This window comes from Corylus avellana, chromosome ca1, assembly GCF_901000735.1.
Source record: "Corylus avellana chromosome ca1, CavTom2PMs-1.0".
In the NCBI taxonomy this organism is placed as follows: domain Eukaryota; kingdom Viridiplantae; phylum Streptophyta; class Magnoliopsida; order Fagales; family Betulaceae; genus Corylus; species Corylus avellana.
In genome coordinates, this window is record NC_081541.1 from 14,770,136 (window position 1) to 14,842,224 (window position 72,089).

Here is a 72,089-nt window from a genome sequence, read left to right on the forward strand (position 1 = left end):
TAGAAACCTCAATTCTCTTCTGCAACAAAGCCTCACAAGCTCCTTCTAGAAGAGTTGAATCCGAAAATCATGACATCTACTGGATTAAAACCCTCAACTGCAGCACCAATTTCCACTCTACCCACAACACATTCAGAGCCACAAGCAAAACGATTTTTTACACAAAGAAGAAGAAGGGGAATTGGGACGGTGGAAGAATGGGAATGAGGCAAAAAAGATAAAAGCAATTTTGCTGGAAAATAGATTTTGAATTTCATCTTCATTCACCCCTTTCTTCTTACATCATACAACTTACAACCACCTCCAGATTTCAACTAGTGCAGAGTATAACTGCGGCCTCAGACTTGTCGGTAACCCTTTGAGCCCTGGTGGATAAAAAAAAAAAAAAAATTAACGGGAGTTGACCGTTAATTATTATTATTTTTTTTACCTTACACTTTAAGGGTTAAAAAACCCTTAAAAAATAAATCCCAGCGGCAGAGCAAATTACCGCAGACATGCGGTAGTTTTGTCTACCGCATCATGTAAGCCTGTCCCAATTTATATTAAACAGGCCGTCCAAGCTATTCAAAAAAAAAAAAAAAAAAAAAACAATTTTAATTTCGTTTTTCGTTCGGCTGGTCTGCTCCGTGGCCACCCCATTCTCACGCTTCTTCAGTTCTTCTCTCCCTTTCTCTTCTCCCTCTCTCTCTCCCACAGTCTCTCTCGAATGCTCTTTCTCTCTCTCAGACGCTCCAACTCCAAGGCATAAATAGCATTTGTAACTTGTAAGAGTAAAGGTCCGGAGATCTGATATCAGGTGGGTTTTGCATCCTTTGTTTCCCTTAAAATTGATTTGGGGTTAATTTTATGCATTTATCCTTGATTTTTTTTCCCCTTGATGAAATAAGAGCACCCAAAAATTGTTTATAATTTGAATGGGTGTAATGTCTTTTCAGGGCAGAAAATAGGTGGTCAGGAACTGATTGTGGCCTGGATTTTTACCAGCGACACTGAGGTATCCCAAGATTTCTGATCCCCTTCTTTATTGGCATATTCTTTTTCTTCTCTAGTTTTTAGTGTTAGACATGTAATTATTTCTCAATTCGGCGAACCTAGTTACCCATATCAAACAATCAAAAAAGAAAAGAAAAAACCCAATCTGGACTAAAGGTTTGTTAAAATAAAAATGGGTTTTCGGTGACTGAATAATTGGACCTTTTTTTTTTTTTTTTTTTTTTTCATTTAATGGGTGGTCATGAACTGCGAAGTATGGATTTTTGTGTTTTAGAGTGTAAGAATCTGCTTACTTTTTTTATTCGGGAAGTGTTATATTGCTGCTGTTGTGCTATGATATTGTTTAGCCTCTTTAGGCTTTTGATCAAATTAAGGGAATAATACATGTTAGTGGTACCCATTATAAATAGTTGAATTTGTTCTGTTATCGGTAACATATATTGGTAATTCGATCATCTATCTTATAAACTTTGATTGTCTCTTACGGGGTTGTGATTTTACTTGAAAGGACCTACGTGTTATCTTATTAATATATCAATATTGATACATATTTATGAATTTTCACTGATATAATTTTTGTTAGACACATTGTGTAATAAAACATTTCATTTCTATTTTAAATTCCGTTTATCATATATAATATATAAAGAAAAAAAAAAAGAAAACACCGGCCCCTCCAAAGATCAACTCCTGGCTCTGCGACTGGGCGGGTGATATATGGAGGCTATTTCCATGTATCATTTGTTCTCTTCATTTATTTCCCTCTTTATTGTTATGTACTATCAGTTTTTGACATTTTCATATGATGCCACTGAGTTTTTTGTGTTGGGTATGATGCATCAAGCTGCAAAGTAACATCAAAGCCATTTAAAATTGAATGAATGATTGTTGCTTGTGGACATAAATATTTCTCATGTTACAATAGTAACTGATGCTTGTGGAAGGTTAATATCTTTCATGTTCGATAAATACAAGTAGTCTTTCATCAAGGCATATGAATTCAAATTCTATTTTTCACAGTTTCTTATAAAGTTGCTTGTTATATGGCCAATCTGTTTGCATTAAATATGTATTTTAAGATACATTATATGTTAGACAAATTACTTAGAAAAGTTTAGCTGTTTGCAATGTTAGATCAAGGAGAGATAGAGAATCAGTATTTAAGTTAGTTTGATTATACCATATTTGGGGTATGAAGCTCTTAATATGTGTCTGTAGTAGGTTTGTGCAACATGTTTGTGGAAATTTATCAAAGCATGTTTGTTGGCGCTGTACGATACTCTATTGGATGCTTGAGTTGTAATTAGTTGAGGGAATATAATTGGGATCACTATAAAGGAAGACATAACAAAGGGAAGAGAAAAAAGTCGATTTTCAACACAAACTAAATTGTTGAAGCTCTTCAAGAAGTTTCTCAAAGTAAATGTGGCAAACATAGTTAAGTTATAGTAGAACTCCCATTATTTTTGTTAGTTACTATAAAATGTTTGTCAGCTTTTAAACTTATAGTAGGGTTGTTATTGCAATATAAGATTCAATAAATTTCATATCCAATTGGATTTTCCCAATGAATTCCACATCGATCTAAACAATCGAGCTATAATTCTTTGAAGTTCTAAATCCATGAAATTTAGCGGCATGCAATCTGAAGCTGACAATCCTAAAGCAATACCAATTCCACGACTATCTAGGAAGCCCCGTTTCCTGACTTGACCCATAAGAGGATGCCTACACCGTGTTCGGATCATTTTCCTTCTCCTTGATACAGAGGTCTTCATGGAGATGGAAGGTATTTTTAGTTTGAGAACATGTGGATACAATTAAAGGGTTTTGTAGATAGGGCGAAACAACGGTGGGCTTCTTATCACTTTCATTGTTCTTCGAGTTACATTTTGGCTCGCAAACTAAAGGCTTTGAAAGCTGATTTGAGAGTCGGCAACGAGGAGGTGTTTGACAATGTAGAAAGAAAGAAAAAGGCTCTTTTGGAGGATTTACAAGTTTTTGAGGGTTTGGAAAAAGGGAGTCTTAGCTGAGGATGAGAAATTGAGGAAGGCTACAATGATTAATGATTTGGAGAGAACAACACTTCTAGAGGAGGTGAGCTGGAGGCATAAATGATTTACCTATATAAAAGAAAAAAGAGTTGGCAAAAATTCCATGTTGTGGTTAATAGAGGGTGGCAAGTGCACAAAGTTCTTCCATGAGTGGCCAATTCGAATAGGAGGAATAATTTCATTAAATAGTTGGTGGTTAATGGTACAGTTTCTTCAGATTAGTCTAAGATTAGAGAACACATTGTACAGTTCTACGATAGCTTGTTTATTGAACAACACTATTGGCGGCCTAGGTTGGATGGCCTTGCTTTTGATTCCATTGAGGAGGATGAGACTTTTGGTTTGAAAGAGCTTTTGGAAGACGGGGTCTTTGAGATGGTGAAAGCCCTGGAAAGTGATAAGGCCCATGTCCTTGACGGTTTTACTATGGCATTCTTCCAAGCTTGTTGGGATGTTCTTGAAGTAGATATCAGGAATGTTTTCCATGATTTTTGTGCTAGAGGTATGTTTGCAAAAAGTTGCAATGTCACCTTCATCACTCTCTAAAAGACATAGGGCATTTGATATGAAAGACATTCAACCTATTAGCTTAGTGGGTGGAGTTTACAAAATTGTTGCCAACATACTAACCAAAATTTTGAAAATGGTATTGGAGAAGATCATTTCCATGCCTCAGAATGCCTTCATCAAGGGGAGGTAGATTCTAGACTTTGTTCTCATTGCCAATGAGTACCTTGATAGTGGGATTAGATCTAGGGATCAGGTTTGCCATGCAAGTTGGATATTGAAAGGCTTATGTTCATGTCAATTGGGACTTTTTTTATTTTTTATTTTTTATTTTTTATTTTTTATTTTATTTTTTATGTTGAGGAGATGTGGTTTTGGGGAGAAATGGTGTTATTGGATAGCCTATTGTATTTCTTTAGTGCACTTTTATGTTTTGGTGACGACACTCTGACAAGCTTTTTTAGTAGTTTTCGTGGCTTTAGAAAGGGAGACACTTTGTCTCCCTTGCTGATTGTTATTGTAATGGAGGTGTTAAATAGAATGATTTTTGCTTGAGTGAACCAGAATTTCTTATTAGGCTTTTCGGTGGTGTCAATGATGTTGGTGCCTTCAACATTTTCCACCTTTTATTTGCAAATAATACTTTTATTTTTTGCGGGGCAAATCCAAATCATCTTCGTAAGTTGTGTTTGTTCTTATTTTAGGTTTGAGGATTAATCCCATGTATGTAGTGTTTATAATGTTGAAGGTATGTCTAGCATTTTGGGCTGTAGGGTCTCCTCTCTACCTATGAAATATCTAGATCTTCTGGTGGGAGCTTTGTTTAAGGCCAATTCCATTTGGATGGCATCATTGAGAAGATAGAGCGCCCTTTGGCTAGATGGAAGATGATGTATTTGTCAAAGGTTGGGATGGTTACCTTGATTAAAAGTTCTCTTATCTAATCTACCTACTTCATGTCTCTTTTTCTCCTCTTGATTGATGATGCCAATTGCATAGAGAAGTTGCAGTGGGACCTTTTGTAGGGTGTTATTGGTGATGAGTTCAAATTGCACTTGTTTAGTTGATCTAAGGTTTGTTCTCTGGTCTTTGAAGGTGAGTTGAGGTCCGTTTGTCAACCGAGCTCTTTTGGAGAAGTGGCTTTAGCGTTATGTTCATGAGAGGTTCATGGGTGGGCTATGGAAGAATATTAGGAGAGGTTGTGGGGATTTTTTTAGTCTTACTAGATTTGAGGTCCGTGATGGCTCCACAATTACATGATGGCATGATATGTGGTGTGGTGTGGGGATCAAGCCCTCAAGGCAATTTTTACAAGTTGTTCAATTTGGCCCATTGTTTTTATTTTGACAAGTAATGTTGTATATATCAAAAGGTGTAGAGGGGTGCAACCTTTAATATGAGAGAACGCCCAAGTAGAAGAAGAAAAGAAAACAAGGGAATCAGAAAACTAATCGCTAAGGGAGCTAAACAAGCAGCTATCCAAGTAAAAAGAGAGAAAGAAAAAGGACTTGAGCTCCTCCAAAGACCTCTCTTGATCTTCGAACATTCTCTCATTTCTTTCCCTCCATAGACACCACATAAGGCAAAGGGGGACCATTTTCCACACAACAGCACTCCAAAAACGACCACCCGTCCACCAACATGCAAACAAATCCGCCACACTATTAGGCATAACCCAAGAGAGCTCAAAGCGACTGAAAATAGCATACCATAAAGCATTGGCAATCTCACAGTGGAGGAAAAGATGATCGACGGACGACTCTTTTGATTTGCGTAAGCAACATCTATTAACGACAATGAGACGTCTTTTCTGATTGTAAGATGCTTTTGTAGTATCATTTAGACTTTTCTAGTGATCAATAGAATGTTAACTTTCTTAGAGTGGCTTACGACTAGGAGGTGTATTTCTTTATCTTGTTCTTCAATTTATTATACTCATTTGGATTGAGACTGGGTGACGTAGACAAACTTTGTTGGGTACTTTCCAACAGAGGGTTGTTGGATGTTAGATCATACAATAGTACTTATTCCCCATAATGACACTCTTTTTCCTTGGTGGAGTATTTGGCGGAATAACGCTTCCTTGAGAGTGGTGTTTTTTTCTTGGTCGGCTGCCTTAGGGAAGATTCTAACCATGGATAACTTAAGGAAGCATCATGTCATTGTGTTGATTGTTGTTGTATGTGTGAGAAGAGTAGGGAGTCAGTAGACCACCTTTTACTCCATTGTGGGATGGCTAGTGCTTTATGGAATACCATCTTCAGCCTTGTAGGGTTGGCTTGGGTTGTGTCTAGTCGAGTGGTAGATCTTTTTGCTTGTTGGAAAGGGCAATTTGGTAGGCTTTGGATTGTGTTAATGCAGAAGATGATTTAATCTTGCCTTATGCGATGTCTTTGGAGGGAAAGAAATTATCAAAGTTTTGAAGTTTGCGAACGGACGATGGTGGAATTAAAGAATTTTTTTCTTCAAAACTCTTTACCACTGGACAATTTTGCCTTTAGCAAAATTGTCTTGACATTTTGTCTTGACATTCCCTAAGTTTTCTTTTCTGATGTTCAACTCTTGTTTAGATGATGTTATGTTTCAACCCCATTGAAATTTCAGAAACATAAATTTCTTTTCTGATGTTCAACTCTGTTACCCTTTACAGATTATCAATGGCAACCACAGCTTGTTTTATCATTGTGAGCAGGAATGACATCCCTATATATGAAGCTGAAGTTGGATCAACGGCTAAAGTATGGCATTCTCTATTTCATCTTTTTATTACTCCTTTCTTTCTCAAACAGTAAATTATTTGTGCCTTTTGAATGTCTCTTTTTCATGTGCTAAAAACTATTTTGACTATGAACTGAATGAAAACGTTGGGAAGGCATACAGATCATGATGTTGACCATGATAATGCTTTTAAGCATTATATTCTTTTTCCTTGTTATTAGAGATGGAATGCAATAGAAATCTAGATTCCACATCCAGGTGAATATTAAACAAAATTCAATTTCAATCAGAAAAAAAGGTTTTTTAACCAGGGTTAGTTTTGAAAAATATGGATTAGTTTGGCATTGCTTACATGACTGTAAAATAGAAAACACTAAAAGTCACAAAAAACTATGGGCCTATTTAGAAATTCTGAGAAAAACTATTTGTTTCCATTCAAGAAAATCAAAACCATTGAAAACATCATACATGTAAGGTTTCTTTTTGCCAAAAATAATTTTTCAAAAATCTACTGCACTCCATCTCGGATACCAAGGAAAAAAATATAAATGCTTAAAAGCATTATCATGGTCAATATCATGATATGGCTTTCATTTGGATTCATTGTATTGTTTCATGGAGTTTTGTTACCTTCCTTGATGCATTTTACCATCATGATTATTTTGTTTCTCTCTTGATTTTTTTGAGCTTATTATATGTTTTGTAGATTACTGCCCTTTTACAAGCTACTTGTTCAAATTGTATTTCCTCATAACAGAGAGAAGATGCTGCTCAACTGCATCAGTTCATATTACATGCAGCTTTGGATATTGTTCAGGATCTTGCATGGACTACTAGTGCCATGTGAGTTCTGTTCCTCAAGATAATCTATATGTCAATGTTTTCCAGAGTAACACCTGCGCTTTGCTCATTATTCTCATGTTGCACTTATTTTTATCATCATCGTACCTCCTAACAATCTTCTTCCTTACATTCTTGATACAGGTTCTTGAAAGCAATAGACAGGTTTAATGATTTGGTGGTGTCAGTATATGTTACAGCTGGTCATATCCTCTCTACTTGTGGACTAATTTATAGATGGCATAAAATATGAGTTATTTCTTTCTATTTTTGTCGTAAAAGAAACATAACTTTAATTTTTTGTTTACATCTAATACTCTGACATCATGCATTGGCAAGACTTTGATTCCTGTTTTAGTCGTGCTAACTTTGATGTCTAAAATCACTTTAAACAAATCCCCCTGTTATATGAATCCTCCAAACTGATGAGGCCATCTTTTTGGATCTTCTCTGGTCAATGGAATAATTTCAGTGGTCTCTTGTGTTGAAGTTGGACTATTTTAGCCTCACATTTATATAAAATCCTTTTCCCTAGTTTAAGCAAGGTGCTTATTTAGAATCTGAGGATGATATGGACTTAGTGCTATTGTCTTACCACACATGAAGAAAAACACATTGGATGGAATATGTCTTGTTTGTCGTCATTACTACCCATTGTGGTATTGTTTCAGCATGCTACAAAGCTGTGAGAGTGAAATGTCTCTAATTTAGTAGTTTTCTGTGGTATACCAGTGAAAATATGATATTTTCTTTGACCAAGCTTACATACGCGATTTATGCTGCTTCATGACTCTCGTAATGATGATGGAATTAAGAGCTTTTTCCAAGAGGTTCATGAGCTCTATATAAAGGTAAATTATCACTTTCAACTTTTGTATTCAATTCTTTTTTTACCCTCTCATACTAGTTCTTTTAGTATGTAACATAGCATGTTCTTTTTGGTGGAATGAAACAGAACAAAAAACAGAAAAGAGTGGTAGAAAAAAAAAAGGAAATGAATTGAGAAGAGAAATGAAACAGAATGTAGAATTTATTTGCTATACACGATTATTGCAGTGTTCTGATACCATGAAATGAAATGAGACTGATGAAATTGAAATAAAATGGGGCTACTGATTTGCATAGCTCATTCCGCTTCATCCATTAAATAGAAAAAGCCAAAATACATGAACATTCTGTACTGTGACAGCCATAAGAGACAGCTCACTAGGATACCTGCTCTTCTTCTAGAGGGTTTACATTATCACTCCCTAGACTCTTCGAAAATTAAATATTATTCAACAGTTCACTGTAACATTCCTCAACTCCCTTCTTTGAAATTGGTATGTAGATGTCACCAATTTATGCCTTATGCATGCTCATGACAAGTCTAAACTGATATATGGCAATCAGAGCTTTTCTAGGTTTGTTGATTTCAGTTCTTCCTATTGTATGGCATTGTCGATTCTGACATTTCAGCATTCTCTTACAATATTTATGGCTAGTAATGTTGAAATAATGGCTATTAGAATTAGATCTGTCAATAGGCATCCCCAACACACATTCAAGATGATTAGTTTGTAATAGGTAGCCATCATTAGCTGCGAAAGGGCCCCCTTTTTTTTTTTTTTTTTTTTTTTTTTTTCTGGAGAAAGGCATCTATGATGATTACATCTTATTCAGCAGACTTATTCTGACATTGCTTTCCATTTTGAACGAAATCATTTATTGGCTTATATGGTTTTTGGGAATTTTCAGATTCTTCTTAATCCCCTCTACTTGCCTGGATCTCGCATTACATCATCACACTTTGATACAAAAGTTCGTGGCCTTGCACGGAAATATCTGTAGAGTTCTTCATGCTCATTTGATTTTGGGAATGAGTTGCAAGTTTCAATATAGCTGGAGTTAAATCTCCCTTGTTTCTGATACTTTGATGTTTTGGATAATTCTAAGTTTCAAAGGCTTTTATTTTAGGGGTTTGTTATTTGAACAGTGCATGAGATATTTGTACCTATGTTACTAAAAAAAGTAAATACTAAAATTTGTTCTCATGGAATATTCCACTGCCATTAGCTACTTTCATCCAGTTGAAACCTTTGCCTCTTTCTTTTGTATCTACTGCTTGATTTGACGACTGTTTTTGGAGCGGTATTAGCCATTGTCTTCCTCATGTCACCCGCTCCAGTGATGAATATAGACACTCAACAGTTTCCTATTTTGGTTGTCCATCTGGCTCTGGCAAGCTACCAAATTCCATTTGATCTGGGTACATTATATGCTGGCTAATTGGCTAATATAATTTGATATGGGATATATAACTTATGACTTTGTCCAGGACAATTGCCTCACATAATCTGATTTATGGTACATTTCCATAAGTTGGCCAATTTTCCAATATATTATGTTGAGGTATATTATCATATCCTAGCCAATTGCCCAATATGATCTCATTTGGGATACACAACCTAATGTTGGCCAATTGCTCAATATAATATAGTTGGGGGTATATGACCTTACTCTGAACAATGTCCAAGAAAGTACGACTTGAGGTACATGATCGTGCTCTAGTCAATTGTTAACAATTTGTAACAATCCCCTAAACTCTTGTTAGCATAGTTCATCTAGATTGTTATTGCCCTAGTGGAAACCCATTTTGTTGAATCATTAGGATGAGCTTGGGATGTTTCTCGAATTAGGCTTTCATTTAGTTTGGCATTTAATATGGGCCGACCCTTCTTAGTAGGGGTGTGCATGCGATTGTGGTTAGCAATTACTGCCTCTAGCCGCTAACTACAATCGCCTTAGGCAATTATCAGATTTTCGTAACCATAACCGCATTGCATTAGGGGTTAATGATTTTGAACGGTTAGCGGCCTTTTAGATATGAGCCTTTCTTGGGCTTATTTTAGATGATTCTAGGACTGTTTTGGGCATGTGTTTAGTGTATATTTTTTTTCTTCTTTCTTTTAAGCTTTAGTGTTTTAGATGAAAAAAGAGTCAATTAATTAATTTGTATACTAGAAGAAATTAACATAGAAAGAACAGTGAAGAATAAGTAAAAGAGGAAACCCTACGGCGTTTTGGTGTATAATGTATATATATATATATATATATATATTAAGGGTAGGTGAGCAGCTATTATTGGCTTTGTCTACTCTAAAACTACAAATCACACCGTCCTTAATGATTAGTGATTTTTGCATATCCACCGACCAAATCGATTATGTGGTTAGCGGTTAATAACCGCCCACTTGTGCATCTTTATTTCTTAAGTCCAAAAATGTGAGCCTTCGACAAATCATCTTCATATAATGAATAGATGAATCTACCATTGAATTTGTATAGAGTTCACATGAGTCTACAAATTTCATAGTAGATCTATTGAATTTGTAAAAAAAAAGGTTGAAAGATGGTTGTGTAACTCCTCTATTCATAATTTTTTTTTTTTGACTTACAAGTTACAACTCATACATATTAAAAAGAGGAGAAATGATTGATATCAATAATTTGCCTATACTTTTTCAATATTTTTTTACAAATTTAATAGATCAATCATTAAATTTTTGGGTTCCACCATTAACTAATGTGAGATCTACAAATATAATAATTAATTTGTAAAATAAAATGAAAAAAAAATAGAGAAAACCTTTTATCAGGACCATCCTTGATAACACCCCTTTTACAGCTCCCAATCAATAATTGACACATAAGCAAAAACATAAAAAAGTGTACAAAAATAAGTTGGACCAAAATACACTAAATTTTAAGGTTATAAAATCCCTAAAGGGTTAACCTTCCACCTCTAGGCTTTAGTTTTGAATCCAAAAAAGAGTTTTGAGGCATTAGAAACGGGTTTTGAGACATTAGAAATGGGTTTTGGGGCACACGAAACGGGTTTTGGGGCATTAGAAATGAATTTTGAAGCATTAGAAACGTGTTTTGAGGCGGGTGGCATGGGTCCGTGGGTCTGACCTGGGCCTTATTTTTTTTTTTATTTTTTTTTCTGATTTGGTGTGATTGTTCTCACTCTTATTTTTTGTATTTTTCTTAAATTAATGATGTGTCACATAGTAATTAAAGGCCATAAAAAAGTATTATCATGATGGATGTGATAATAGGGGCTCTCAAAAAAATATTCACTCCAATCATTTTTCTAAAAAGAAACATAGGGTCTCGCAACGCTGACTAGCCCAGCCCAACGAAACAAAACCTATTTGCTGTGGGCATAAGATTTTTGGGCTTGCTACGGTGGTAGGAACGTCGGCGTCCCAATACTCATCATATTCTCTCTATGAATTCTATAGTTTACTCCGATTGTAAAAATTAACAGAGAAACCATGGATTTTAGTCTCCTCACAGACGCCTTGGCGTCCAACTCGTACGAAAAGATCGCTGATATCTGCGACAACCTCTTGCTTCAGGCAATTCTTCTTCTTCTACTTGTCCTTGCTTTGGGTCTTCTTCTTCTTCTTCTTATTGGATAAACCCTGAGCCCTTATTTAGTTGTATTCTGAACAGGCAGCGGCAGAGGGCGTTGCTTATCAGGATCAATGGCCCTACGCCATTCATCTTTTGGGCCACATTTACGCTGATGATATGTAAGTTCTTTTCTTTTTTCCTCTTCAGTATTTGGAACTTTAGATTGCTGAATCCGTGAGCTCCAAAACCCTACTATATGGTCTTTGAGTGTACGGTTTGCGGTTCTGCATTTTTGGGCTTTTGCGTTAATGTCCTTGGCAATACAGGGTTTGAAGGGTTTTATTTATTTATTTACTTTTTGAGGGGTTTCGAGCCAACCCTATTTGCTATTAAATTTTACGGTTCTGGTATGATGTCCTTTTCCTGATTGAGGTTTTGGAATAAACCCTGTTTTGCAACAATGGGTTTTGTTTTTTTTGTTCTTCAGTGAGTGGGGGTCTTAGTTGTATTCAGGATTCTTTTCTGTGGGGGTGGTATATTGCAGAAACAGTGCGCGGTTTCTCTGGAAATCAATACCTTCTACAAGTAAGGAGAGCCAACCTGAATTGGTTGCGGCCTGGAAAATTGGTCAGAAGCTATGGACACGGGACTACGGGGCTGTGCATGAGGCTATTCATGGGTTTGATTGGAGTCAAGAAATTCAAGGTCTTGTTGCTGCATTCTCAGGCAAGTTTTTTAAATTACATTTTACACAATAGCGTTATTCGTATCTACAGATATGTAGGCTAGTATTTTAAATTTCATCTTGCACAATGGCACCGATTAGTATCTAGACACTTATTTTTCTGTTTTAATTGTTTTTTGGTGGGGAAGTATTGATGTTCAAGAGTTAAGAATCAATCATTTGGATGGTGGATGAATGATAGCGAGACTATATATGTTTTTCATTTATCTCTGGTGGCAGGCAAGAATCTTGATACTTTGTTATTATTGATATTGAATCTAACTTATCAGATAGGGTTTGAGTATGAGAGACTTATTGACCACAAGTATGAGGGGCAGTCTCTTTTTTTTTTTTTTCCTTCCGGCGCCCTTTCTTCCATTTTCTTCTTCTTTTTCCTTTTGATTTCTCTTCTCTTCTCGATTCCGTAGTTTAGAAGCATTTTTCTTTCTATAAGAACTAAATTCATATGAAAATGAACAAGCAAATGGGGTACAAGAGATTTAGGAAGCATGTAACCCTACATTGTTTCAGTTTGCATGGATGAAGCAAATGAAAGTGCAAGTGGACAGGCATTCCGAAGTTAAAGGGTTAATGAAAGGATAAATTGATTGTATAATGAAAATTTGTTCTTGGGAGCTTTAAAGGGTTGCATCAGGAGGGGATGTTGTCATGTGGTTTAAGAAACCTACTTGCTTCTTTCTCCCCTAGTTATTTGGCCCGCAACTGTGATGGGGTATTCAAGGTATTTTTTTTTTTTTTTTTGTGTGTGTGTGTGGAAGCCAAAATGTTTATGCTTTTGGCAGAGGAAAGGTATTTAGTGTTAAGAATTGTTGAAAGGAGTAGGGATGTCTCTCGTGCATTCATTTGGGAAAGGTTAGTGTGGCATGATTGTTGGAGACGGTGGGGCTATAATTTGAGGAGGAGGATTGAAGGAGTTTGTGAAATCCTGGAAGGTTGGCAACACTCCTTTTATTGCACAAAGATGCCCAAATCGTCATGGTTGATATATGGTTTTGGCGGAATATGGCAGTGTTGGCCTTTGTGTTGATAAGGTAACGCCTAATTCTTCTAATTGAGTACTGATGGTAAAAAGGGGATTGTTGGGATTGAATCTCCCTCCGTTTTCATCACTCTCAGTGCAGCCTAGGGTCATTTGTATCATGGTATGGAGAGTGGGTTGGTTCCCAGGGAGGGAGATGCTATTTTTTTGGGTGTTAAAGATTCTGCTACTTGGCTTGATGTGTGTTGTGTAGAAATTAATGTCATGTTCGAAATTGGTGTTATACTCTTTGGAGGAACGCATTCTTTGTGACCCTCTGAATTGTTGTTCCTCTGGTGTGTTTGTCAAAATTGAGCGTTCAAAACCAAGGGCTTCGAGTTGGGTCCTACAGTTGGTGAAGGACATCCACCATTATGTTGGATTATCATGTGAGGGGTTGGAAGGAGAACTCATGGCGTTGCTAACAATCATTGAAGCGAGTCATAATTGAGACGAGTGGGTTTCTAACTCCAATTCAGCCATCAGAAGTAAAAGAGAATTAAAAAGATTGTCATGCTCTATCATTTATGATTTTATAGATATTGACCGCAAGGGTCAATTGGTTGGGGACCACACCTTATGAAGCAAAAGTCACTAGTTTGAATGTCTCATTCCCCCTCCCCTGTTCAAAAAATTTATTTAATTTTGTTATTAATCGAAATAATATTATAAGTGTTAAGTACCCCTAGGCATGCAAGAAATATACAAGAGAAAATACATAACTAGAAGAAGAAAAAGAAAAGGAAATCATGATAATTAAACATCAAAGGAGAAACAACATTGTCTTAAATACAGAGTATTGAAAAAATAAGAGTTAAGCTTCTCCATTGTTTTCTCACGGTTTTCAAAACTTTTGTCATTTCTTTCCTTCCATAGATACTATAAAAGGCATGAACACACCATCTTTCATACAACAACATTAGTTCATCAACAAGCGTACATGTCCACTACTTGTCTAGGCATAACCCAAGGTAGCCAAAAGCGCTTGAAAAAAATTCCATAAAGCACAAGCAACCTCACAATGGAGAAGAAGATGGTCTACGGATTTCCCTCTCCTTTTACACATACAACACTTATCAACCACAATGATATGACTTCCTAAGATTGTCCATTGTAAGGTTCTTTCCTAGGTCTGCCGACCAAGCAAAAAAAGTTGCCTTCAAAGGAACTTAGTTTGCCAAACACTTTTCCAAGGGAAAAGAAAGCCATCGTTACAAACTAGGACATTTTCAAGGATCTAACATCGAACAACCCTCTTTTGGAGGGGAGCTTTATTCTCTAGTTTCATCTGTTCCTCATCTGACACTTTTTCAATTCCCTTGTCACTCTCCGTGTCATCCTTCATTTATGTTAGTTGATTTTATTGTTGCTTAGTGGGACCCTTCTTCAGTTCCTCTATTGAGGGCCTTGCTGAGTCCAATAAAGATGCTATTCTTAAAGATGAAGACTTTCCTGACAACTATGAGGGGAATAGCTGATATAGAGGACTAATTGCTAAGGTTGAACTTTAAGTGAGTAAATTTAGACGCTCTTCTTAAAGATGAAGACTTTCCTGACAACTATGAAGGGGAATAGCCGATCTAGAGGACTAATTGCTGAGGTTGGACTTTAAGCGAGTAAATTTTAGTGAGGCTTGAGGAGTGTTCTTTGTTAAAACGAGAAACCCCCGCCATGTTGAAAGTCTTATAGCTTACAGAATATTTGAGTCACTCTTTGCTAAAATAAGAAATTATGTGAAGAAGAGGTCCTATATTGGTTAGAAGCAAAAGAAGATTACAGTGAATGCAAGTTGGAACATTCAGATTGATTTAAGCTTGAACTAAGATGGTCAGTGAACTCTTGAAACTAAAAGTCGGTGCTCCTTAATTGTCATGTTTATTGTTCTGAGTATGTTGTGTATTGATGTTTTCTAGTAACATGTTGGATCATGATGTTACAAGAAGCCATGCTTTGTTCCAGATTACATGGATGGTGATAGTGAGGATTAAGTGCTAGCTGGTGTATGGAGATGGTATGGGATAGTACGGAGATCAACACCATAGTACTTCAGAATGCATCAAAGAATTAGCAGACAGCTGTGGTGCCAATAGTGATGCAAATGACAAGTTTGAAGTAATAGAAAATGAAATATCAGCCTAATAGTATGGTTGGACTCAATAATGAAAGAAATCATTTGAGGTAGCTATTGAAGAAAAAGTTGGGAAATGCTGGATATTCAGGAAGAGGGTTTCAAGTGTCAACGACCTCAACATGATTTTTAAAGTCATGTCAAATTTGAGGTGGGAGATGGCACCAAGATTAGATTCTAGCATGACCTATGGTGTGGGAATCAAGCCCTAAAGGAAGCTTTTTCGGATTTATATAGTACTATTGTTAAGGATGCTTCCGTAGCAGATCATTTGGTTGTTTTATTAGAGCGGCTCATGATTGGGAGGTGGATGTCATTGCTTCATTTTTTAATTATTGTACTCCCTTGGATTGAGATGGGGAGGTGAAGACAAGTTCTGTTGGGCCCCCTCCAAGAGAGGGTTGTTTGACGTTAGATATGTTTACGTTGTCCTTGAAAGAGTTTTTGGTGCAGTAAGGCCTACTTGAGAGCAACCTTCTTTGCTTGGCTGGCTACCTCGGAGAAGATTTTCACCATGGATAACCTAAAGAAGCAGCACCATGTCATTGTGGTCTATTGGTGTTGTATGTATAAGAGCAGTTGGGAGTCTGTGGATCATCTTTTTCTTCATTGTGAGTTTGCTTGTACCTTATGGAGTTCTATTTTCAGTCGAGTTGGGCTGACTTGGGTTATGCTAGACAAGTAGTGGACTTGTTTGCTTGTTGGAGAGGGGTATTTGGCAGACCTTAGAGTGTAGTAGTGTGGAAGTTGGTGCCATCTTGCATTTTGTGGTGTATTTGGCGTGAAAGAAATGATAGATGTTTTGAGGACCATGAGAGGACGATGGTGGAATTTAAGTCTTTCTTTTTCAATACTCTTTACCTTTGGACAAATGCTTTAGACTTTCTTAATGTGCTTGGTCTTTATGACTTTCTTGATCTTTTTTCTCGTTTTAGTTAGTTGTTTTTTCTTGTATACTTTCTGTACTTGAAGTGCTTTTTTTTTTCTTAAATTATTGCAGCCATCGAGTAGAGGAACAGAAATGTTCTGCAACTTGTAATATCTCCTGATCCTGCACTAGTTAAAATTGTATTCTCTTGCTTATGTATGTATCTGGTATGATGCCTCGCTGACCTAACCACAATGATGTAAAGGGAACGAGGTGTGTTTTCTCAGTATAAGTTCCTGTAATGATGACAAATAGGAAATTACAAAATCCACTACGTCTTAGTTATAAAGTTCTTGGATAATTTTGAATTCAATATTTATCAATAAAATGGTAGACAAAACACTCAAATAACGGTTTTTGGCAACTTTAGTGTATTGTTTTCTATCATATTGCATGACTGACCTTTGTAGCTTTGTGGTTAGGTGGGCAAATGGTGATCTCTTGATCAATAGTTTGTGGTTTGCCATCTAACGATTTTCTGTTATTGGGAGAACTAAACCAAATTTCCACAATCTATCTCCATTTTCAAAGCACTGCCTGATAATCTGGAATTACAAATCTTCCTTTACTGTTACCATGTTAAAGTTGATTGGCACCATGACTGATGACACTTAGGATTAACAACTCAGTATTAATCTTCTTCTGAACCTTTTGCAGAGCTTTACACAAAGAGGATGTTCCAGCTGCTGCTTTCTGCATATTCTACAATAAGCATCCAAGACACTGCTCTCTTTCTGGGAATGAATGAGGATGATGCCACTAATTGTAAGTTTCTTGATTATCTTTGTTCAACTCAAAACAGATATGGCTGCGTTCTTAACTCGGTGTAGAAATCTCTTTCCTTTGTTCCAATCCTTTCTGATTTAAGTCGGTAATCTTATTGGTTGTGCTTCACAATTAGAAAATACAAAGATAAGTAACTATGGAAAAGACACATGAAAGAAAGAGAACCTCAAATATATGGAAGCTTCATACACTTGGTGATGGATGGGTTATCAAAAAAAAAAAAAAATTTACTTGGTATTTCCCCCCCCTAAATTTCTTTTCATTTGCATAATTCATATTGTCAATTGAAAAAATGTTGTACTGCCTAAATAGCCAATTGAAAATCCTGAGAACCTATGCCGGACCTTATGGGAAAAGGTAGCCCTGGGAGAAAAACGAAGCTTAATGACGGTCCAATTATGCTAAGTTGATTTGTAAATGCAATAATTTGCCATTTCCTATAATATTGTGATGGTTCTACTGAAGAAATATTTGAGTTAGGAACCTAATTGTTCGTTGAATGAATGCTTGCTTGAGTGTTGGGTTGTTCCCTTAGCTGCTGCTGCTGCTGCTGCAAAGTAGTGTTAGGTTTTTGTCGTCTAGGATGATTGCAGATGACTGCATGTTGGGTTTTTGGATGTTATAGAGCATGTAAGATAGACTGCTAATTAATGGGCTGTTTTCTTGGTTGTCATAAGCAGATGTTCTACGGCTAGGTTGGGTTGTGGACCCCGCTTCCCGAATGCTTACGGTGAAGAAGCAGACTATTGTGACGGAGCAGAAACTAGATGCCACTAAATTGCAGCGATTGACAGAATATGTCTTCCACCTTGAGCATTGATCCACTTTTCAGCAACTTCTCAGTTCTTAAGATTTCTTTCTGGTTCCATTGCATACTTGAAACTGGTTTGCCCATTGGGGTCAAATAAAAAAAAAAAAAAAAAATGGTTCCGCGTGTTATTATTATTATTATTATTTTTGGTCTTTTCTTTTTAAAACAAAAAAATTAACAAATGATCTAAATATAAAAATAATTTTTACTTTTACGTCACGTTAGAATATTTTTAAGTACTCTTTTCATGTGTGTAATTTATCTTTTTAATGTGGAACTAACTTTTTGGGGGTCACAATCATAGGGTGTTTGAGTGCCACATAATGTTATTAGGTTTCTTTGATATCATTTATAACCAATCAAGGGCTAGTTACATGTGTTATCATTACAAAAAGATTAGTCAAGTTGCAACTCAAGTTATTTAAAATTACTTATAAAGTTCAGTCTCACTTAATGAATAACTAATGTGGAACTTAGAATTCATAACTTTTATAACTCACCTTTTTTCGTATGAGCAATTTATCTTTATAATATGAGACTTAAGTTTATGGGAAAATGATCATTTTTCATTTTAAGTCTCCTCAATTTCCCCCATTTAGTGCATTTAGAAGGGTAGTGTTATCCAAATTTTTTCGAGATTCAAATTTTTGGATAATACTACCCTTCTAATGTACTAAATGGAGAAAATTTGAAATGGGTAGGATCCTTTTCCAAGTTTATGAGATGTCACGGGATGAAAGCTTATGCCATGTTTAATGCATAAATGTTGATACGAATTTAAGACATTTGCCAAGAAAGTGTCGATGTAGAAGAATTAGCATTACACTATCTTGGAAGAGCGTGTGGCACTCTTGAGAAAATAGCCCTGATCTTTTGTATTATAAATATGATTATAGTTTCAATGATTCTTATGTGTTTCAATGATCCTGATGTGTTAAGGGAAAAGATGTTAATATGCATAATTTGTTTAGTGTCCGTTCGGTTTAACGATTTTTCAAAATGTGTGGTTTGAGCACAGTTGTCGATCATTTTGGAAGGCAGAAATAAGAATCAGTAGAAAGGAAGAAAGAGAATATTTTTTGAATCTCAAGCCACAGAGAGAGAGAGAGAGTGACAAGAATTACATTTGCTTCTTTGCCTTCGTTGTTATTAATGAAGTATGGAGTGTGTCTATACATGAATGAATTTTCTGGTTGTAAAAAATCCACGGCAACTGGCTAATTCCCCGAGCCATTTATCTCCTCTAAAAAGACTAACCAATTCCCAAAATTGGACCAAAGGTACAGTGAAAAAAACCTTTAGATACACAAGAATCAATATCTACAAAAAGAAAGGGGACAATTCCCAGACGTGCTTCAACCTCGATATGGACCGACCTACTTCTCTACACAACTCTATTAGAAGCTACAAAGACAATGTCCGTGTGAACCAGTCTGATAGGCGCTCTATTTTCTCTGACATTTTCGCATTTTTTCCAAAGAAAGATTCGGCATTTGACAGCATGACTGTGATATCATGCTTCAGTGCCTCCAAACTTCGATAGTAATTGTTCTCTAATCTTGACAGGATCACTTCAAGAGACAACGGAACAGGAAACCTGGAAAAAAGCATTCAAGAACCCAAATACCTTTTCAACTTGGAAAAAAGGAACATTATAGGTAGATAACAGTAAAGCACGGCAAGTGTATGATGTATCAGCATGCACTCCTAGTTGATGCTGTGGTTAACTTCACCCAAAATATCAGCAACGTACAAAACAAATCAAATAATGATATACCTGTTTGTAAAAAATGACTTATCCGAAACACTATTCAATTTTTGAACCCCATAACGATCCTGAAATGTTCACAACAAATTAAGTAAAATGGAAATCCATAGTCAACCATAATAAGAAAAGTTTTCTGTCCAAATACCTGAGGTTTGTTGCCTGACTTCTCTAACTTGGCAAACGCAGACAGCAGCTTATTTCTGATCTCATCATCAATATGAGGCTGCTCCCATTGAGTATCAGCATTAAAGAGCTCCCAAGGACTATGATTGTGCGTTTCACTGGGATCACTCTTGTATTGAATAGTGTACCTCTCCCATGGACTGTCAGAAAATTCTTCCGATTTGGCCTTTACAGACACAATCCGACCATCCCACCAACTACCATCTTCTTCACCTTCATTTTTCCACCAGACTCTGCATTTATCCCTAGATGTCCAATTTTTCTGCATAGCAGCATCAAACCGAGTTCGTTCAACAAGGAAGTCTGGAAAGCCAGTCACCTCAGGCAGAGTCAATTTGAAAGATTTACGAAACACACTGGAAGTTGGATCTACAAATTGAAGTGTCATTTTACAGCAACTATCCCCAGACCCAGCAAGTGAGGAATACTCGAGGCCTTCAACTTTACAAAATTCCACAGCTCTTATGTTTCCCTTAATTGATGTCCAAGGACCCACTTCTCTTGGAGAAAAGCAATTAATATACTCCTGATGGCCCTGAGAAATAGAGATTACTGTGTAAATAACTGAATATCGACCCTACATCACCAAAACACTTACAAAAAGAGAGAAGAAGAAGAATGAAGGAATGAGTGAATGAATAACAGTCAGCAAAAAACAAATCATGTGTATGTCTTAACTCTTAACAGCTAACCTGTCTCAAATATACAACTTCATCACCCTGCTGGGGAATATATCGGGAGCCCTCCTCATGTGTTGACAACAGTAACCACAATCCTTTTCTACCTGAGTGATGTGACTTCGTTCTAACTGTTGGACTTCTGTCACGCATATAATTAGTGCTCCTCCTGTTTCTAGTAGACCTCATCCTTGAATTTGATCCCCATTTTTCACAAGGGAGTTGACATCTGTCCGTGGAACTATTATGGGTATTTCTTAATGTATACCCCAATTCGTGTTCTTGCTCCGACTTGAGACTATCACCAACAGTATCTGAATCACATGTAGATGCCTTCAGCCCCATGGACCTTGTCCTACGAGCCCCATCAATAAAGCCTTCTTGAGAGTCCAGTCCCACAATTAGATTGTGGTTGCTTGCATTTGACGTGCCTTCTCCCATGCCACCACTATCAACTTCTAAATTAGCCCTAGTTCTAAGTGATTTCGACCTCTTGTAAACAGCAGTATACATTTTGTTTGTATTTGAATGCAACTCTTGCGAATCATGTACAATGGACAACAAATTATTATCAATCTGAGTGTCCGATTCTTGTGCTTCATCTCCATGATCTGTATTGATTCTACTGCTTCCATCATCCTCAGGTGCAACTGGATCCTGTTCCTTGCCCAAAGGGCTTTCACGCCTACCATTGTTTTGTACTGAAAATCCCATTTCCTGCTTGGGCGGACTTTCTGGATCCCTTAAAGTCCTTGTTGACCTTATCCTTAACTTTGTTGCGATGGGTGTGACTATGTCATTTTGTTCAGGATGCTGATCAGTCCCATTTTTGTACTGCAAATAAGTGGTTTCCTGAGCAACCATGTGAACTGATTTGGGTGACTCACAATTAAAACCCTCAGAGGTACTGCCAACAATGTCTTTACTATTTGCTAGTGGTGGCAACCCGTCCATATTATCCTCATAATTTTGCATTTCTAAACAGGGGGATATCGTCTCACAATCCTTCTGAGATTTTATGTGTCCATCAACTTGATTCTCTTTTTCGTCATCACCAACAAGAAGTACACGAGATCTGGCATAGGCATCTGATGATGTGGCTTCTCCAACTCTCAGACGCTTTGATGTACGAGCCTTGACCCCTCCCCATCCCCATCTAATTTGCCCATTATTGTAACTTTCAGAAGACAGGTCTAAATGATTTTCAACATTGTCTAATCTCCCTCCCCCTGTTCTTTCGACAGAGCTGCAGTTTGCATCAGCAGAACCATACCCTGGATCCCGAGAGCTTCTATGATCCCCATTTTCTTCAATGGCTTCCTGAAGAGCCTTAGATGATGAGCCCACCAACTCAGACTGGTAGTGTAATGCGCTCCCTGGAAGCACAAGCTTATTTGAATCCCGAATAGGCAATTTCAGGACCAATCTCTTCCTGTTTCCACCGTTGATAAGAGATTCAGGCAGTTCATAAGGTTCAACAACATCCTCAGACTCATCCAGGGACACCCCTTTCCCTTTTGAATGCTTGATTTGCTCAGTTTGCAAAGATCTATCAGATTCATCACTCTCAATGACTGAATCTTGCAGCGAGGATTCACTTTCTGACAAATTGTCAGAGCCATCTTCATCTTCACCATCTGTAGACGTTCCTGTGATTTTTGAAAACAAATTAAGTGCATTGCGTGCAGCAGCTCTTTGGGGTCTCAAAGACTTTGATTTGGAAGACTTTCTCTTTGAAGCTTTTCGGCCATTTCTTGATTTCCTAGTTCGGTTACATTTGAGTGAATTCCCATCACACTCATCCAGATTCCTCCTTTTAACACGCCTACCAGAAGAAGTCATGATCTCAACCTGAAAGAGGGGAAAATCAATTCAAGCAAACACAAACAATAAGTCTGAAGTAAGACTTCTACCTTCCAAAGAAATAAACTTATTTCTTACTTATCAAAAAAAAGAAATAAACTTACTTCTGCCTTCGGTTTTTTCCTCTTTGATCTACGAAGGCCATCCACTTCAGCATCCTCAGCCTCACTGTCTTCTGCACTGCACTCCGGATCACCAGAGGAAATCGAACTTAAACTTCCTTGTTCCCCAGTAGAAAAATCTTCAGTAACATTGTACTCTGAATCGGTATCATCACTTTGCACTTGCACTTCATTTTCTGGTTCCCAATCCATGGGATCTACAAACTCTGGCAATGGTTCGGTCAACATATCCAAGTCTGCCAAAGGCAGCATTTGGTAATCCGGATCTACATTGAAATCAGGCCCGACAGCAAGTCTCAAAGAAGAAGAATGCCATTCTTTACCCAGAGCTCCTAACCGTCTTTGCTGGTATGCAGTCTGATAGGGATCTGGGTATGGTATCATGTCTAGCATTTCAATCACAAAACAACTACTTGAGAATATGAAATCATAACTGAGAAATAATTCCATAAAGAAAACTCATATTAAGGTTGGTGTATATGGAGTGAACCTGAGCCACAAAGGAGATCTTCCATATTCCGTCGGTATGGTGGAAGCTGAGTTTCCTGAATAAATGTTTTCATGCTTTAGAATTAAGGAGGGCTGATAAGAACATAACATATCAAAATGTAACAGTAAACCAGCAGTTAAATTGTCAAGAACTCTATACTTGTAAGTTGTAGTAAGTTTCCTAATATCAAGGAAGAAGATAGCACTAGCACCAAAGTGCCAAATCCTATGTCATAAGCCCTTCTTACGTATAAACACCCTCCCTCTCTCTAGTACCTGAGAGAACAAGAGTAAGATCTGTCTTGGGTTCAACTCTGTATTACAGACGAAAGAATGTCCACATAATCAAAGGTTGCTTTGGTTCCAAACACTATTATAACAACCCTTTCTCGGACACATACCTAGCATCTATCTAGCAGGCACAGGGTGAACGTATCAGTGAGAGCAAGAACAAAATTTTTTTTTCAAGGGCATGTAGAACCAAAAATTGCACTTGATTCAAGCATCCCATTCTGCCAAGAAACTGCTCACAACCAATATATAGCAAGCATAGCCAATATTGCATCACTTCCTAGAGAAGTAGAGCACCACCATTAGCATGTCAATTTTTCCCCTTCGGGCAGTAAAGTTTGCATGTCTAGTAAAAAGAAACATAATGTAAATATGGAGAAACCAAGTAAAAAATCACCTATGACAAAAATTGCCAATAATGAACTAACCTGGTCAAGTGCATTGCCATTGGTATCATAAATAAGGGGGCGATAATCACCAAGGAAGAACTGTCAAACAAGAGCGCACAAAATAAGCACCACCAAGAGCCGCAAAAACCTTTTCTTATTTTTTCAGAGCAGTTTGGAAAAAGGGGGTTGGGGGGGAGGGGGGTGTTGTGGTTGGGAAGGACTTTACAAAATGCATTAGTACCTGATCATATTTGGCATCCATTTGGGACTCGCCCTGGCCTGTGTTTAATATGTACAGTTGACCAACATCATCTGAAAGTATAATTGATGTCCCATCCCTTACAAGAGATAAAGAAATTTCATCAGCAAGAAAAATAAAAAACTTGAATTTTACATGAAAATTTAAAAAATGTATATCATGCCTACCAATATTGTCTTCCAGAAAACTAGTATAGTTACAGATTCCATCTCAGCAACATTGCAGAGTATAATGTCAAAAATGTTTAACCGCATAAGGATAACATAACATTGGGATGCATTTAATCAAGGCCCATATCTTATAATCCAATAACGGGTTAAAATCTTTTGAGTTGCAAGCACTACATTATCCTGGGGAAACCCCTTAATCCAACCAGTTGGGCTGGAAGAAATACCACCGTCACACTGCCTAACTAGGGCCATATATTTTTTTTTATAAGTAATTCAATCTATTAAAAGCACAAAAAGGCGCAACTCAAGCATATAAGAAGTATACAAGAGAGACCTCTAGAAATTCAAAAAACCTAGAGAAGTAATGACTATTGTACACCGCCAACCAAGCATAAAGAGATTTGAACAAGAGAACTTTTAACTCTATTACCGATCTCTCATAGTCTTCGAAACTCATTGCATTCCATTCTCTCCAAATGCACCACATTAAGCACAAAGGAGCCAACCTCCAACTTTTAGAATGCACCGACTTCCCAACTGGCATCTCCAACTAGCCAAAACTACACCACCATTCTAGGCATGACCCACTCTACACCAAAAAGATGAAAGATCACAACCCACAATCCTCTAGCCACTTCATAGTGGAGAAGAAGGTGATCAATAATCTCCAAGCTCTTTTTTCACATACAACGCCAGTATGACATATGGGGTGGGGTTGTGTTCTTCCACCCACCAATATATATCCACTCATAGGGTGGGTGGTGTTCAAATGAGGTTCATGGGGGATGGAGTTATGGAAAAATATCATAAGGGATTGGGGGAGTTCTCTACTCATAGTACATTTGAAGTGAAAGACAGCTCCAAAATTAGATTCTTGCATTACCTGTGGTGTGGGGATTAGGTCCTCAAGGAAGCTTTTCTAGATTTGTTCAATATTGCATGCGTTAAAGATGCTTATGTGGTAAATTATGGACAAAGTTTTCCTCCAAACTGGGTTGGAGGAATTTCCTCCACCTAGTTTATAAAAGTGACATGTATCTCCTGAACATGTGAGATGCACATGTTTTTTTAATAGCAGGGACCAAGTTTGAATAAATTTTATTAAAACTCATTTGCATCTCACATGTTATTAAAAAAAGGGACACGTATCACTTTTATAGATTAGGTTGAAAGAAATTTTTCCAACCCAGTTTGGAGGAAAACTTTATCTGTAAATTATTTGGAGATTTCTAGCAACTCCCATCAATGGAACATAATCTCTACTAGAGCGGCTCATAATCGGGAGGTGAAGAAAAAGCTTTGTTAGGCCCCCTCTGAGAGAGGCGGTTCGACATTAGATTGTTCTATAACGTCCTTGTCCCTCATGAAAGTTCTCATTTCCCTTGGAAGTGTATTTGGCGGGGTAAGGTTCTCTTAAGAGTAGCGTTCTTCGCTTGATCAGTTGTCCTAGGAAAGATCCTCACATTGGACAATCTTACAAAGCATCATGTCTTGGTGGTTAATTGGTGTTGTATGTGTAAGAAGAGCAAAGAGTTTGTGGAGTTGAAGAGGAAAGAAGAAAAGAATTGAAGAGAGAAGAAATTTTGTAGGCAGAAAATAGTTTTTCCATGATGATTTTTACATGCATTTATAAAGAGACACAATATTGTCTAATATGGAAATACAATAAATGGGAAATATATGGAAATCAAATATGGGAAATAATATCAAAATCAAATCAACCACATATCTTCAACATGTGGATCATCTTCTTCTCCATTATGAGGTCATTGTGGAGTGTTATTGTGGGTTGTTTTGGGTTGTCTTGAGTTATGCCTAGGCAAGTGGTAGGCCTTTTCGCTCATTGGAGATGGTTATATGATAGTCCTCAGAGTGTAGCAGCGTGGAAGATTATGTCGTCATGCCTTTTGTAGTGTCTTTGAAGGAAATGAATAACAAAAGTTTTGAAGACCGCGAGAGGATAGTGGTGGAACTAAAGTCATTCTTCAATACCATCCTACATCTAAATTCCAACTTTGATAATTCCAATAACGTCTTGTCAAGATTCAAAAGTGAATGTGTTGTTTAATATTCAAAAATCTTCCTTGCATTTTCCTCTTGCTCCGGAAGAACACTTGAACAACTATATTTTTTGTATATAAAAATTCAATTTTTACTTATCCAAAAAAAAAAAAAAAAGATTCAAAACCTGAGCCACAAGCTACACTCTTCACAAATCACAGCCCCTAGAGCAACCTCTCATCATTGGTTTTCTATCCCCTAGACCAAACAATACTACTTTCTCTACAACATTGGAGAACTTCAAAATTGCTTAAACTTAGAAAAGAACACATGACATAAGATTTTAGTTAGAATTTTCTAGATTGAATATCATTAGTGCTGGCATTACTTAAAGACAAACTATGGATGTTATAGTTCCAAAAAAAAAAAAGCGTTTATATAACAGGCCAATAAACCAGCGTAGGAAAACTTAAGAACACCAACACTAGAAGCGAAAAAATTTATTGTCGACTAGTATGTCAATGCTTTAGATTTTCAAAGAAAATGCCAACTGATAATTGATCTCTAATGCAAAAGAGAATCAAGATTTGCATGTCAATATGAGAGAAGAGCCTATAAATGGCAACAGGCATCTCTAGGCATGAGTTAAGACTAAGATCACATTCAACTATGAAACATCTGGTCATATAACAATACAAAGTATGGACAATTTTAATGACATTCCAGAAAGCAAAATATCACAGGGAAAGCGTAAACATTCAAAGAATGGAATTCCCTTCAAAGTTGATTTTAATGGGGACCAAAACAAATTGAAGTGTTAATGGCAGGAATAAGTTCTACTGCCAGCATTTGTCTATCATCAACTTACGGTGAAAACTTCCCATCTACCAGCTTGAATCGTGAAATGTCGTATATCCGTATAGGTGTACCTTCCCATATCTAAAATCACAAAATACAAGATCATTCAGTAAAAAAGAAAATTATAAGAAACCATGAGATTAAAGAAACTAGAAACTTACATCCCACACTATGGTCTTTCCGTCATAACCAGCACTCATAGCTATCCGTGGATTGAAGGGATGAACATCCAGAACATATGTCTATCAAAAACAAGTTGGCGCAGTCAGAAATATAACTCTATATTTCTTGAATGAAGGAATCCATCTTAATGCATCCTCAAACAGAAAAGCAGAGCATAAGCCATCAGTAGATAATGTGGTCCAATGACAGCAGTGGGAAGCTTGTTGGTTTGAAACATTGTCAGATTAAAATAGGCCCCCTACTATGAATGCTATGCAACTTGCGTTGGGCAAATAATAGTTTTGTAAATTTCCACTTCTAATGGAGAATTTAACTACTTAGAAATTCTAATACTACCACTTATGTATGGCGTCTCATACACAGACCTTTCATGAGAGCACAAGTGGCCCCTCCTTAGGTTGGCCATTCACGTGGATGTAGTTTAGCTTTGAAACCATATTAATTACTTGATTACTTTAAAGAGTTCTAACAATTCTCTTCACTTGTAAGCCCCCATATGTGTGACCTTCCTTCAAAGAGTTTGACCTTATAGAGAATGGTTTACAATTTGTCTATGTTTTAACCGTTCCTCTCACGTGTAGCCCCCTCGTATGTGTGACCTTCCATAATGAAAACAGCTGGTCCTTCAATGAGCAAGTCTCAACACTTGGACTTAGAACTTTATTGTTGAAGGAATTGAGCTGAAACAGGATTTGGACATATATCCTTATGCTCTAGTACCATGATAAATTCTCACCTCATAGTTGACTAAACTTATGGGTGGTGAAAAATTTAATCAGTGTATTCTAACAAAGTTATAACAAGTGTTTTTTCCTTTTTGATAAGTAATCACAATTTTATTGAAAAGCGCATAGGCACAACCCAAATACATAGGAAGAGAGATACCTAGCTAGTAGCAGACAAAAGATCTAAAAAACATGAAAGTTCGTAACATTAAAGTCAGCAGCCCAATGAAAAAGAGTTCTAAAGAATAAAACCTTAAATCCACCAAAGTCTTCTCATGGACCTCAAAGCTCCGATCATTTCTATCCCTCCAAAGACACCACATAAGGGAATCATCTTCCAAACCGCATCAAGTTGAAACCTATCACTAATTGCTTTTCAGCAAGCAAAGAAATCTACCACCCAACAAGGCATAACCCAGGCCAACCCTACACTGCTGAAGATAGTATTCCAAAGAGCACGGGCAATCTCACAATGGAGTAGAAGATTCATTGACTCCCCATCTCTCTTGCACGTGTATAACTACTCAATCACAATGAGATGTCGTTTCCTTAAATTAACCATGGAGAAGATTTTCCTTAATGTTGTCGTCCAAGCAAAGAACACCACTCTCAAGGGAATCTTATTCCACAAACTTCAAGGGGAAGGAGTATTATCATGGGGAATAAGAACAATATCATATGATCTGACATCAAACAACTGTCTCTTAGAGAATACCCAACAAAGCTTGTCTTCACCACCCCCTCACTCTAAGGGAATATAACAAGGTGAAAAAAAGGTAACAAGATCCACCTCCTAATTGTGAGCCACTCTAAGAAAGTTAATATCCCGTTGATGAGAGGTACTAGAGAGTTCCAAATGGTTTGCCACTACAACTTCCTTTTCTTTCTCTTCTTCTTTTTTTTTTTTTTTTGATAAGTAATGTATATTTCAAAAAGCACAGAAGGGCGCAATCCTAGTACACATGAAGTATACAAGAGCACGCCTAATTAGTAGAAGAAAAAAACAAGAAAATCATAATAACTAATCACTAACGGATCAAGCCAAGCAGCTGTCCAAGTGAAAAAGAGTACAGAAGAAGAAGGCTGTGAGCTCCTCCAAGGGTCTCTCAGAGTCCTCAAAGTATTTCGCATTTCTTTCTAACCATAAACACCACATGAGGCAGAGAGGAACCATTTTCCACACAATAGCACTTCGAGAACGACCTCCCGTTCACTAACAAGCAAACAAATCCGCCACACTACTAGGCATGACCCACAACAACCCAAAACGATTGAAAATAGCATACCATAAAGAACATGCAATTTCACAGTGAAGAAGGTGATCTACAGGCTCCCCATTCGATTTGCATAAGCAACATCTATTGATCACAATAAGATTTCTCTTTCTAAGATTGTCAAATGTAAGAATCTTCCCTAGCACCGTTGTCCATATGAAGAAAGCCACTCTCGAAGGGGCCTTTGTACACCAAATACTCTTCCAAGGGAAAGGACTAGCCTCTTTAAATGCAAGAACAGAAATGGAGGCAATGGGTCTCCCTATTTCAGGCCCTAGGAGCTACTAAAGAAACTCGTCAGAGTGTTATTCAACAATACAGAGAAGTGCACTGAGGAAATACAGTAAGCTATCCATTTGTACCATCTATCTCCAAAGCTGCATCTTCTCAACAAATACAAGAGAAAAATCCTAATTAAAATGGCCATAAGCCTGTTCAATGTCCAACTTGCCCAACACACCTAGCTTTGCTGATCTAATCATGCTATGAAGGCACTCGTTGGCAATGAGAATAGAGTCTAGAATTTGCCCAACCTTTAAGAAGGTGTTCTAAGGCTTAGAGATTTTTTTTTTATGAATCATAATTTATGAGGAAAAATATCAAATACAATAAAAGTATACAGGAGAAGCAACCACCTTATTAGGGTCTCAAATCTAAAAAGTTAACAGGATCTACAAGATTAGAGGAAGAGAAAATATTACAGCCGTCATCGAGAGAATTTTTGGAGCATTTCATCCTCGTACCACCCTGACAATTAGTGGATCGTACTAACGTCCTTGCATCATCACAGAAGGACGCATGGGGCCTTGCACGACTAGCCAATGCCTCCTTATACAATCGTTTCACTACCTCCTTCCCTGTTTCTAGCATCATGGACGACGGGAAATGTTCCTCCTTACTTTTCGGTGCATGTCCAAGAGGAAGCTTTCTCCAAATGCAAAGTTTTGTTATCACCTCTATACAGTAGTTGAGTGTCCAATCCATCCATTTGACCACTGCCAAACAATATCGCAAAGGAAACTGCAACCTTTTGCAACTACTTCGCCCAACTGAACCAGCCTTTGCCTTCTTGATCCTTTGGTATGATGATGGAGCCACGCCGCCCACCTCCGCCATACTATCTCACAACCAAATAACACCAAAATCTGTTTGCACGTCTCTGGATGATAAAAGCTTTAGAATGTACTCTCAACAACTTAAAGAACTCATGGAGATGGAACATTAGTATAAAAAAGTACAAGAAAATCATTAGAACTAATCACCAAGGGAGCTAAAAACAGAGCTATCCAAGCAAAAAAGAGAATAAAAGGACGTGAGCTCCCCCTTCCTCTCTCCGCCCTCGAAATTTCTATCTTTTATTTCCCTCCATAAGCACCACAAGAGGCAAGGGGGGCACCACCTTCCACACTACAGTACTCCAAGAGCGTCCACCCATCTACCAACAAGCAAACAAATCAACCACCTGACAAGGCATAACCCAAGACAACCAAAAGCGATTGAAGATAGCATTTTATAAGGCACAGGCAACCTCATAATGGAGAAGAAGATGGTCTACGAACTCCCCATTCCTTTTGTATATACAACACCTATCAACCATAATGACATGCCGCTTCCTAAGATTGTCCATGGTAAGAATCTTTCCTAGGGCCACCGACAAAGCAGAAAAAGCCACTCTCAAAGAAACCTTGGTCCGCAAAATACTCTTCCAATGAAAAGGAAAGCCATCTTTACAAGCAAGGACCCTATAAAAGGAGCTAATATCAAACATCCCTCTGTGTGCAAGGGCCTACCAAAGCTTGTCTTTCCCTTCCCATCTCACTCTATGGGAATATAACAAAGTGAAGGAAGTCAAGACATCTACCTCCCAAACGTGAGCTACTCTAATAAAGTCAACATTCCATTGAAGGGAACCACGTTGCGATGGAACACATAAAACCTCAACTTTGTTCGAAGATTCGAAAAATAGGGACATCCACCTCCAACGCAAACTCGTACGATTTTGTTTCAACAAAACATCTAGCAAGACCCTCTCAGCTCACCAAGAAGAAAATTGAAGAGAAAAGGCCACACCGCCGCTGTTGCTGAAAAAGCCAGCAACAACTCAAAGAGGACGTGAATGGAGTTTTAAAAACATTCAATGCATAACAAGGCTAGCATAGTGCAAGTCACAACTCATAGGGGACATTTATTGTCACCTCACAAACAGGTTGAAAGCCTTGCACAGATCATAGATGAATGCTTCTTAAGTGTTGACATGGAACTGATTCAACAATAGGATATTCTATGAGAAAGCAAGAGGACAAAAGCAGGTTGTTGGACAGACTAATATTATTTCATAGTTTAAAGGGCCAGAATGACAGACCAGTGACCGACAACAATACATGATCATAAAAAGTTAGTAACACGTTGGCAAAGGAGGTAAAAAAAATCCTACTTGCTTCTAGTTCCCTTCTTCATATTGAATTTCTATCATATGTATTAATGATACAAGATGGTTCACATTTAAGGGGACAGTTAGTTACAAGGATTAAGCAGAAGAGAAAATTAAGACCTTTTTACCGAGTAAAACTGGGGCTGGTTCAACCCTTTTTTTCACTCCAAAAAAAAAAAAAAAATACAAATGTCGCTGGGTAGCAATAAAATTAGCATGTACAAGGCAAAAGGAGAACCTAATAAACATCTATGACTGTTAAAGACTAGTCGAAAACAGCAGCACACAATGCACTCATACCACTGGTCCACTATCACGAGTATTGAGTATTTAACACATTCAAGTCATCCTGCCTTGGGGTAAGGCCAAAAAGCACAACTGAGTCACTTCCTTTCCTTCTATATACAAATGCAAGATAAAATAACAAGAATCAAGGAAAAAAAGTTCCATAACCAAAAGATTAAACCACTTACAGATTCAGTATGACCCGTCAAAGAATGTACTATGCTACCATCAGACGCATTCCAAACACATATTCTGCAATCTGCATCACAAAAAAAATATCATATGGCTAAAATCATAATTTTTGCCTCCACAGAAAAGAAACAAAAGAGCATAATGCGGCTTACTCCTAGTTCCTAAAAAGCAGTCAAACATAAATTTTTTGGACTTCGTATTATATGTGAGACATGCAAGTGAACAGACTAAAGATGTAATACATAAATGCATGAGGAAATGCTTTTATTTCAAGCTCTGGAGAAGGAAAAAACAATTTAAGAATTAAAATTAGATTAGCAAGAACCTTAGATGAAAACGGTGGCTTCAACTTGTTATGTTTAGAAAGTCAAACATAAACTTTTTTTTTTTATATATAAGTAAATCAATCTCATTAAAGTACAAAGGGGCACAACCTTAATACAGAGAAAGTATGCAAGAAAAACCCCCAATTGTGTATTTATCACCCTCCATTTGGCTCCTCCAATACCAAGAATGTAAGAAAATTGAGACGATTAATCAGCCAGGAACCTGATTCTCAAAATTTATGCTTCCAGGAAACAAGCCATGAACTGGACTCCCCCTTTTGAAAGGGAATAGAAGGTTCTTCCAAATGACATGCTAGACACTGCATATTGTCATATCATATGCTGAACCAAGATTTACTAGACTTTTCAAACTACCACAGCTACCACTTACAGGTCAAGCAGGTAAACCTGCTAATCCAGCGAATAGGAACCATTTATAAAATTAATCATCTACAACTACCATTGTGAACTTAAACCCTCTCCTAAAGCGCTTTCATTAAGGATTAATCCCTCCCCTACAACTATCTTAAATTTGAGGCGATAAACAGGGAAGGAGAGGAACAGGGACACTAGTGTATACGAGGAATGCACAATTAACCAATCAATAATGACCCATCCAAACAATGATGAACACGGAATTCCCATTCTCCTTAAAAGTGCATGATCCTGTTAATTGTGACAACCATCTACTCCAAAGTCCAAGCCGCCTAGAGATTGAAGAAGTCATAATTAACACAAGCATGCACTCTTTTCTTGAATACCATACAAACCAATTGGGACATCTATTGTCAATGCACTCAATTTGAGTTGATCTGAACAATAATCATGCATTCAAGCAAGTGCCAGCAACACATCCTGAAAATTAAAAGAATTAAATTAGAAAAGCAGTGGGCCAAGTTACCCATGATAGCAGCGAGGACAAAGCGATTGTCTAGGCTCCAAACAATCATATTAACACCACGAGGAGTTGGAAGCATTCTCTGACGAGGACCCCCTCGTGGAGGTTGAGGCGGCATCGGCGGAGGTGGAACTTTGAGATGATAAGCTCTTGTCCAACGGCCAGCTTTCCCCTGAACAATGTCATAAAAATACAATTTTCTATCAGAAAATCACACAACAAAAATCTTTTATACAAAGTGAACTGATCAAATTTAACTTCAAAGTTGGGAAATCAATTATGATACTTGTTACCCCACAACAAAATCTTTTAGAAGAAAAGAAAAGAAAAGGGCCACAATAACTAGAAAGTCAGAAGTAATCATCAGTTAAAGCTTACATGTGATCTACGCGATCTGGGAATCCAAATAATTGCACTGCCATCACGAGAACAGGTAACTATGTTGTCGTGAGTGAACCTGGAAACATATAGATAAAGTATATACTTTTTAGATCGCTATATTAAACGATAAATATGAAATAACTTTTAACCCTAAAATGCAATATCTAAATAGGCAGCTGAAGGAAGAACAAAATAAAGCGAAGGATGGGCCACATAACATGCTGCTTTTAACTCCCCAACCCCCCCACCACCCCTGAAGAAAAAGAAAAAAAGATAAACAAAGAAACACACCAGAAATTCCTAAATTTTGGAACATTCTCTTCCTTCGAGGTGTCAGATGAAGTAAATTTAGGTGCTACAGCACATCCACTGCAAAGTACAGAGTAACATATATCAGCATACAAAAGCTTGTTTACGATGGCTGGCAATATACCAAGCCAAACTAACCTAAACTGCACATAATTGACATCATTCTCATGGCCAGATAACACATCTATCTCATGATTTGGTTGGCCTGAATCATCTGCATTTGGTTTACAAGCATTCCACACCTGCAAGCATATAGTTCTTTATATTAAAAAAAGACGTTTTATATCTTTAGATGATGAACTTCACTCTGAAAAATAATGCAGTAAAGAAGTAAAAACTGCAGAAAACATTGACATTTACTTAAAAAGAAAAAAGTGAAACAGAATAAATAAGCAGAAGATGCATAAATACAGGATAATCCAGAGTAGAAATGTTTGATGTACCCTTGCAAGAGTGTCAGAGCTACCAGTGACAAAGACAGTTCCATTAGCATTAAATGCACAACAGAAAATTTGGTGGCCCAGTGGAACAGTACTTGAGGATGGACCATTGTTTTTTCCTGCAGCCAATCAGTTATTCCAGAATTAACTTTTTTACACCAATGAATCAGTCAGTCAATCACAAGGGCACTTAAAAAAGAAACTAACCAGCGACAGAATCTGAAGGCCTCGGAACATATATCCTTGGACTCAACTGGGAATACCTAGCATCCCATATCCTACATGTTCCATCATCAGATGATCTGCACAGAATAAGTACACAGCAAGATAAATTAGATTTTATATAAAAAAAAATAATAAAAAAAAGAACTGAAGAATGTCCAATAAAACACTTTTTTCCTCCATAGCAAACAATTCCCAAGGCCAAAGAAACTCAATGTCCCAAAATGATTGATTGGTTGCAGATATTATAATCACATAATAAAACAACACTTCCGAACTTCAATAAGCACAAAAAGTAAAGGACTACATATGTCCTGGTTTTTAAGAAATATTAAATTTCAAATGGCAGATGAAAAATCATAAATCAGTTGAACTGATACCGAGACTGTTTGCACCAAGGTTTATAATGCTAAAACTTAACAAACAAACACAATGAGAGGAATAGTACCATAGAAAGAACACAAGTAAAAGTTATAATAATAACTTGGGGCCAGAGGAGGTTTCATATGCCATCGTGCAAAACCAGAAAATGGTCATTACCCAGTGCCATTCCCACTTAAAAGGGGCCTTGGGAGAAGTGCTTGGATATGGTCCTATCCTTTCAGCATTTTCTGCATAGTGTGGCCGCTCTCAAGACTTGAATCCGTGTACTTGAGCGTGTTAAAGTATTAATTAAATAATTAAATTTACAATTTCCTATCAACTTAACATTTTGGAATACTTAATGATTTAACTTAGTATAAAAGCAAAGGTCCTGAGTTCAAATTCGAACTCCACAGTTTACTCCCCATTTCAGTTAAATATTCTACGTGTTGGCTTTCACTTTTTGAAGAGAGTTTGAACCCATGTGTGAGTAAAACTGTTAAAATTTTAATTAAATGATTACATTCAAAATTTCCTATTAACCTAAGCTTTTGGAATACATGATGCTTTAGCATTGTGTGTCAGCCCAGGGCTTTACTAGTGTACCAAACAATAGCTTGTTTGAGAAAAAAATTTTTTAAAAAAATGCCAGCAAATGATCCAGGGGAGGGAAGGGAAAAAAAAAATACAAATATAACTAATAGGATAATATTCATATTCTTCCTATATTTTGGAGGGATTGAAAACCACTTTTTGTGAATCTATATTAAATCCCAAAAGGGGACATTGGCTTGTAGCACTCAATAGCAACAGCTGTAATATTGTCTACATTGTAACTGTTATGCTCCAGTGTGTGATGCAGAAGTGTCCAAGAAGTCCTCCAAAACCACGCCAACAGATTAGACCTAGTAATTTTGGCCCCCTTCGCAAGCATTCCCCCTAGCGGGTATGGATCTTCAAAGTAGTCAATAGTCAAATTTGTTTCAAAAAGGAAAGAAAGATCCATATTTTAAAAACAGAAAGAACCATTGTGATGCATAAAAATAAAAATAGAAAAAGAAAAAGAAAAACAACAGTTATACAGAAGACCAAGTTATCTGCAGCAAACTAACAACACCACCTATGCACAAATAAATAAACACATGAATCTGCCTTACGATAGAAGGTGGTACACAGAGCTAGGCTTGGGGCTAAATGCAATAGCAGTAACAGCTCCAGTATGCCCCTTCAAAACTGAGATGGGAAACCCATCTGGCAAACGCCACTATCAAAACACAGGAGAATAGTCAAATAATCATTAAGCAACCAAAAGCAAAAAAAACACAAAAGAAACAAGGGAAAAAAAAAACTTTTTAATTAGCAATAAACGAAGCTTACAACTCGAATGGTACAGTCATTTGAAGAGGATGCCACCAAAGCATTGTTGGAACTCACGGCCAAGTCAGTGATGTCACCCTTATGAGCATAAAACATGATGTTACATTTATTGAGACATAAGGACAAATCATACCAAAAAAAGGTGGGTACTTTATGGGAAAAACAAAAGGCCCCTTAGTTTATTTTTTGGCTCTGAATGTGAGAAATGATCAAAAGATGCAAAAGAGTTTGTCTTATAGACCGTCCAGACTCACTTCATGTCCACGGCAGCTGGCCAAACAATATGCGGTTTCCATTGACCAGATTTTTACAAGGCGGTCATCTGAACCAGTAATAACATATCTCCCAGATCGATCAAAACTTGCTGCAGGATTTACATGAAAGTAAACATCACTAAAGCCTTAAAAAAAATTTAAAGGTGTGTTTAATTCAATTTAAGAGAAGAAGAGTCTAAAAAAGAGGTAATGAACTACATGTAGGGAGCAATAATCGAACAGAAAAGTAAAAATAAGTAATTAGGCCAAATGGTAGCATAACCTTACTTGATTAAAATATTATCCTCCCTTAGAAAGTAAGAGGAGATGAAGCTTATGTTGCCCCACCAAGGTAGAACTTTTTAATGAATATTCCTTCGCAAGAAGGAAAATATGCACCATGTTTAACATTATGGAGTTAAAATACCCAGTAAAACAGTACAATTTCATTATCATTTTGGAAATTTTAATCAAAATGGGGTTTTAAAACACTGCAGGCAGAAGGAAAATATAATAGTCCAGCTTCAATTTTAAAGTCATATTAAACATTAAATAACCAATATAATGCAACCATGAAAATTGATTTGCTTTTACCTCACCACTTTGTATGATTACAAGATTTATTTTATGGCTCCCGTAACATCAAATGTGTCAAATCTTATATGGAGTCAAGCCATTAGGAGCCTACGGTTAAGATAGTTTTATGTTTGGGCTATTGTTTCATAAGCCGTGAGCATATCTGTAACGAGTGCCAGACATGAATTTTTTGCAACTCTCGATCAAGGGTATTTTGGTAATTGGCTCAAGCCTACAACTTTCTAAGAGTTATGAAGTGATGAGTCCAAGATAGTCTTTTATTGGATCTTACTAAGTGTTTTATTTGCTAGTCCAATTAGAAGTCCTCACCCTAATATCAATGTGTCCAAATAATATGCTTCATTGTACTCAAAGAATTAAAACATGATAATGGAATATTGAATGAGAGTTTTGAAACAAGAGTGCCTAGAGTGTAATGCTTTTTCTCCCTGCCCTTTGGTACACTGTTACATAGAGCCCTGAACAGCAACAAACTCCTTTTCTTCCTTCGTTCCAACTACAAAGCATACCCTTTTCCCTTGTACTTGAAACCCTAAAACCTCCAAGTTTTCATTACCTTTAGCCACCAATTAGTCCTTCAACTCCAACCCAAAACCCTTCCTTCAAACCATATCTTTTCCAAACCAAATTCCAACTACAAACAGCATATCCCTCACCATAACTTACCTACCTTAAAGCCTGCTATAATGCACATGTAAACAGATTCCCTAAATCTGTCATATATCACTAACTGGATTATAATAGCAAAACCGGTTCTGAAGAACCAGGAAAACAAAAAAAAAATAGTCAAGTCCAACAATTTACTTTCAAGGATATGAACTTGGAGTGGGGATCCTCAATTCAATTGTAATTTCTCCCCCATAATAAAGCTTAACAAAGAGAACAGGGGAGCATGAGATCCACAAACAGATATAATACAGCAGATTGAACCTAGCACAAATAGAAAGCGCACATACTTGAACAAGAAGCAACTTGGTACCAAGTTTAATATCTATATCTGCTGTTTGTTGATTATCATTCTACAATACACAAGGATCATCTTCCACACAGATCTAAAATTTAAATATAATTCTAAGAGCAGAAGACATACCACAATATACAGCATTCCGGTGTCCCCTTAGCCTCTTGATATTTTGCATCTTCTGTACCATGGTAGATGGTTTTGCAATGGCATAACTTGCCGCACGAATAGATGGTGCACGACAGTGTCTTGTGAAACCACCCCCAATTTCCCTCAAACTTAGACCACGAACCTGATCAGCTTTCATATGAGGCCAACGAATGTACGCAGGGGGGTGCAGGACTTCACTGCTTCCTTTGTCCCTATCATCTGAAAAAGGATAAGAGGTCCAGAATTAGATATAAAATAAAAGTACTACCTTTACCATGGGGGGTGGGGTGCAAATGTGGCAGAAGTACTTCCAGAAAAGAAAGACGACAATAGAACAGTCAATCAATTAAAAAATTCCCAACTTCAAGTGTTAATAAGTATGACATGCCATTAAAGCTAAAATGAAGTCACCTACAGCTTAAAAGTGAAAATGAACCCCTTCCGAGAAGAGTAGGTACATTGGCTGCATTTGGAGCATTTCCACCACTGATGTTGAGTGATGGAGGAGCTGCACTTAGTAACAACTGCTTCAAAAGCTTTACCAAGTGATCCTTTTCAATGTGAGGATACCTAAATAAGTATACATTATAACATGAAATTAATCATAATATTTTTAAGGGAAGAAAATGTCAAAAAGAAGTAATATGATCTATATTTGTCCCTTAATTACAACATAACCAGCATCATGAGTGCTGGAATAGGGAATAAATGGGAACCCACATGTCGTAAATAGTCAACAAAACTAACCATTAGGCATCATGCATAATTACAAAACAATTACCCCACCATGTTGGTGGGGTTGCGTCTCTGCACATGACATACCTTGGTCTTCCACTAGAGGCCTCTTATAAAGCCAAGCATATATGGGACAATGTTATTGAGAAGATAGAACGTTGATTGGCTAGTTAGAAAAAAATGTATTTGTCTAAGGGTGGTAGGATAACCCTTATCAAGAGCATCCTATCCAACTTCCCCAAGCACTTCATGTCTCTCTTTCTTCTCCCCACGAGTGTTGCAAACCATATTGAGAAGTTTCAACGCAATTTATTATGGGGTGGGCTAATCGAAGAGTTCAAATATCACCCGGTGAGTTGGCCCTAGGTTTGTACACCGATCTTTGAGGGAAGGTTGGGGATTAGGAACTCCCTGAGTTTCAATCATCCTCTCTTAGGTAAATGACTTTGGCACTATAGGCTTGAGAGAGAGACTTTGAGGAGAGTGGTGGTGGACTCTAAGTTTGAAAGTTCTTGGAGAGGGTGGTGCTCTAACAAGCCCGTTGGGCCGTATGGGGTAGGTGTATGGAATAATATTAGGAGGGGTTTGGGATGTTTTGTAGTCATATCAGATTTGAGATAGAAGATGATTCTAAGGTTAGGTTCTGGCATGATCTTTGGTGTGGGGATATGGGCCTTAAGGAAGTCCTTTTAGTTTTATTTGGTATTGCTTGCGCAAAGAATGCTTTTGTTGTGACTCACATGGAATTTTCTGGAAGTACTATTAAGTAAAACGTGAGTTTTGCTAGAGCGGCTCATGATTAGAAGGTAGATGTCTTTGCCTCGTTCTTCAAGGTGTTCTATGTAGTGAGAATGAGAAGCAAATGGTAGAACAAGTTGTGGTGGACTCCCTCTAAAAGAGGCTTGTTTGGTATTAAATCTTTCTACAGTGTCATGACTTGTAATGATGGCTTATGTTTTCCTTGGAAGAGTGTTTAGTGGACTAAGGTCCCGTTGAGGGAGGCCTTCTTTTTGTTTGGTCAGCAGCCATAGGTAAGAAGATTCTTACCATGAACAACCTCCGGAAGCGACGTGTCATTGTGGTTGACAGGTGTTGAGTGTGTAAAAGGAATTGGGAGTCAGTGGACTATCTTCCTTTTCATTGTAAAGTTGCTTATAGCATTTGGAAAGTTTTCTTCAATTGTTTTAGGCTATCTTCGGTTATACCTAGACGAGTAGTCGGCTTGTATGCTTGTATGCTTGTCAGTAAACTCCGAAATGCTGCTAGGTGGAAAATTGTGTCTTCATGCCTCTTGTGGTGTCTATGATGGAAAAGGAATAATAGAAGTTTTAAGGAACGTAAGAGGACTTTACAGGAGATCATAAATTTATTTTTCAACAACCTATATCTTTGGACAGCTGCTTTTGTTTTTCCTTTGGTAATTAGTTATCATGATTTTCTTGTTCTTTTTGCTCCTACTAGTTAGGTAGCTTCTATTACATACTTCCTATGGATTTAAGGGGCCTTACACTTTTAATGATATCTCAATTACTTCTCAAAAAAATAAATCAACTACCCACAATTTAGCTAGTACTGATAAGACTTGGCAAATGCAAACTAATTGTAGAAGAGAAAGACAAGAAACGTATTGCATACCTCTCCACCAACATAGTGTAACTTAATGGAAATGACATGCCATCATCATTTTCATCCCCACTAGGTGTCCCATTCCTTGCATACCAAGCATGATATCTTCTAGGTAAAAGTTGATGTTCAAGAAGTTCATTCCATAATTGTCCATAAGTTCTATGACATGGCCCAGCTGAGAGAAAATGCATAATAAGAAAATAAACTTCTCTGAGGTCAACATCCACACCACGCTCCATAGTACGACTTGTTTCTGGATCTACAAGTTGAGCATTCTCATGCTCCCTACTGGAAAATCTCAAAGGTTTCATATCCTTTTGTGCATCACCAGAAGAGACATACTTCCTAAGAGCCATATCTCCTGTAAAACCTAGAAAAAAAGAAATTAAGAATTCACTTTACAAACGTCATTGCAGTCAGAACATATACAAATCCCTCCCTCCCTCCACCCCCATGAGATTTATATTTTTTATTCTTAACCATGCCCAGACATTTGTCATTGATTTTCAATTCGCCAAATTGTTTTCGGTTATTCTTCAAATGGGTATTTTCTGCTTAAATTTTGTCTCGAGACTAGTGGAAATTTTTTTATCAAAATTGAACATTAGATGCTTCCCTATAAATAGGAATTTGACTGTTTTGCATGCCAAGTTCAGAAGAAAAGATGCATCTGAAGGAGGTTAAGGGGGTTAACATTTGAAGTAACACATAACTATGAAAAAAAGAAAAAGAAAAAAAAAGAACGCTATTTCACATATAAATTGTTTTACATGAAAAAGCTTTTAACCTTTTACATTGCCAATCACTATACATCTAAACAAATAGAGCATAAGTGAGCATGCCAAATCAATCGTCAGACGCCCTGGTATGGCTCCCCATAACACAATTGGCTAAACTAACCACTTAAAATACCATTGGATTGATTAAAATTAAGTGGAAAATCTTGAGCTTCATTCTAAATTTTACGCAATGTCTCCCAAACCAGTAAAAAATCATGGTTCCCAAATCCATGATTTTTTACGACTTATTATTACGTTAAAATGTCTTAAATTTAATTGACGCTTTTTAAACGAGCAATTGATACATGTAAAATACAAGAAATCGTAGCTCTTAATACAAATTACCTTTTGCATGTTCCATAGAATTTAACCAAACGGGCAGTCCCAGAAAACACGAAACTTTGTCCTACGCTTTCGAAACCCTGACCTTCAAGAACTCATAGTGCATTCTCTGCGGCACCAAAAACTAAAAACCCTAACTTCAATTCACCGCCACAAAACATCAAAAATCAAACAGAGACCGCCACCAAACAAGAAACTGAAATTTGACAATTCAAGAACTAATTAATTTGAAAAAGAGAGAAATGTTTCTTTAGAAATAGGTACCTTCAATGGAGTTGGTTTCAGTGGCGAAACGGCGACTTTCGTTTGCGTTTCGGCGGCGTAGTGTGTATGTATTCGGGGATTGAAGGATTGGCAGTGAATGGGGATCGAGAGGCTTCAGAAAAACTAAAATCAGAGAGGGGCTTGGCGAGTGCGGGGCACGCGCCAGGACGAGGAACTGTTTAGATTCTTGGAGGGAGCTCTGAGTGTGAGGATTCGTTCGTGGATTTTCTACTCCACAACTCCGCAGGAGAGAGAGGAGGAGGAGGAGGACGAAACGAACAGAGCGCAGGTGAAAACGATGCGTTTTAAATCTTTATTCCCACTCTTCTTGTGAAGATGCTTTTAGGAAGAAAAAACTAATAAACGAAAAAATATCGATAATCTACAGGCGGTTCTGCACGCGAGTTATGGTCGCGTGCTATAGACGCCACAGTGCCAAACGACGCCGTTCAGTCTTTTCTAAAGTGTTGTTAGTAGTATGGCTTTCACGTACTTGCTTTGGTATTTTTTTTTTTTTTTTAATATCTAATAGTGAAATGACTTTTTTCTTCTATTAGAGTAAAATTGTAGTAAGAATGAGACAAGATCACAAAAGGTCAATAAATCAATCTTGTACGACACATATTTATCTATAGATCCGCCTCGCAATGTGTAAATTGGTTATGTTTAAAAAATAGAGTGTTTAAATTAAAAAATATATATTGTTTCAATAAAAATTTAATTTTTAAGCTTTTATTAATAGTGCATTTTAACTATTTTTAAAATAAAAAAGTTAAGTAAATAATTTTAGAATTTTTTTATTGTCAAATTTTGTTTATCATAACTTTATAAATACTAAAAAGTACTTTTCAAGCTTTATATTAGAATCTCAAACATGCCGTAATTCTACTTGTATATATCTTCAATCAATTTTGCAGGAACCAATTATATTATACTATTTTCAAGGCCTCAACTATTTGTAATGCATCTATCATCTCCCTTAACTCGTAGCAAATCCAAGTCTTAGCACCATTGCCTCCTTCAAATACTACCCGTTGAACAATTATTTGAAAGGTACAAAAACTCTTGTTGATATTAAATAATATTAATTCAAAAAAATCTTAATACTACAATAAATAGAATGCAATTAATAATAGAGTAAAAAAATATCAAACAATACTATAAAATCACATAAGAGCAACAAAAATTTGATATGAGGAATAGAAGACACTAGGATGAAATTCACGTAATTGGTATAAAATTTTTATATGGCTAATTTTTTAGAATAAGACAAAGTAGAATAAGACAAAATAGAAAAGGACAAGACAAAAGTTATGTAGAAGTTCTATTTTTTATAGTGCCATCTTGGAAGCTGCCAAATTGAAAGAAAAAAAAAAATCTTCAAAAAATTAATATCGAACAGTCATAGAAATTCATGGGCTTCTAAATATTCTTAATGAAACAGTTATAAGCGTTAAAATTCTAAGGAAAATGATAGTGTTCTCCTTGTGTCATTCTCATCATAGGTGTAAATTATTTTATAAAAAACTAATTAAGAGAAATAAGAGCAACTTTTTTTTTTTTTTTTATAAAATAATTTTCACATTAGATCAGAAGAACACGAGAATAACACTAGGAGAGCACCTAACATTTTCGTGAAATGCCACTAAGAATTTAGTAAGAGCTCATCACCATGAGATGTCAATAAGAAAATATTAACAAGAGCAATTAATAAGAGCTTATCACCAATCGCAAGAAAAGCAAGTGCTCATCACATCAAGATTTTAGTAAAAATAAAATATCCAAATAGGATATAAAAAAATGAACAAAAATTTTCTCCAAACTAATTTAAAGGAAATATCCTCTAATTTATTTAAAATAGTGTCAAGTGTCTTTTGAACTTGGCCCTATAGGTTTGTATCAAAGATTTCAATGAAATAGTTACAAGCTCGGAAAAATGGGGTGGTGGGGAACGAGCAAATAGCCAGATGGTCGGGTTTCGACAAGTGCTAGAAAACTATGAACTTTCAGACCTTGGGTTCCGGGGCCCGAAGTATACATGGAGCAATTGCTGGGATAATCAAGAGTTTACCAAGGAAAGGTTGGACCAGGGAGTGGCCAATCCTATTTGGAGGGGAATGTTTCCGGAAGTTGAGGTGGTGGTAGAAAATATAGTTTGCTCCGACCATGCTCCTTTGATACTATGTCTAATGGGAAAAAGAATGAATGGGCAGGGGCCTAAGCGATTTCGTTATGAGGCTTCTTGGCAGCTTGAGGAGGGTTACTCTACTATAGTAACAAAGGCATGGGTCCCTCCAAAAACAGCTGGGTTCTAGTTGGCAGAAGATTGAGTTAAATCTGTCACGGTGCAAAAGGGTGCTTGTAGTATGGTAGGGGGACGCAATGGCTCACTGTAGGAGAACATAACCAGCTTAAACAAAAGACTCCATGACCTTCAAGGGCATGAAGAAGGCAGGGTGGGTGAGGAGACAAAAGCTGTTAAAAAGGAATTGGAGTTGTTGCTGGAAAAATCTGACCTTCACTAACAGAGAGCAAAAACAGAGTGGCTGCGGAGTGGGGATCGAAACACCAAATTCTACCATGCATGTGCGAATTCACGACGAAAATCTAATACCATTTATGCCATTAAGGATGCTGAGGAGCGGCTGTGCTCTGTGGAAGATGAGGTACAATTGGCTTTTATCAATTATTTTATTGAATTGTTTACATCTGAAAATACAGGAAATAGGATGTCTTGCCTCCAACCATTAAACTGTCGGGTCACTGAGGAAATGAATAGATCACTGGTATAGCCGTTTACAGCAAAAGAGGTGTCTTTTGCACTTTCTAATATGGCCCCTTTAAAACCCCCGAGCCCAGACGGTTTCCCTGCAAAATTTTTCCAGGAAAATCCGCATATTGTGGGGACGAATATATGTAATGCCATTCTTAAGTCGCTCCATTCCGGTAGAATGCCTGATTTTTTGAACTTAACACATATTGCTCTTATTCCGAAAATAAAAAATCCCATAAGTGGCTCAGATTATCGGCCCATAAGCCTCTGCAATGTTATATATAAGTTAATTTCAAAGATGCTAGCAAATAGATTGAAGAAGATTTTACCACATGTTATTTCTCCTGTTCAAAGCACTTTTATCCCAAGGAGATTAATTACTGATAATGTCCTTGCGGCATATGAGACACTCCATACCATGCACACACGTTTGAAGGGTAAGTAAGGATTTATGACCGTAAAGCTAGATATGAGAAAGGCTTACGATAGAATGGAATGGGAATTTCTTGAGGCCGTTATGTGGAGGTTGGGATTTGATTCACGCTGGATAAATCTAATTATGATGTGTGTTACAACTGTTCAATATGCAGTGGTCGTAAATGGGAAGCCGTGTGGAAGGATTAAACCACAGAGGGGTTTGCGGCAAGGGGACCTGATTTCCCCCTATTTGTTTATTCTCTGTACAGAGGCTTTGAGTGCTATGTTGTCACATGCAAATGAAGAAGGGGCTTTGACGGGGGTTGCCACTTCTCCAAGGGGACCTCGAATAAGTCATTTGTTCTTTGCAGACGATAGCCTACTTTTCTGTAAGGCTAGTCTTTCCCAATGGGACTATCTTACTAGTGTACTACGGGTTTATGAAGCTGCTTCGGGACAACGGCTCAATAATAATAACACATCGATTTTCTTCAGTAAGAATACTTTGCCAGAAGATAAGAGAGCAATTTTGGAGGCTTCCGGTCTTCCAGATACCCAAAGATATGACACTTATTTGGGGCTTCCTGCTTTAGTAGGAAAATCCCGAACTGCCGCTTTTAAGAGTATTATTTATCGAGTATGGAAAAGGCTTCAAGATTGGAAGCTGAAATTTCTATCATAGGCGGGAAAATAAGTTCTACTTAAGGCAGTGATTCAGGCTATACGCACCTATTGCATGAGTGTTTTCCTTCTTCCACGTGCTCTTTGCACGGAGATAAATTCACAAATGCATAAGTTTTGGTGGGATTATTAAGAGAACCAATCTCGGGTGAACTGGATGAGTTGGGAGCGTTTGGGTTTGTCAAAAGAGCGTGGAGGAATAGGGTTTCAGGATTTTACTTGTTTTAATAAGGCTCTTTTGGCAAAACAGAGTTGGAGGCTGTGGCATCACCCGAATAGTTTGGTTGCTAAGATTATGAAGGCCAAATATTATCCGGGTAGTTCTATTTTGGAGGCTTGTGTTGGAAGGCGGCCTTTTTTTGCATGGAGAAGCATACAGAGTTCTTGTGGTTTACTTAGTGAAGGGTTGATTTGGAGGGTGGGTAATGACTGTAAAATAAGGATTTGGAAGGATAGATGGGTACCAATCCCAACTACTTTCAAAGTTATCTCCCCACCATCTTTATTAAGCCCGGATGCTATGGCTAGTGAACTGATTGATGCAAACACTAAAGGGTGGAACCGCCCTCTTTTAGAAGTATTATTTTTAGAAGAGGAGATAGCCAAGATCCATGAGATCCTAATTAGTTGTACAAACCAAGTGGATACTCTTATTTGGAGGGGAACAAAGAACGGGGTGTTCTCAGTTAAGAGTGCCTATCACTTGCAAAAGGAGAAGGAAAATTATGCCATGGCCTTAGGTTCTACTCCTAAGCTGGGAGGTGCAGCTTGGAAGAGATTATGGGCTCTACCCGTGCCTCAGGTTGAATTTTTTTTTTTTTTTTATAGAGGGCATGCCACAATATTCTCCCGACTAAGGAAAATCTCTTTAAAAGGAAGATTATCTCGGACCTTCTCTGTCCGGTATGTGGTTTAGAAGTTGAGACGGGGTTCCATATTTTGTGGCAGTGTACGTTAGCTATGGATGTGTGGTCTACGGGGCACATAATATTTCAGAAATTTTTTTTCACTGGGCTTGATTTTCTGCAGGTGGTTTGTTCTCTGTTTGAAAGGTGTTCTCAGGAGGAACTTTACCAATTTGCTGGTTTGGCACGACGCATTTGGCTGAGGAGAAATGAGTTTGTTCATGGGGGAACCTTCTCACACCCTAAGCTACTCATGGACAAAACTTATTCTGCTATGCAGGAATTTAGATTGGCCTAGGATCGAGGAGAACAGTGTGCATCTTCTCGTGAGGAACTACATGTTGTTCATTGGATTGCTCCTTTGCTGGGCTGGGTAAAAGCTAATTGGGACGCTGCTCTATATAGGAAGTCGGGTTGGCTGGGGCTGGGCGTGGTAGTCCGAGATCCATACGGCAATATGTTGGCTGCACAGTGTGCTATCCAGAAGGGGTGTTTGGCCCCGGCGGTGGTTGAGGCGAAGACCATCCTTTTGGCCGTCCAACTTTGTCGAGAGCTGGATATGTCTACTGTCGACTTCGAAGGGGATGCCAAATTAGTCATTGATTCTGTTAACTCGGAGACTGCAAATTGTAGTTGGATGGGGCATGTGATCGAGGATATAAAGGTGGAGCTCTGAGTATTTCATCAGTGGCAGGTTTCTTTTGTTAGAAGGGAAGGGAACAAAGTGGCTCATCTCCTTGCACAGTTTGCTGTGAAAAATATTGAGAATAATTCCTGGCTTGTATTGCCTTCTGCTTGTATTTGTGATGTTTTGATTTTGGAGCAATTTGCTCCGGCTGCTTGATTTCTTAATGAGAAGCTTCTATTATTTTCAAAAAAAAAAAAAACAAAAAAAAAACGTTAGTCTAAGTTAGTAAATTGCAATTAATGACCTTAAGAATTTAATGTGCGTTTTAAATATTTATAGACACTTGGCATTATTTTAAATGGGTTTGAGGATATTTCCTCCACAAACTTGTTTGAATGAATTTTTTGTCATAACAAAGTCCCTTCTAGATCTCACACAAACATGATGTAACACAATCAAGAAGGGACTGACAACACATTACTACAAAAGGCTTACTTACTGGAAACAACACAAATACATAAACTTCTCAACGGGCTGGTTTTCTAGATCTAGACTTGTTTTTCGCTTTTCGGTGCCTCACTCATCTGTATAAACACAGACACGTATCAAGTAAGGAAAAAAAAATACATTTTACTCCATGAACTATCCACTCATTTGCACTTTTACCTCCAACGTTTAAAACATGACACTTGACCTCCAAACTTTCAAATTGTTGCAATTCGACCATTCTGACTTTTTTTTTTTTTTTTTTTCCAAAATGCACCCATCCCAAGTTTTTTTTTTTTTTTTTTTTTAAAAAAACATATTTTATTTTAAAAAAAAATCCAAGAAACAAAAGAAATCCAAAAAAAAGAAAAAGAGAAATATGCTGGGGTGGCTGAACCACCTCATAGGGGTGGCCCACCTCGTTTGGCCTGGGGGTGGTTCGGCCACCCCCTAGGGCCAAACCCTCAAATATTTATTTATTTATTTATTTTGTTGAGGGTTTGGCCGCCCCTTGGGCCAAACCCTCAACCAAAAAAAAAAAAAAATTTGAGGGTTTGGCCCTGAGGGGGGCGAACACCCAGAATGAAGTGAACCCACCTGAATGATTCAACACCACCTATATATATATATATATATATATATATATATATATTGTTTTTTGTTTTATTTTTATTTTATTTTTAAATGTGATGGGGGCATTTTGGAAAAAAAAAAAAAAGTCAAAATGGTCAAATTGCTACAATTTGAAAGTTTGGGAGGTCAAGTATAACGTTTTAAATATTGGAGGTAAAAGTGCAAATGAGTGGATAGTTAAAGGGGTAAAATGTATTTTCCCCTAATAATAAATATCAATTAATAATCTCGGTTCATATCTTTTATAAGTAAACCCACATAGACTTGTTGGAATTTGCAAACAAACAACAACTGCTCCCTCAAACAAGTAAATTTAGACACATACAACCCCATAATGAAATCAACCAAAAATATTTCCTCAAAACAAAACCTATAGAGCAAGCAATTTAGAGTAAAATTATATGTAGACAAGTCAGTCATCTTCATTGAATGCACTTTTTTTTTTCCACGACTCAGAGTTATTTTCATCACTTACCAAGAAATGATGAAAAACAAATATTTTCTTTAATTCTTTATTTGTTCTTGGTACAAGTGGATTAGAATATATGAGTTTAAAAACTTTTTTTTTTTTTTTTATTCTTTCTTTTTGTTGTTGGTAGATGAAAGAGATAATAAAAATGAATATATAAGTTTAAAGACTATTTTTTTTTATTCTTTCTTTTTGTTCTTGGTAGATGAAAGAGATAATAAAAATGAATATAATTAAATCTTAAAAAACTAAACAATTTTTACTTTTTGGTGGAAATTTTATTTATAGAGTTTTTTTTTAACAAAACAATCATTTTTCTGAGTTTTCTCAAACAATATTAGAGAAACTAGATTTAAAGAACTCAATAGAAACATTCTTAGCTTGACTGCCACGACTTATCGTGTTGTTGTATGAATTTTCATCTTTGAAACAATTACTGCATTTTGGACACAAACTTTAAAAGGGGTTTGAATAGATTCAAGAAAAAAGACAAGAAATCAAAAACTCAGATATGGTGACTAATTAAAAAAATGTGAAAAGAAAGATATGACTTCTATTCGTTTTGTGATATTCTGATATTCAGAATATATATATATATATATATATATATATATATATATATATATATATAAAATTACAAACCAACTAACGATTTTGTTAGCTATTGTCCAATTTATCCATATATGTTGTTCATATGTACATCTATGTGGATGTCCTTCTTGATGCAGGAGAATAGTAATAATAAAGTAGATTTGTTATTTATGTTTTAGGTTTCCTTTTTCAATAAGGATTGAGTTTTTTCTTTCTTATTAGGATTTGTTTTCCTTTTCCAATTAGGTTTGCTTTTCCTTTTCCTTGTTAATTTAGGAGGCGCCTAACCTATATAAAGGCATCTAGCCTTTGTTATTTTTCAATCCAGTTTATACTATCAATTAAATTTAAGTCTTTCAGAGTTATTTCTCTGTTTGCTTATTTGGGGGCACTTAGAGATTTTCTCTTCCCTATTTCTTATTTTCTCTCTTTCTGAATTCCATTTTCTATCTTCAAATCTTAGTTTTTGCTGTTTTTATACGCTATCAAAACAATCATAGTTCTGTTCGGCGTCAATTGGTATCAGAGCTTAGCGTCTTCTTGGGGTGAATCTTTCATCAGTTTTTATGGTTGGTGGTCGGCGTGGGTAGGTTCCGAATGAGGAAGTCCCTTACCATGAACGCCATGTACGAGACGTGACGATTGAAGATTTGGAGAGGCAGGTTGCGGAGTTAACCCAGCGTCTAGTGGCGCAAAACTTGGAGAGGGATCGCGAGACGGATGATCGCGATATAGAATCTAATTTTGAGAACTTGTATCACAATCCTGTCCTGGTTCAAGAACAGCGTGTTCGGGATTGGCGGCATAGAGACTTAGGCTTCAAAGTAGAGCTTCCAGAATTTTCAGGCACTTTACAAGCCGAAGGCTTCATTGATTGGCTGCTTGAGGTAGAGAGGATCTTTGATTATAAGAAGGTTCTAGATCATATGAAGGTGAAGCTTGTCGCCATCAAACTAAAAGGTCGCCCATCTGCTTGGTGGGAGCAGCTAAAGCGTTCGCGAGATAGACAAGGCAAGCCAAAGATTTGTGATTGGGAGAAGATGAAGGGACACTTTTTACCCTTCGGATACACACAGACATTATTTTTGCGACTTCATATGCTGAGACAAGGTGCGAGATCTGTTTATGATTACACTGAAGAGTTCTACCATTTGGTTGCTCGGAACGACTTGTCAGAGACTGAGGAGCAGTTGGTGGCGCGGTACTTGGGCAGTTTGCGGCAATCCCTACAAGACGTCCTTAGTTTCCACTCAATTTGGACGGTTTCTAAAGCCTACCAACGTACCTTGACTGTAGAAAGCAACAAGCTAGGAATAATACTAGATCTACACCGAGAGGAGATCAAAATACACGAGGAACCCGTCCTCAAGAGCCTCGTCCTAATCCTCAATCTACGCAAGGTCAGAGTTCCAATTCCAACATTCGTTGTTTCAGATGCAGGGAGCCCGGTCATCGATCGACAGATTGCCGAAAATCTGCTAGCAGAACGGGTAAGAATCTCTTGATTGAGGATGAGATAGTAGAAGAGCAAGTAGACATCGGAGATCCTATTTTTGATAAAGGTAATGACGGGGATATTTTGTATGGAGATGGGAACGAAACTCTTATTGTCAGAAAAAGCTTGCTTACTCCAAAAGCTGATTCTGAAGAAGACTGGTTAAGAAGCAATATCTTTCACACCACATGCACAATCGCGGAGTAGGTTTGCAAGCTTATTATTGACAATGGTAGTTGTGAGAATGTGGTGTCAGTGGAGGCAATTAAGAAGCTTCAGCTGAAGATTGATCACCATCCAAAAAACCATACAAGTTGTTATGGTTAAAAAAGGGGAGTGAGGTAACAGTAGATAAGAGGTGTTTGGTCTCTTTTTCAATTGGTAGAAAATATTTTGATAATGCATGGTGCGATGTAGTGTCTATGGATGCATGTCATTTATTATTAGGAAGGCCTTGGCAGTATGATCAAAGTGTTATTTATGATGGGCGACGAAATACCTATACCTTGAGCATCAAGGGAAAGAAGGTGGTATTAGCACCTCAACGAGAAAGAGTCATTCATGGACCAGTGATTGAAAATGGCACTAATCTTCTATCAATGTCTCGATTCCTAGAGGCAGCAAAAGAAGAAGGAGTTGTATACGCCTTGATGCCATGGGAAGAAGGTGCCAACGTAGGTGATGAAGTGTCCATAGAGTTACAAGAGGTGCTTACAGAGTTTGCTGATTTGATGACAGAGAATCCACCCCCTTGTTTACCACCCATGAGAGATATACAGCACCACATTGACCTTGTGCCAGGGTCAAGCTTGCCCAATCGACCAGCTTATTGCCTTAGCCTAAAGGAATCTGAAGAATTGCAACGCCAAGTTACAGAGTTGCTAGAAAGAGTTTACATTCGAGAGAGCATGAGTCCATGTGCAGTTTCTGCTCTCTTAGTTCCAAAGAAGGATGGGTCGTGGCGTATGTGTGTCGATAGCCAAGCCATCAATCGAATCACAGTGAAGTATAGATTCTCAATTCCTCGCTTAGATGACATGCTAGATCAGTTAGCAGGTTCTAATGTTTTTTTCCAAAATTGACCTTAAAAGCGGGTATCACCAGATCAGAATCAGGCCCGGAGATGAGTGGAAAACAGCGTTCAAAACGCATCATGGGTTGTACGAGTGGATGGTCATGCCTTTTGGGCTATCCAACGCTCCCAGTACATTCATGAGGTTCATGCATCAGGTGTTGCGGCCTTACATGGAGAAGTTCATTGTTGTGTACTTTGACGATATTCTCATCTATAGTTCATCGCAGGAGACACACTTAAAACACCTCAGGGAGGTTCTTGACACGCTACGAAAAGAGTGTCTATATGTCAATCGGAAGAAGTGTTCCTTTCTTACTACTACTGTCACTTTCCTTGGATATGTTGTGTCTATTGATGGTGTTCATGCAGATCAGTCTAAGGTGACAGCAATTCTAGAATGGCCAACACCGAAGAGTCTACACGATGTCTGAAGTTTTCACGGATTGACATCATTCTATCAACGATTCATCCGAAATTTCAATACATTGATTGCACCAATCACTGAGTGCTTAAATGGTTGGACTTTCCAGTGGACTGAAGAAGCCAATGCAAGCTTTCAATTGGTGAAGAAGAAAATGAAGGAAGCACCTGTTCTTGCTCTTCCAGACTTCGAGAAGATTTTCGAAGTTAATTGTGATGCATCTGGCGTTGGCATTGGATGTGTCCTAAGCTAAGAGGGACGTCCGATTGCATTTTTCAGTGAAAAGTTGTCGGGGTCCAAGAAGAACTATTCCACTTATGACTTGGAGTTTTAAGCCATTGTACAATCTTTGAAACATTGGCGTCATTACCTGGTGCAAAAGGAGTTCATCCTTATCACTGACCATGGGGCCCTCATGTATATCAATGGCCAACAGAAGCTTAGTCGTAGACATGCCAAATGGGTTGCTTACCTTCAGGAGTTCACTTTTTCTTTACGGCACCAATCAGGGAATTTGAATTGAGTTGCTGATGCTCTAAGTAGGAGGGTTGCACTCCTTACTACTATGCATACCAAAGTTGTGGGTTTTGACACTTTCCAAGAGTTGTATATGGAAGATCTTTCATTCGGGAAGATATTTGCTGAGGTATCTGTAGGTAAGCGTAGTGATTATGTTACTCTTAATGGTTATCTATTTCGAGGTTTATAGTTATGCATTTCGGATAGTTCATTGAGGGAGCAAATAATACAAAAGTTGCATGGAGAAGGTCACTTTGGGCGAGACAAAACCTTGGCCTTGGTCTCATCAAACTATTATTGGCCCAAGCTAATTAGTGATGTGACCCGTTACGTGGAACGGTGTTTTATTTGTCAAAGGTCTAAGGGAACCCTCACAAATGCGGGTCTATACACCCCATTACCAGTGCCCGATGGCCCATGGCTTGACGTCAGCATGAATTTTGTTTTGAGGTTACCTCGCACTCAAAGGAGCATGGATTCTATTCTTGTGGTGGTTGATCGATTTTCCTAGATGGCCCATTTTGTTGCTTGCGGGAAGTCGATGGATGCCGCCCGAATTGCTCACCTATATTTTCAGGAGATTGTTTGCTTGCATGGGGTTCCAAGATCTATTACATCGGACCGGGATACAAAATTTATGAGCCATTTTTGGAAGAGCCTGTGGGAAAAGATAGGGACCAAGCTTAATTTTAGCAGTGCCTACCACCCTCAAACAGATGGTCAAACTAAGGTGGTAAATCGAAGCTTGGGGAATCTTTTAAGGAGTTTAGCTGGAAATAAGCCAAAGCAGTGGGACTTGGCTTTGTCACAAGCAAAGTTTGCTTACAACCGGTCCAAGAATAGAACGACTCAATTGAGCCCTTTTGAGATCGTGTATGGGCAAAACCCATTGGGAGTGCTTGACCTAGCACCTATTCCCCGTATTGGTCGATTGAGTATTAAGGTTGATGAAATGATGGATTATCTATGAGGAGTTCATGACCAGGTCAAGAAAGCGATAGAAGATAGCAATGTTAAGTACAAAGCACAATTCGACAGCCATAGAAGCAAGGTAACTTTTGAGGTTGGTGATTTAATTTGGGCCATACTCACACGTAATCGTTTCCTTGTTGGCGAGTATAACAAGCTATGAGAGAGGAAGATTGGGCCTTGTGAGATTCTGCAGAAGATAAATGACAAAGCGTACCGACTACGTCTTCCACGTCATTTAAAGACCTCTGATGTGTTCAATGTGAAGCATTTGACTCCATGTTTTGTTGATGCAGACAAAGACGACTTGAACTCGAGGGCGAGTTCTTTCCAACCTGGGGAGACTAATGCAGGAGAATAATAATAATAAAGTAGATTTATTATTTATGCTTTAGGCTTCCTAAAATAACAAATAGGGAAGAGAAAATCCCTAAGTGCCCCAAATAAGCAAATAGAGAAATAACTCTGAAAGACTTAAATTTAATTGATAGTATAAACTGGATTGAAAAATAACAAAGGCTAGATGCCTTTATATAGGTTAGGCACCTCCTAAATCAACAAGGAAAAGGAAAAGCAAACCTAATTGGAAAAGGAAAACAAATCCTAATAGGAAAACAATCCTAATAGGAAAGGAAAAACTCAATCCTTATTGAAAAAGAAAACCTAAAGCATAACTAATAAATCTACTTTATTATTATTATTCTCCTGCATCAGTCTCCCCGGGTTGGAAAGAACTCACCCTCGAGTTCAAGTTGTCTTTGTCTGCATCAACAAAATATGGAGTCTTTCAGAGTTATTTCTCTGTTTGCTTATTTGGGACATTTAGAGATTTTCTCTTCCCTATTTGTTATTTTCTCTCTTCCTGAATTCCCTTTTCTATCTTCAAATCTTAGTTTTTGCTGCTTTTATACGCTGTCAGAACAATCATAGTTTTGCCCGGCGCCACTTTTGTACATCCATCTAGTTTTCAATCCATATGTACGTCCACCTAGCATGCAGAAGAAAAAAGTAGTGAATGGCTGTCGCTAGGGTTGAAAAACACTTTGACCATATGTACATTCACTTAGATTCCGATCCATATGTACATGACATGCTTTTGAGTAAATAAGGTGTACGTCTATAATTCATCCCTAGATAGTAGACATTCAAGTGAAAATTAATAAATTCTTTGTTTTTGTATAATGTGGTAGAATTCAAACTAACTTCAAGCTTTTGCCACAATCATATTGCTAAATACCAACTATTGTGCTTTTGTGTAAACAAGACGTACCAATCTCAATAAAAGCAAGTGCTCATCACATCAAGAATTTAGCAAAAATAAAATATCCAAATAGGATATAACAATGGTCATTTTCAATTCATAAACAAGATGTTGTACAAGAGCTTATTACCACTAAGATTGTAATAAGAGATCATATCTCAATAAGAGCAATTAGCAAGTGTTCATCACAGATTTTAGCAAAAATAAAATATCCAAATAGGATATAACAAAATTCATAAGATACTCGTGACACATTACTACAAAACACTCACTAAAAACAACACAAATGCATGGAGTTCTCAACTGGTTGTTTTTCTATGTTAACTAAAATTTGGCTAAAATTGAGGAACATATTTTAGATTTTTTAAATTGAACGGCTCGATGTTAGAAAATACATTGATTTTAGCTAAAATTTGGCTAAACTATAGAGAGCTCATTGGTGATGCTAGCTAGTAGGGTTTTTTAAATGTCACTAATCACATAATAAACGACAAGAAATACGATCCTAACGTTTATTTCCTAGCTTATTTTTTGTGTTGGCAACCTAGTGTCAAATAATTTTTGCTGGCAAATTTTTTTGTTGCCATTAAGCTCTTACTAACGCTCATGCGCTAGCAAAATTTGAAATTTTAATGACACGTGCTTATGCGCTAGGAAAATTAAAACTTTAATGGCACATGCTCATGCCCCAGAAAGATACATTATTCCTGGCATATGCCCCATGTGCCAAGAAGATGCACTCTAGCTAGCACAAGAGTATGTGCAACTAAATTAGTGTAATGCATTAAAAAAAAATTGGTTATACGGGATTTTGAGAAGATTATAATGAACAATAGATATTGATTTGTAAAGCTTCAATTGAGGACTTTGTCTTCTCATGTATTTATAAACAGACTTACACATGAAATTTAAAATATACAAACAACTATGATCTTATCCTAAGATAATGTTGTTACAAGTATTCAAAAAATATACAATCGAGATAAACTAAGATACAATCAAAACAATCAGAGATGATGAGATATGATTATCTCATGCAATCTCTAACTTGATGTCAAACTCTGATTTGGTCTTCTATCTGTTCTTCAATAATAGTTGGTTGGCGTGTTATATTAGGAGATTCAATAAAGATAACCCTGCTCCTCGAAGTCCCTTTATGATATTAGTGATCTTCTAAGGCTTAAACTGCAAATAAACAAACACAAAACAATGAATAAATGAAAGAACTAAAACACACATCCACTATATATGGTGTGTTTTCAAACCACACCATACACATCACTCAACCGCAAAGAAGTCTACCGAAGGGTCGATAAGGAGATGTGCTGCATGAAGGTGGTCAAGATGGAGACAAGTTGGAATGCTTGTTGTTCTTACTAAGCCTAGAGGTCTTCCAGGGAGTAAGTATTGTCTAGTTTGTAACTGTGAATCTTCATATAGTGATTTCCTGAGTTTGGCTACCCTAGAGTGGTTTTTCCCTTGAGGTGCTCAAAGGATTTTCCACTTTGTCAACAAAATCTTGTGTTGTGGTTGTGTGAATGTTCTTTATTTTTGTGTTGGTTTATTTTTAAGTATAGCGTTTTATTTTTCTTATATAAATCGCTTATGCATTTGATTTGGGGGTAGAACATGATCCTCGTTGTTCTTTCAATTGGTATCATAGCGGGTTCGCTCGGTTTAGACTCATGTCTTGAGTGTGTTTGATGACCCCTACTGTTTTGGGATGATCTACCTCTGTTCAAGTGCGCCTTCCATTTTCATTGGAACTGTTTTTGCACTTTGGAAGGTTCGTTTAAGAGCTATGTTTAAGAGGTTTATTTGTCCATTTTCGTTTAAGCATGACTAGAAGTTTTGTTGCTTATCGTATTGTATTCTAGTGCATGCTTTAGGTAGTTTCATTTTGTTTACTTTTGTGCCATATTTTTATGAGCTTTTCTCTTGGTGGGTTTTTAAGTTTTTGTTGTTGTTGTGTGTCTTTCCTTGGGAGTGCTCTCTCCCTTGATCTTGTTGAGCACTTTCTTCAAACTCTTATTGTACTATTTATGAACCTCTCATTATTACTAATCTGTGTTATACTGGCTATTGAAGTTGTCTTACATGATGGTTTGAGAGTTTGTGTGTGTATTTTGATGCTTATGTTCATTCTAAGCCTTGTCATATTAATGCACACCGTTTTCACAAGTTTTGAGGGATTTCACATCTGCTAGTTGGGCAAAAACTCTTATGAGTATTTTTGGTTTTCCCTATGCAAATTGGCCTTGCAAGTCAACCTCAAGACTTAATTGTTCATGACATCACCTCTTTTAATGACAAGCAAAATATGATCAAAGATCAAACGTTTAGCAAAAATATGACTAAACATATTCTTATAAATTTGCTTTTGAAATCCTTATAGAAAGAGCCGGTGTCATAATCATTGCAGAAAAAAATGAAACACCTATGAAGTTTAACTTGTATAAATTCTCTTGGGTTTGACTTTTGCATTAAGAGTTGCCATTTTTTTTATAAGATGTGATTGCTCCATGCCTATGTGACTTGTCACATCTTTTGTGAAATGGTTCACACACTTCACTATGACATGTTTTAGCATGTTCATTTGTATCATTGGCATAAGCATGTTTTTGATAAACCATCATGTGTGTTCATACTTGGACTAAGCTGAAGTTCATGTTAGTTTTGATGAGATATTTTATCTCATGTTTTAATAAGTGTTTGTTGTGAGTACTCACCTTGATTGGGTGAGAGTATTTGAGCTTTTTTTTTTTTTTTTTTTTTTTTTAAGTGAAAAAGAAGGGGTGAAGAGGATTGTTTCCTGACACTCTATTTTCTTTTATGAAATTTGTGTTACTTTACTCAAGCTCTCTCTCCTAAGGGATTTTCTGTTTAGTCTTTGATCTGTTGTTTGGTCCTTCTTGAAGGTATATGTTTTGAATCTCTTTATGCCTTCTAGAATCTTAGTGTGTATACTTCTCTGTTTTTAATATCCCTCTTTAAAGGTGATTGTCAGTTGGGTTCCTTACCTTCCTGTGCTAGGTTAAGTTGTGATTGTTAATCTAGTTGCTCTTAGGCTGTCTGGTTTGTATTTTCTTAGTTATTTGCAGGAATGTCGTCTTTTCCTTCCTCTCAAACTTCTACCAAAGAGCAAGAGTGGATATTGGCCATACATCTTCTATGGCTCATTTTGAAAGTTGAAGTTGCATTTGCCAAGAGATTTGTGATTGGTAGTGACTGAGCTATGTTCCTCTCTAAGACGCTCAATCGCGTCTTAACTTTAATCTTTTTGTTCACACACTTGCAATCATATATGTTTGTGCACCACCTTTGCTTAGGTGATTGAATTCCTTTGTGATTGTTGTATGTTGTGTCTTTGAAGTGGAAGCAAGGTTAGAAGACACATTAGTAGTTTTATCAAATCCTAACTTAGATATGTCACTAGAATGCTTCTGTACATGCAACATTTTATCAAGTTTTTCACTAGAGAATTTTCTCAAGTAATTTCTAGATGCATTCAGATCATTTTGTAAGGATTTATTTTTAGCAATTAACACATGATTTCAAATTTAGGAGTATTGCAAACAACATGTGAATCACTCAAAGATTTCAATAAATTATCCCTTTCAAACTCATGATCTTTAACATCCTTCACAATTTTCAAGTTATCGTTTCCCAACATAGAGAGTTTGTCTAACAAATTGTTGAAGGAGTTTTGAAGATCATTCTCCCTTTTAGATTCATTATCAGAAGCAGATTACAAATCAGAGAGTTTAGAATCATCAGAATCATAAGACACACCAAAAGCTAAATAATTAGCATTTTCATCAAGTTTCTCCTCATCAGAGTCACTTAAGGTAATATTAAAACTTTTGGCTCTTTTGACTTATTATTCTTGAGATTTGTACAATCCTTGCGTACATGACCATAGTCAGAACACTCATAACATTTTGGATCGTGTGGGTCTCTTTAATTTCTCTCATGAGTTTTATCTTTTTGTTTTTCAAATCTCTTGGAAATTTTGTGTTCATGTTTGTAAAATTTTCTGGCTATTAAGGTAAGTTCCTCATCATATGGTGATTCCTCATTAGACAACTCATCAGAGTTTTTCCTAAGAGTTCTAAGGGCAAGATCCTTGTTTTTCTTAGGTTAATGCAAAGAAAACTCATAAGTTTGAAGAGCACCAATTAATTCTTTCTATCATCATGGTTTCAAGATCAATGCACGACTCAATAACAGTTACTTTGATTCTAAATCTTTCAGGGAGAGATCTCATTCTCTTTCTAATCTGTTTGTCTCAAAAACTTTCTTTCCTAGATTAATCATGGAATTTCAAATTTCACTAAGTTTACAAAAAAAGTCGTTGAATGTCTCATCCTCTAACATTCAAATTGCCTCAAATTGAGAAACTAGCATTTGAAGTTTTGTAGCTTTAACAAGATGAGTACCTTCATATGTAGTTTTTAGGAACTCCCATGCATCTTTGGCACTATCACAATGTGAAATTCTGGAAAACTCACTTTGTGAAATTGCCAAGCATATGACATTCATAGCTTTGTCATTCGCCATACGAGATTGTTTTTAAGGATTTAGACCATTCTGCTGTCGGCTTATCTGGAGCTTTCCATCCAAATTCGATGACAGACCAAACGTCTATGGATTTTAAGAAAAATCTCATATTGGACTTCCAATAGCCATAATTAGATCCATCAAAATTAGGCACAATATTAAGAGTTTGAGATATCTTAAACAATGAGTCTAAGATCACATTTAGGAATTTAATCCTTTACGGAGTGAATGGGCTCCAATACCAATTGAAAATAATATAACTGACTCCAAACAAACCTAAAAGGGGTAAATAGGTGTTTATCACAAATTATGCGGAATTGACAAAATAAAGCAACAATCAATCAATCACCAAAATATGTAAAGTAGTAAATCAAGCAAACACATATATTTTGGTGATGAAGAGGAAACTTTTTAGAAACCGTTCTAAAAATAAAACCTCTTCGAATCAGCCAAACCCAATAAATCACTATAAGAAAATATTCCATAGATTACAGACACAGGGACACTTACAACCCTTTGTAAGTCCATGACTCTGTAAGATCAACAAGCCTCCAACTCGTCTCCTCGCTTACAATCTTCTTCAACGTGATTCTCCTTTATCGAACCCTGCCGATAGACTTCTCAACCATAGTTTATTAACGAACTACTTCACAATTCCTAAACACTCTAAGAGAAACGATTTCTATCTCATATATATAAGATCTTTCTTAGCTCAGCCTCTCACGAACTTTGGGGTGGAAAAATTCGTACCTCTTCAGTTCTATAGAGATGTATTTATATAAGCTCATGAAACCCTAGACCCAAACCCTCATAATTTAAACAATTTGTACATAAAATCGTATGGGGAATTCGGACGAGGTAGAGGTCCGTCTGGACGGAACCTCTAAATCTAGTTCTCGGCATGGCGCGTCTTTTAGTGAAACTGGAGTGTTTGAAGGGAACTGCAGCTAGACAACACTGGCCTTTGAAGCGTTCAAACGGAGCTTCGAACGGGCAGCACTGACCTTCATGTTGGGGGAGGGATTGTTGAGGTGCAACAGTGCCACTCTGCTCACTTGGACGACTTTTATAACATGTCTTGCAGGGTGCAATTTCGAATGCCATAAAACAATTTGGCTTTCCTCATTGGACACCAATTGGTTTTTAGATGAGATGGTCAAATGCCCAATCCAACACTTATAAAAAAATAATTAATAAAGAAGAAGGAGAAGAAATATATCAACTTTAGTTTAAGATATATGCATATGTCCCAAAAGCAGTAGTAATTCTCCATTGATCCAGAAATTTTGGACAGGATCCTTATAATTTGGAGCTGGCCACCAAAAGGGTTGATCGATCATGGACATCAAGGCCGGACGTTAACATGCATGCAATATGATAAAAATAAGTAAAACTACTCAAAATTAACAGTTGGTGACCACAAAGTCAGCAAAATTTGTTTGTTGACATCTTATATATATATAATTAAATTAAATTAGAAACACCAGCTTAGATAGACCTACATTTTCATTTTGCTTTCCATTCAAAAATATATTCAATGGAACACCGAAACCTAATAAAACACTTCAAACACACGCTCATCCAACAAGTATTTTAACAAATAAGCACATTTCATTAAAAGCCCTTAAGGATCCAACACTGTTGTGATTAAATCTAGATATTTCCCCAAGTGTCTCATTTGTCCAATTGAAACCAGCAAACACAATAGCTAACAAAAGTAATGTAATCCACATATGATATATCTACATCTATGAACTCTAAAAGAATATATCATATATGATTAGCTAATCACGAATTCCCAACACATCATCAAAGCACTAATGTTAAGATAAGAGTATGACAAGGAGCACAACTAATATATAAATTATCTTCCATATAAAAGCATAAGAAGATTACAAACATACAAGTCCTACAACAAATAATAATCCCAGCTATATGTTCATGTAACCAAAACGTGTAGATATTACGTACAAGCTATGCAACTTCATTCCAACTATAAAGTTAGAATGAAACATGCCAAACTTCATGGCATAAAAGGTGTGAAGTTCCCAAATCCAACCTCTTTAAACTTTCCCGTCAAAATGGGCAAAATTCTCACCTTGTCTTCCTATAACATATAAAAAAGAAAACAAAGATATCAACAGTAAAAAAAATAGTTGTTAGGGTTCAATTAGATTATAACAAAACATATCTATCACACAACCATTTAACCTAAAATACAACCATTTAACCTACAATACGTGACATTAGGAGATCAAATTGGCGCTTTGATTCATTTTTAATTTTCTCAACCTGCCACTTTGATTCTTTTTGAATTTCCTCAATTTGTCGCTTTAACTCATTTTGCATTTCCTCCATTTATTCATTTCTTTTTCTTTCGCTTTCCACTTATTGATCTGAAAACTTGGCCACTTTGAAATTTGATTCATATCAAAATAGTATATTAAAAAATGTCAATCACATAACAATATCTATGTGAGATTCACTCACCTAAGTTGTGGAAACAATCCTCAAAACCAATCTTGAACTCACTAAGATGGTTCTATATAAAAACCATAATGTTAGACAACTCTCCTAGACCAAGACACTGACTTATGATCTAAAAACTGACGAAACATAGTTCTGGAACGAGGTAGGATTGATCTTGAAGGATGATCAATCCTGTTGAGGGAGAATCAATTTTGTTAGCATGGATCGATCATGGGGCTGAAGAGGATCGATCCTGGACTGGCAGAAACCTCTTTCGACACGTCCAGAACACTCCAGAGCCTCAAAACGACTCGAACAAACCCCAGAACAGCTCCTAAAGTCTCTAGAATAATCTAGGGTTCTAGCTAACAAAAACTTACAGTTCAAAAGAATCGAAACTGATCAAACATGCTTGCTACGGTCCTAACTCAACTAGATTAATGTAAAAAATACACGGGCATCAAATAAAACTCAAGAATACAACCCTAACAACACATGCTTACAGTGAAAGAGACTTTAAATGACAAAAAACAGGATGAAACTAATCATTTTACTAACCTCCCAGGGCTTAGAAACTCCAGAAAGTAATCTCAAACTGATGAAACAAAGACTTTCTCTTCACCATGGCACTTTGACAACCTCTCAAAATTTAAAATTCATACAACTAGGTTTCATGAAGGTTAAGGGCAAATATATAGATGTTATGGCTGCACTAGGGATTCAGAAAACCCTAAAATCACATTTTGACATAAGATGATCGATCCTAAAAAAAATGGAGGAATGATATTTAGAGTTTCTGGCCTTGAGGATCAATAATGCAAAGCGGATCGATCCTCCAAGTCAATTCCTTTCGGGCCCCACAAACTTCCACAAACCTTCCAAACTTGATTCCAACTAACCATAGGGTCCAAAATACTCCATCTCTTTATTAGGGTTATGATCGAGATATTATATTCTCCCTTACTTATAAAAATTTTGTTCTTGAAATTTCAGAATCCAAAATAACAAGGAAAAGTAATAGTACCTTATCTGTCACTACGACCTGAGATCATGGACCTTCTCAAACAAATGTGAGTAACGAGCCCGCATATTTGCCTCTGCTTCCTTGAACCTTCCAAACTTGATTCCAACTAACTCTATGGTCCAAAATACTCCATCTCTGAACTAGGGTTAGGAGCACAATATTACACCTATTCAGAGGAAGCTATGTGGATGATAAGTTTGATCAACTTGTAAATTTTGTTAAAGGAGTTTAACTCCACTATGATTCATTAAAACCCTACTTATTTAAGTGTGGTTAAAGCCATTTGGGTACAATAAATAAAGGGTTGTAATCGAACCGAGCTGAGCCGAGTATTGAATATTCAAGCTCAATTCGTTTAATTTTTTTCAAACACAAACCGAGCTCGAGCTTACTACCGAACTAGATAATACATTCAAGCTCTGTTTATTTATTTTTCAGTCGAGCTCGCACTTGTTCACGAGTTACCCAATTAATTTAATACACACACACACACACACACACACAATGTTCAGTTCATTTAATTTTTTTCAAACACAAGCCGAGCTCGAGCTTACTACTGAACTAGATAATATATTCAAGCTCTATTTATCTATTTTTCAGCCGAGCTCAGCTTGTTCACGAGCTACCCAATTAATTTAATACACACACACACACACACACTACCGAACTAGATAATATATTCAAGCTCTATTTATTTATTTTTCAGCCAAGCTCGAGCTTGTTTACAAGCTACCCAATTAATTTAATACACACACACACACAAGCCGAGCTTGAGCTTACTACCAAACTAGATAATATATTCAAGCTCTGTTTATTTATTTTTCAGCCGAGCTCCAGCTTGTTCACGAGCTACCCAATTAATTTAATACACACACACACACACAAACTCACTTATACACACACAAAGGCACTTATATCTATATCCAAACTCACAATTACAATAATTCAACTTATATATATTACATTATAAAGAACATTTATTTTTATTTTTTTTAGATTCTTAACATGTTTTCATTACAAAGTTAAAAATAATAAAAATGAAGTTATATGAAGTTGTACAAGTCGAGCCAAGCTTATACGAGTCGAACCTAAATTTATACGAGCCTGGATTTTTTGTTAAAGTTCTGTTCGTTTAATAAACGAACCGATCCCGAGCTGAACTAATTCGAGCCGAGCCTGAAAATCTTCACGAGTAGTTTTGTTCTCTTACTGCCCAAACCACAATGATGCATACTTTTTCTTTTTTCTTTTTTTTCTCTTTTTGTAGTGTTTCTAACATGTGGGGAATTGTAGTGTTACAAACCCCGTTTATGATTAAGCCGTTGACCGTTTAACTTTAAGACATATTCATGAGTTTTTATTGAAAAAAATCAACTTATGTTTCGGACCATTTGGCGACTAACATTCTTAAGTCATTAGAATTTAAGCAATGCTAGGTGCTCTCCTAGTGTTCTCTTAGTCAAAGGTGGATATTATCTAAAAAAAGAAAAAGAAAAAAAAAAGTTGCTCTTATATCTCTCACTTGGTATTTATAAAATAATATCCACGTAGGATTAGGAGGACACCAGAAGAGCACCTTGCATTTACCAAAAAATAATATCCACATAAGACTAAAAAAACACCAAAAAAAAAAAAAAAGACTAAAAGAGTACCTAATATTTCTCATAGTACACCTTTATTTATTTTTTATTTTATTTGTTATCGCATGAGTAAGTATATATATATATCAACTTATCATGTTGGTCTCACATTTATCAAATGCACATGAACAATAATATATATATATATAGCTTCATAACTTGTATTCATCTATATATACGACAAAACATTAACTTTTCTTCCAACCATCTTCCACTTACCAAGTATATACGTATAATAAGGTTTCATGTTTCATCACTTTAAAAATGGTTGGTAGAAAAATAATATGATGATTCGATTAAAAATATTATATTTAATATATAATGTATCATTAAATTATTAAATTAACCTTAAAAAAAAGGCCAATATATTTTGATAACGCTGTCTTTTTTTTTTTTTTTTTTTTTTTTTGAAAAAAAAAAAAAATTAATTTTTTTGATAAAAACCGTCTTCTATGGCTTCGGATCCATTATCCCATTCATGTTTTTTTTTTATTTTTTTATTTATTTTTCATAAAAACGAAAACTTTCTCTTTCTCAGCCATTTTAATTGTTTATTTTGAACGAACTAAACTTTATATATTAATTATAGCTCTTTTTTATTTTTTTGATAACTTTTATTATCGCATCAAAAATAAACACATGAAATCATATTCATGTATTATTTTTGTTTTACTCTTGTATAGCTGTTCCACAATCAAAGTGCAGACATATACATGATACAAATGGGTTTGCGGTTCTGTGCAAATATGCTGGTCAATTTTTTCAAGAGACGGACCCAATGTAAAAGCCATTGGTATCTTGATAAGTGCTGAATGTTACACATTCTAGCTCCTTAATTCATATATGTTAATCTCTTAGTTTTGTTATTATGTGATGTTTTGTGTTATTTTTGTATTTTCTTTCAGTTTTTAGGTTTTTCAAAAAAAAAAAAAAGAAAACATTTTTGGAAAGTTCCAAGCTTAAAGGACAATTTGGGAGAAAAGCTGGAGCTGTAGGATCGATCGCAGGTCAAGCTAAGCTCAAGCGCATCAGCGCTCGAGTGCACAAGCCACTAGGATCGAGTGCATTAGCACTCGATCGCACAAGTAGCCAAGCTCGAGCGCAAACACAGCCAGGATCAAGCGCAGCCATGCACTAGAGCGTACTCTAGCGCCCTAGCATGAGGCCAAACCCCTTTTCCACTTCAGATTGGGTTTTCAGTATCCTATTTGGACTATGAGACTAACCTATAGTTTTATTAGGGTTCTAGGGCTTCTAAGGTTCTCCTAATCCTATAAATAGGCCTCCACACATTGAGAAAAATATACCAGAATAGAGAGAAGCTTTGGGAGCGTTTTCGATTTCTTCTTTTCTCTTTTCTCTTTTATTTTATTATGAGGATGATTAGCATCCAAAGTATGTGTAACTAAACCTTTGTTAGGGGCTAGATTGAAGCCATAATCATGTCTCTTTAGGATTTTAATATTGGCGCCTCTGCCGCAATTATATTTTGGGATATTTAACTTGATTATTTCCTATTTGATTAATTTTCTTATATGAATGTGCTTGATAAACATATGCATGTGTTTGGATTTGTTATTTAATTCAATTTGGGTGATCGAGTCTTGGACGTGACAAAATAACCTCAACACGGGTTTTTGGATTAATCAACATGGAAAACCGAGAGTAGATACCATGCCCTAGGCTTCATGTGTTTGGTTATTTCCATAGATTTATGCTTTCTTAAAGAACAACTTAGTAGATATCATGCTAAATCCTTTGAGAGAGAAAATAATTAAAGTAAATACCATGCCTAATTTGTTGCTTAGGGAGATCAATAACTTAAGGAGTAGATACCATGCCCTTAGGTTGGCAAGCATTAAGTATACCGGTATGATTGTCGCATTGAGATATTGTTTATCTTAATTAAGTGTGATTAGCGGTTGATATCAAAACCCTAACCCTTTCGTTCTTATTATTTCAAATCAATCTTTCAATTCGTGACATTTAGTTAATTAATTAGGAAAATCATTCTAAGCATAATTTCATCAATCCTTATGGGAATGATCTCTTATTTGCCTACTATACTATCGTTTTCATCTTGTGCACTTGCGAGTAAAATGTACCAATTATTCACCTATTAATTTAGGTGGATAATTGTCACAACAAGTTTTTGGCACCGTTGCCGGGGATTGTGTTAAATTTTGTTTAGAATTTTTTTTCCTTGAGTTTAGTTAATTTTTTTCATTTTTATTTTTATTTTTCTGTTTCTATCTTTTACTGTGTCTGTTCTGCGGCAGTGCGCTCAAGCGCCCATTCCGTGGTGATCGAGCGCACCAGTGAGATCGACTGCACCGCCAAACAAAAGCACTGAAACTACTGTAATTTTTTCTTATGTTATTTTTTTTTCTGCTCTTAGGTCCGTAGTTGTGCAGGAGTTTCAGTATCCTTGCGCTCGAGCCTAGAATCGGTAGTGCGCTCAAGCGCACCCTGCAGTGCGATCGAGCGCACCTACGGTTGCTTCCAGCCTTGAATTGCAACCAAACATGTGGGTCGTTTGTGAGTTTTTCTATTTTTATTTTTCGTTTTGTTATTTTATATTCTTTTTGTTTTTGTAGTCATGTGAGGAGACATTCTAACACCCCATGGACCATGTTCATATTGCTATAATCCTTATAACCATGTTAGAGATTGTCCTACAAAAAGACAAATTTCTAACTATTCTTATGAGCATATGAACACACCATTCTCTAGATCGGGAAATGACTGCTATTCTGAGTCCTATAACTCGGCATGGAGCCAACAATCTAATCTCTCATGGCAAGCTCAAGCTCTTGAAAATCTTGCTCCAACATTGCATGAACTGCTCCAACAATCATATCCGTAGTTCTATGATCAATCATATTCCCCCCAATCAGCTCCACAACAACTGTATCAGGCCGAACCACCCCCTTTGAAGAGTTCTGACTTTGAAGAAAAGGTGTTAGCTATTCTCAGCCAAGTGGAGGCCAATAATCAACTCTTGCAATCCATCACCAAGATAGAAACTCACAAAGAGTAGCCATCTCTTCTGTCGGTTGCTGACTGTAAAGACAAGATGTTGAATCTTATGAGAGAGCATAATCAGATGGTAAATTCTCAGCACGAGAGGGTGAATTCTCACTTGCAATCATTTGGCAGGATTCACCTCAGCACGAGAAGAAGAGCTTCAAAGTCAGTCAATGGCCAATCCTTATGGACATTACATGGAGGATGACAGTACTTCCTTTTTTGAGCAAGCTATCACCATACTAAGGAGTCAAGAAGTGGTCAAAAATCACATGGAAGAGAGGGAGGAGGAGCAAATTGAGGCCCCACAGGATCTACATTGAGAAAAAGGCAAGGGTTCTTCAACATCAACTTCTACTCCCGAGACACCAATAGGCCAGGAGAGTAGTCTTTTAGGGTTATTAGACGAGCAAATTGAGGCCATCAAGATAGGAAAATTCTCTGAGTATTCTCCTCATGTTGCTCCAGTTCATGATTCCTTTCTGAATGATTGTTTGAGAATACTCAGAGTGATCTACCCCGATCTGTGGACATTTGGAATTACCTACTTGTAGGTAAAATTCATTCTCTTTGGTCCAAGAGAAGAAAAGATTGGTGCTTCAAATTTAAATTTAAGGGTCAGAGAGCATAGAGAGCATCACGGATGAGGATTCCGTTAGCTTGGTGGATCCCATATATTTTGAATAAATGAGTCAGCTTCATAGGTTCGAGCGCAGGCCCTATGCACTCGAGTCCTCCATGAGGTCAGTGTACATGATCTCCATCCAGGTTTTATCTTTTCCATTGTTGTTCTATTTTCATTTTTTTGATTATATTTTTACAACAATGTGTTGCACTTGATTGATATTTGGTTGGAGTATCACTTATTTGTTTTTTAGGGATAAATGTTTTTGAATTTAAGTTTGTAGGTATGCTACGAACCATACTTGTTCCAACTAGTTTTCTCATCTCCCGTGTATGATCTTTCCATTATCTCTACACATTGAGGGCAATGTGTAATTCAAGTTTTGGAGGTATAGGAGACACACACACACACACACACACTTTTTTTTTTCTTTTTTTTTTTCCAATTTTTGATAAATGCATGTTCATGTTATTCTTGAGATTTTGGTTGATCTAGAAATTGTGATTTAAAATTCATTGCTGAGCTTAAAATGTTGAACACATGATCTGATGGTGAGAATTCTAAGTCTTGTCACTTACTTTTGACATTTGAGAATTCACTTGTTTTGATTTTAATTGCCACAAGCACATTAGCACATAATTTGTGAGGTATGACATTTGAACCTAATTGTTATGTTTTCAATGTCTTGGGTGAAGCTGGGAAACTTGTTGTAACGCCCTGGAAATTAATTAAATTGTAATTAGCTCCACGGTTTGTTTCCCAGCCTTATACCTCGTGGAACAAGACTCAGGGACCTCTACTCCTCGAAAAGAGAGGATACTAAGCAGCAGAAAATATAAGGTTCTATAAACATTAATCATAACAACCAGAGCATCTACCAAGGAACATCAAAATCATATATACACATTATCATCTTTACAAGGGATTCATGCTATACCTCAATATGCAAGCATGCATAAAAGCTCTAAGTCTTCAATATAACCCACAAGTACTAGTTACCATAAGCATCTGCCTAAGCTTGCAATAAGTCCTCAAGCATCTCCCGGGTTGAATCCTCCAAGGTAACCGGATGCTTCGCGGTATCTATCTTCTGCTAAACTATCTATAACCGCATAGTTGTACATATGGAGAAAATGAAAATAATACAAGGGTAAGTCTTACGACTTAGTGAGTATAAATACACATGACGTACCCGTCATTTACCATATGCAATATTATGAGATGACAGTTTATTATGAATGTGATATAGATATAATATATACTTATAATCATGAGTAACAGTAATAGTTCAACCGTATGGTCTATCCAAGATATTACCCATTCTCAGCAGGGTTGACACTATCCCGAGGGACCTGTAATACAACATCGGTGCCTTGGATATTGTACGCTACTATACATAACATTAGTGGGATGACCGAGTCTAACCTCGGGTAGCCCACACCACTAATGATGTCTGTCCTATTGTGACCATCTATTAGGGAATGACTGCACCTTGGTCACGAAACCATTTGATCCAAAGCCCCCCCCCACACACACACACATTTGACCATAAAGTTAACTTGCATAGTAAGCCTATGGCTATTATTTCGCATGTACCGGTGTACCATGTCATATGATGCAATTAATCTTATTAGTATTTTACATGCATAGTTTTACAAGTCTCATCATTATCTTGTTAATCAATATATGTTTTTGCAAAAGTAGTTCTAAAATGTATTTCATGAGAGTTACAAAATATGCATGTTTGATATATATAAAATAGACGTGCAATGTGGGAAAAGTAACAACAAGCATCCATGTGAGTTTGTACTCACCTGGGTCGTAAGGTTCCTTCGTAAAATTTCCTTGAGACTCCATAACCTCGAATACTGAGAAAAGACCTATCATTAGTTCTAAATCCAACTAAAACGAACCTAGAACATGAAAACAGAGGTTATCAAATGACTAGCCAAAGTGGCGTTCTCTTGAACGCTTTTAACTGTACATCCGGGCTCGTGGTCGTACGTCTGCTCAGAAGGCTCGTACGTCCAATCTTGTCGCTGTACGTCCGCTCAGAGAGTTTTAGGTAGAACCTCATTTGGTTCAACCGTCCTCCTATCCTCCCAAACTGGTTCTAAAGCCACGAAAAGGATATCTAGGACCTCTTATCTCAAAACAATACCTCCATGCAAAAGGAAATATGCCCAGCAAGAATTAAACGCTAACCCATGCTTAAACCACGATTAAGGGCAACAACACAACTAGAAGCTACAAACTATCGACTAAGCTATGTATGGAAAAAACACTTAAACAATCTAACAACTATGCAATAAGCTGGGCTTAGAAGGTTACCTCCTTGAAGCCAAAAACCTCCAAGAATCACTCCTTCTTCTCCATGAAACACACAAAACTCACAAGAACACACTCACAAGAGGATTTTCCCAGAGCCTGGGGTGTAAATGGGAGTGTGAAACGTTGAGGGTAAGGGGTATTTATAGTACAGGGCGCTACCAACTTCTCTGAAATGTAGTAGACGTTCGGGGTACTATTTGGCATACATCCGGTACTGTTTACATAGCGGTCCAAAGGTTGTAGTGTACATCCAGGTATTATCCAAGGGGTATTCCAAAAGTAGCGTACATCTGTGTGGTCTGTCCCCAGCATACGTTCGTGTGCTATTGGCAGAGTATGACGTACTATTGCCAGAGTACGTCAGGTGGTCACCACTACAAATAAGAATGTACATCCGGCAACCCTAACGTATGTCCAGTCCGAAAGTCCAAATCCTAAAATGCCCCTCTAGCTAGTGACCCAAAACCCAAATTAACCTTCTAACTAAGCTACCTAAGCTTAGTTAATTATTTGGGTCACTACACTTGTTGGATGGATACTTTGGTGTATATATATATATCATTGTGAGATTTTCACTAAGTAACTGGACCTCTTGCCTCATTAAGTAATGAGTGTTCATGTCAAAAGGTGAGAATGTTGATTTAGTTAATATCATAGCTAGTTAGGTTTCGTAGCCTTTTTTACTCCAATTAGTAAGCCCATAGAGGTGTCTTTACACATAATGCCCTAAAACCATATGGTTTGGGAAGCATTGGCCTAACATTTGTTACATGGGTTAATTAGAAAGCTTAAGGGAACTAAGCATTGCACAGCCTGACCATAAAGAAAGAAAAGAAAGTTATGCCTTGGTTATTCATTCCTATGAAATCCTAGTGAACTTTGAGATATTGAGTCATTGCACATTGAAAATAATTTTGAAGCCTCATAATTATGTGTTAGTTTATTTCACACTAAATTGAACTTGTAATGCCTTA

The 72,089-nt window shown here is 36.9% G+C and overlaps 4 protein-coding genes across 4 annotated transcripts; 3 read left to right on the forward strand and 1 right to left on the reverse strand.

The window, feature by feature from the left end:
- The first annotated feature begins 572 nt into the window (after positions 1 to 572).
- On the forward strand, positions 573 to 9,183 carry LOC132185322 (uncharacterized). Its single transcript, XM_059599112.1, has 7 exons — positions 573 to 799; positions 939 to 997; positions 6,208 to 6,295; positions 7,033 to 7,118; positions 7,260 to 7,320; positions 7,880 to 7,966; positions 8,853 to 9,183. Exons 3-7 carry the CDS (start codon positions 6,215 to 6,217, stop codon positions 8,943 to 8,945), a joined length of 408 nt encoding a protein of 135 aa, XP_059455095.1. The 5' UTR covers positions 573 to 799; positions 939 to 997; positions 6,208 to 6,214; the 3' UTR covers positions 8,946 to 9,183.
- Positions 9,184 to 11,343: 2,160 nt separating this feature from the next.
- Positions 11,344 to 18,066, forward strand: LOC132163573 (COP9 signalosome complex subunit 8). Its single transcript, XM_059573913.1, has 5 exons — positions 11,344 to 11,518; positions 11,616 to 11,695; positions 12,061 to 12,242; positions 16,993 to 17,100; positions 17,802 to 18,066. Exons 1-5 carry the CDS (start codon positions 11,435 to 11,437, stop codon positions 17,939 to 17,941), a joined length of 594 nt encoding a protein of 197 aa, XP_059429896.1. The 5' UTR covers positions 11,344 to 11,434; the 3' UTR covers positions 17,942 to 18,066.
- Positions 18,067 to 19,040: 974 nt separating this feature from the next.
- On the reverse strand, positions 19,041 to 42,426 carry LOC132177677 (uncharacterized). Its single transcript, XM_059590107.1, has 25 exons — positions 42,117 to 42,426; positions 41,856 to 41,976; positions 40,741 to 41,101; positions 38,786 to 38,940; positions 38,350 to 38,589; positions 36,663 to 36,772; positions 36,409 to 36,486; positions 36,189 to 36,295; positions 34,654 to 34,748; positions 34,450 to 34,565; positions 34,145 to 34,248; positions 33,989 to 34,066; positions 33,695 to 33,773; positions 33,320 to 33,488; positions 32,089 to 32,159; positions 27,164 to 27,244; positions 27,013 to 27,083; positions 23,956 to 24,052; positions 23,754 to 23,813; positions 23,036 to 23,090; positions 22,528 to 22,931; positions 20,576 to 22,411; positions 19,846 to 20,418; positions 19,710 to 19,768; positions 19,041 to 19,529 (listed from the first exon to the last, which is right to left on the reverse strand). Exons 2-25 carry the CDS (start codon positions 41,869 to 41,871, stop codon positions 19,337 to 19,339), a joined length of 5,208 nt encoding a protein of 1,735 aa, XP_059446090.1. The 5' UTR covers positions 41,872 to 41,976; positions 42,117 to 42,426; the 3' UTR covers positions 19,041 to 19,336.
- Positions 42,427 to 44,083: 1,657 nt separating this feature from the next.
- LOC132189072 (uncharacterized) lies at positions 44,084 to 44,431 on the forward strand. The gene has a single exon (XM_059603612.1). It carries the CDS (start codon positions 44,084 to 44,086, stop codon positions 44,429 to 44,431), a length of 348 nt encoding a protein of 115 aa, XP_059459595.1.
- The last annotated feature ends 27,658 nt before the right edge of the window (positions 44,432 to 72,089 follow it).

Bases quoted from the DNA above. Each gene is read 5' to 3' on its own strand.
- LOC132185322 (XM_059599112.1), top strand. From the start codon at position 6,215: ATGGCAACCACAGCTTGTTTTATCATTGTGAGCAGGAATGACATCCCT. The intron at 6,296-7,032 runs GTATGGCATTCT...TCCTCATAACAG, and splicing joins AAGTTGGATCAACGGCTAAA to AGAGAAGATGCTGCTCAACT. The intron at 7,967-8,852 runs GTAAATTATCAC...GGGAATTTTCAG, and splicing joins TTCATGAGCTCTATATAAAG to ATTCTTCTTAATCCCCTCTA.
- LOC132163573 (XM_059573913.1), top strand. From the start codon at position 11,435: ATGGATTTTAGTCTCCTCACAGACGCCTTGGCGTCCAACTCGTACGAA. The intron at 11,519-11,615 runs GCAATTCTTCTT...TATTCTGAACAG, and splicing joins GCGACAACCTCTTGCTTCAG to GCAGCGGCAGAGGGCGTTGC. The intron at 17,101-17,801 runs GTAAGTTTCTTG...TGTCATAAGCAG, and splicing joins TGAGGATGATGCCACTAATT to ATGTTCTACGGCTAGGTTGG.
- LOC132177677 (XM_059590107.1), bottom strand. The intron at 34,067-34,144 runs GTTAGTTTGGCT...TGTACTTTGCAG, and splicing joins GTCAATTATGTGCAGTTTAG to TGGATGTGCTGTAGCACCTA. The intron at 32,160-33,319 runs GTAACTTGGCCC...TTTGTGATGCAG, and splicing joins TGTCCTCGCTGCTATCATGG to ATTGCAGAATATGTGTTTGG.
- LOC132189072 (XM_059603612.1), top strand. From the start codon at position 44,084: ATGGTCGGGTTTCGACAAGTGCTAGAAAACTATGAACTTTCAGACCTT.